Source organism: Mustela nigripes, chromosome 17, assembly GCF_022355385.1.
Source record: "Mustela nigripes isolate SB6536 chromosome 17, MUSNIG.SB6536, whole genome shotgun sequence".
Taxonomy (NCBI): Eukaryota; Metazoa; Chordata; class Mammalia; order Carnivora; family Mustelidae; genus Mustela; species Mustela nigripes.
Window position 1 is genome coordinate 12,627,569 of NC_081573.1, and position 55,270 is coordinate 12,682,838.

Below are 55,270 nucleotides of genomic sequence, written 5' to 3' on the forward strand. Positions count from 1 at the left end.
TCCATGCTGGCTAGCATGTCCTGCATCATTTTCGTTTGCTCTCATAGATCCTCTGAGAATATACCGGGCATAGAATTCCCCATTTTTGTTCCCTTTAATAAATTTTGCTCTTTCCTCAATCTCTTGTTTTCCACATGCTTTCTTCTTTTGGATCTAATAACTAAAATACAGATATAATGTTATTGAGGTACTAGTAAATGAGGAATAGACAAAAGGTGAAAGGAAAAGTATGGAAAAATAAAGTACAAAGAGTAGAATTTTCAAGATAAAATGAATGTTTTTCATCTGAAAAGCATGGTGAAAACTGAATTTAAATTTATTTAACTCCCCCAAATAAAGTTATTTTCCCACATCTTATAAATGCTTTATAAATTCTCAGTTAAAAAAAATAATGTCGGCTGATGAATGGATAAAGATGTGATGTATATATACAAAGGAATATTACTCAGCTATAAAAAAATGAAATCTTGTCATTTGTAATGACATGGATGGAGCTAGAGAGTGTTATGCTAAGTGAATTAAGTCCATCAGTGAAAGACAAATATATGATTTTACTCATATGTGGAATTTAAGAAACAAATGAGCAAAGGGGGGAAAGAGAGAGAGAGAGAGAAGGAGAGAAGCAATCCAAGAAACAGACCCATAGAGAGCAAACAGATGGCTACCAGGAGGAGGTGGGGGGGCGATTAAGGAGTTCACTTGCTGTGATGAACATTGGGTGTCTTATGGAAGTTCCAAATCACTATATTGTACACTTGAAACTAATAGTACCCTGTATGTTAACTAACTGGATTTTAAATAAAATTTTTTAAAAAAGAATACAGAAAAGCTATACTTCAATGTAAGGAAAAGACATTGAAAAAGTATTTCCTAAGGGTAAACAAAGACATTGGTGTCAGTAAGCATCACTGGTCACTGCACTACTGGCCTTCCGGCCTGTCTCTGACTCCTGTGTCTGGGGTTGTGAGAGAGGAGATCCACACACCGGAAGACTGGCACGGCTGAATCAGACAGTGCACTCAAAATATTTTGGCTCTAGAATTTTTGTAAGAAGCTATCTCAGAGCTTCTACAAAATCAGGTTTATGTGAACACATATGCTGGCTTCTCCTCACAAAGATTTGCGGGCATGGTGAGTACCTCTCCTACAAGTGTCCATTCTGGGGGTCTGGATCCTGTTCCCACATCAGATGGAGGCAGACTATGCAAGAGAGACATCTGTCTCCCTGTGTTCTAGACTCAGGAATAGTGCCACCCTGAGAAGTGTGTTTATTTTTTTTTTTAAAGATTTTATTTATTTATTTGACAGACAGAGATCACAAGTAGGCAGAGAGGCAGGCAGAGAGAGAGAGAGAGAGAAAGAGGGAAGCAGGCTTCCTGCGGAGCAGAGAGCCCGATGCGGGGCTCGATCCCAGGACCCTGAGATCATGACCCGAGCCGAAGGCAGCAGCCCAAACCACTGAGCCACCCAGGCGCCCCTGAGAAGTGTGTTTAAAGGAAGATTTAGTCTGGGGGAAGTTTGGTCTCCTGAACTCTGCTCTTGGTCCTTGGAATTGCCCCACAAAAGGAACCGAGCAACCCAAGGCTATTTTCCCCTCTGTGCAGTTTGATGAGAACACTTCATTTCTGCAGATGTGGCTGTAAATATTCACCTTTATTACCTCAAACTCCACTAAATCCCTCTTCGCTTTGCCTCTGGAAACGAAACCATGAGGGCCCGCTCAGCTTTTGTGTGAGTTCGCATCTGACAGGACAAACTGGCCCTGTGTTTACCTGAGTGAATGAACTTCTCCAGCTCCTCCTCATTCTCTGGAAGCAGGTAGGCGGACTCATCCAGGCTCTCTCTCTCAGAGTCGTCACCCACATTGTCGACGTCGTCGTCTCCTCCCAGGAATGGTACGCTGACATTGTTATAAAGCCACACCAGTTGCTGTCTTTCCTCTGCGTGCACCAGCCTACTGGAGAAGAATGTGCATGAGCTTAAGAGCGCAGCTTTCACGGGGAATCATTCTACCTTAATCCTGCGACTTTTGCTTGAAAAGCAATCACTGTACCTGGCGGTAGGCGCGGGAAGGAGGCAGAAACAGACACTTTCCAGTGTGTGCTGACAGGCAAGAAAGGATGTAGCTCAGGGCCAGGACTAGGTGAGGTGAATAAGGAACTCATGTGGAGTACAACAGAATATAATAATATCTTCTTTTTAAACTACATAATATCTTTTTTTTTTAAAGATTTATTTATTTATTTATTTGACAGAGAGAGATTACAAGTAGGCAGAGAGGCAGGCAGAGAGAGAGAGAGGAGGAAGCAGGCTTCCTGCTGAGCAGAGAGCCCGACGCGGGACTCGATCCCAGGACCCTGAGATCATGACCTGAGCCGAAGGCAGCGGCTTAACCCACTGAGCCACCCAGGCGCCCATAAACTACATAATATCTTAATGCAACATTTTACAAAAGAAAAAGGAATGCCAAGAGATCCGTGACGAACAAAATATCAACATTTTAAATAAAGTCCAGGCAGGTATTACTGATTCTTCCTTTTGCTCGCTCTCCGGTGTGGCTTGGTGCAACACTATTACTGATCCTGTATTTAAAATGTTGGCATTTTGGGCGCCTGGGTGGCTCAGTGGGTTAAGCCGCTGCCTTCAGCTCAGGTCATGATCTCAGAGTCCTGGGATCGAGTCCCACATCAGGCTCTCTGCTCAGCAGGGAGCCTGCTTCCTCCTCTCTCTCTCTCTGCCTGCCTCTCCATCTACTTGTGATTTCTCTCTGTCAAATAAATAAATAAAATATTTTTAAAAAATAAAAAAATAAAATAAAATGTTGGCATTTTGTTCATCATGGATATTTTTTTTAAGTAATTGTAGATTTTATAAAATACTGCATTAAAACATCATTCATCCTGATGACTGAGTGTTTTGGCACCCTCTTAAATTTTGTATCTGAGGTGAGTGCCTTGCTCACTCCACCAGGTCCAGCCTGGGCTAGGCTTCTGCCTTCAGCTCAGGTCATGATCTCAGGGTCCTGGGATCGAGTCCCGCATTGGGCTCTCTGCTCAGCAGGGAGCCTGCTTCCCTCTCTCTCTCTCTGTCTGCTTGTGATCTCTGTCTGTCAAATCAACAAATAAAAATCTTAAAAAAAAAAAAAGGTGAATCCCTATGTATATGTTTTTATGTATTTTTTTAAAAGATTTATTTGTTAGGGCACCTGGGTGGCTCAGTGGGTTGGGCTGCTGCCTTCAGCTCGGGTCATGATCTCAGGGTCCTGGGATCGAGCCCCGCATTGGGCTCTCTGCTCCGCAGGGAGCCTGCTTCCCTCTCTCTCTCTCTCTCTCTCTGCCTGCCTCTCTGCCTACTTGTGATCTCTGTCTGTCAAATAAATAAATAAAATCTTAAAAAAAAAATTTATTTATTTAGGGTGCCTCAGTGGCTCAGTCAGTTAACTTTTGCATTGGCCTGAATGGAACTGGAGGGGATTATGCTGAGTGAAGTAAGTCAAGCAGAGAAAGACAATTACCATATGGTTTCACTTATATGTGGAACATAAGGAATAGCACAGAGGACATTAGGGGAACGAAGGTTAAACTGAAAGGGGGAATCAGAGGGGGAAATGAACCGTGAGACACTATGGACTCTGGGAAATAATCTGAGGGTTTCAGAGGGGGAAGGGGTGGGCAGAGTTGCCTGCTGATGGGTATCAGGAGGGCATGTGTTGTAATGAGCAATGGGTGTCATACGCAAACAACGGATCATGGAACACTACATCAAAAACTAATGATGTACTACATGGTGACCCAAATAACAAATTAAAAAATAAATAAAATTTTTAAAAAATTTTTAAATTTTTGGGGCATCTGGTTGGCTCAGCTGGTTAAGCAGCTGCCTTAGGCTCAGGTCATGATTCCATGAGCCCACATCTGGTTCTCTGCTTGGCGGGGAGCCTGCTTCCCCCCTCCCTCTGCCTGCTGCTCTACCTACTTGTGCTCTCTCTCTGTCAAATAGATAAATAAAATCTTTAAAATTTTTTTAACTTTTAAATAATCAGCATTTTCATTTAAAAAAATATAATGCTTTTCAATATATTCTATCCTACTAAAATTGTATTCTGTCCTAATTGTTTTTTTCTTTATTTACATTGTGACCCAACATGAGTACAGTCCATATTCTGAAAAACACAGGTGGGGAGGTTTAGAATGACAGTAATAATTTAGTGATTTTAAGAATTATCATCATCAGCATTACTAAATAATAGCCTGGTTAATTTGTTATGTCTTACTTGAGGTTGGTAATGTTACTTAGTAAATACTTACTATATCACATAAGAAATCGCGATTCCACATACCAGGGCAATGGTAAAGGCTACACATGCAATTATAATTACTTGAACAAGAGCAGGTCTGTGCGAAATCAGTGCTAAAAATGGAAAGAACGGTTCACATAAAATTTCATTTCACTTGTGTCTATCAGTTAATATATTTGTTAACCATATTGTTATTTCAAAGGGGGATGGGAGACAAAATCCAAAGTACCATAAAAATAGCATCCTTAATTTTAAAAAATATGGAGGCTTGGGGCACCTGGGTGGCTTAGTGGGTTAAAGCCTCTGCCTTCCGATCAGGTCGTGGTCCCAGGGTCCTGGGATCCAGGCCCGCACCCGGCTTTCCACTTAGCAGGGAGCCTTCTTCCCCCTCTCTCTCTGCCTGCCTCTTTGTCTACTTGTGATCTGTCTGTCAAATAAATAAACAAAATCTTTTTAAAATAAATAAATAAATAAATAATATGGAGGCTAGATCGCATGGCCTGTGTGAACAAATACACTTTGAATTCCCATGGAAAGGAATCCCCAACTCTATTTGCCTCCTCTGCCTCTGGTCCTTTGCCAAAGCCCGGCTCTCACTCTGTAGGGATGCTGCCCAGATAACAGGATCCCTGACTCGGTCTAGCAGCACCTGCCAGCTCTGTGGCCGCAAGGACAGCAGCTTTAGTTTGGTGACTCAGGTGTTGCACGGATGGTGTCAGGGTGTGCGGTGCCGTGCTGAGAGGGTGTTAGAGACTGAGAACGCCATTCCCCCAACCTGCATTCCAGGTCTCAGCGCTCGCCGGTGTCGGATGTGCTCTGAGATTCCGGCTGCTCTTGCTGAGGTCAGGTGGACGACTCTCCCCCCTGCCTGAGACGAGAGAAGAGTTACTGTTCGCACAAACTGCACAAAACAGCAACTCCACGGCGAGTACGCTCTTCGGCTACTTGCAAAACTTCACACACCACGGAGATTACTCTTCACCCGCACTTGGCCGTCCCACCCCCGTCCCTTCCATGGCACAGAAAGTTCAGCAACTGAACGAAAAACGCCCTGAGCTTCACGCCTCAGTGAAAGCTCAGCCGAGCATGGCGGGAAGTAAGTGCGCTGGGAAAGGGCTAGCGGTGTCTTTGGTATTGAGGAGAGATGAGGGCAGCTCCCAGGAGGGCTAAGGGATAGGAAGATGGGTTTTGCTTTCTAAGATGGGAGAACGGACAGCGCTTTCATAGGAGGACGGGACTGATATTTAAACTGTGATATTTAAACTACAGGAAACGAGGAGGGACTTGTCACCTGTGCCTGTGCTTGTGCCAGTCGGTGGAGATGGACGGTGGTGCACTGGCTGGGGCCATCCTCGGCCTAGAAAGAAAGGAAAGCAAAGAAGGAGGGTGAGGTTGCAGGTGGATGGGGAGGGGGATGCAGATACTCTGTTTTGACTGCTTGGATTTTGCCAGTTAGGGAGGAAACAAGGCCACCCCTCAAGGCAAGCCTGAGGTAATCATGTTGGGGGTTTTCTAGAGCAAGAAAAATTGATATGAAAGTCCCCTGCAGAACAGGAGAGTAGGTGGGTTAGGGAAATGAGAAAAACACACATACACACACACACACACACACACATACACACACACACATGTATTATTTAAAGGTTTATTTATTTATTTTAGAAAGAGAAAGAGGAGGGGCAGAGGGAGAGAGAGAATCTCCAGCAGACTCCCTGCTGAGTGCAGAGCCCAAAATAGGGCTTGGATCTTAAGACCCTGAGATCAAAACCTGAGCCAAAACCAAGAGTCAGATGCTTAACTAACTGTATCACCCAGGTACCTCAAGAAACATATTTTTTAAAAAAGATTTTATTTATTTATTTGACAGACAGAGATCACAAGTAGGTAGAGAGGCAAGCAGAGAGCAGGGGCAGGGAAGCAGTCTCCCTGCTGAGCAGAGAGCCCAATGTGGGCCTCGATCCCAGGACCCTGGGATCATGACCTGAGCTGAAGGCAAAGGCTTTAGCCCACTGCCCCAAGAAACATATTTTTTAGTAGTTTCTTAGAAATGAAATTTCTGTCTATATTGACTATATTTTCTTATTTTCTGTATTTTTAAGGCATTTTATTTTTTTATTTATTTTTTATTTTTTTAAGATTGTATTTATTTATTTGACAGACAGAGATCACAAGTAGGCAGAGAGGCAGGCAGAGAGAGAGGAAGGGAAGCAGGCTCCCTGCTGAGCAGAGAGCCTGATGCAGGCTTGATCCCAGGACCCTGGGAACAATGACCTGAGCTGAAGGCAGAGGCTTTAACCCACTGAGCCACCCAGGCGCCCCTAAGGCATTTTATTTTTAAGTAATCTCTGCACCCAACGTGGGGATCGAACTCACAATCCTGAGACCAAGAGTTGCACACTCCACTGACTGAGCCAGCTTTCCTATTTTCTGTATTTTTGAGGTTTTTCACATCTGAGGTTTTTTCACATCTGACAGACTGTCCCTCCCAGGGTTAGCTATTTCCTAAAGTTCATGGAAACCTCCCCTCTGAGCATGCCTTTGATATAAACTAACCAATCCAGAGCCCACAGCTCCAACTACCTCTCACACAACAAGTCAATGTTTCCCCTACCCTAAATATTCCCAGGGCCAGGTGCTGGACAACTAGAAACCACTCCTATAGCCCAGAGCCCACCGAAATCATTCCAACTATCCACTACTCTGTGTCCCTACCCCACTTCACTCTTTCTTTCCCATGAAAACACCAATAAGGACTCTGAGCCATGCTCCTCCCTCTTGCCCTGCTTCTAGAAATCTGTGAATATAATGTTCTTCCATCATGAACAATCATTTCTGTGTCTATATGTCTTATTATACCTGATTAAAATAAATCCCAGGCATATTTCAGTACTCTGGGCCAAAAAGTAAATACATTCTTTTTGTATTTATAAGGATTGCCAATTGCCCTCTGTAGAAGTTGCACTCTTTCCTTGCCTACACACAAGATATGAGATTATATACACTTGAAGCTAATAGGATGTCATACATTCATTATACTTCAGTTTTTAAAAATGTTATATTGGGGCACCTGGGTGGCTCAGTCGTTTAAGAGTCCGACTCTTGATTTTGGCACAGGTCTCGATCTCAGGGTGTGAACTGAAGCCCTGTGCTGGGCTCCATTAAAAGAAAAGAAGCAAGTTTATTAAAAAAAAAAAAGAAGAAGAAGCAAGAGATTATATTTCCCAACTCTTTTGCCAGTTTTTTTTTTAAGATTTTATTTATTTGACAGACAAGAGATCACAAGTAGGCAGAGAGGCAGGCAGAGAGAGAGGAGGAAGCAGGCTCCCTGTTGAGCAGAGAGCCTGATGTGGGGCTCGATCCCAGGACCCTGGGATCATGACCTGAGCCGAAGGCAGAGGCTTTAACCCACTGAGCCACCCAGGCGCCCCTTTTGCCAGTTTTCTTAATGAAACATTTGCCCACTCTCAACATGATAGCTGAAAATTGGAATGAGTATTTCCCTTATTATGAGTTAGGCATCTTTTCATATAACCAAGAGCTAAGGGTTACAGAGAAAATTGGGAATCTTCCAATGATCTAAAACAATTCTGTCCTCTATCTCCATATTGGAACCTGCACTTGGGACCCAAAGCTTGGACGCACCAGAGGTCTCAGCAAACCTCTAGTGTAAGCTCATAACACCAGTTAGTTTCAAAGTAAAGATTAAAATGCAGGTCTCCTGATACCTTGGCAAGAATTCAATCTCTGGGCTTTGGCAGTAGGGGGATGAACAGGCAAGTGAGGTATTCATAGCTGAGCTTTAGAAAAGTTCCTAATGTGTTTGGGAGGGCTGCTGTATTGTTTTTAAGATTTTCTGTATTTTGGGCCAGCTGGGTGGCTCAGTAATTAAGCATCTGCCTTCAGCTCAGGTCATGATCCCTAGATCCTGGGATCAAGCCCCAGGTCAGGCTCCCTGCTTGGTGGGAAGCCTACTTCTCCTTCTTCCACTCAGCCTGCTTGTGCTCCCTGTCTCGCAGTCTCTCTCTCTTTCTCTCTCTCTGTCAATTAAATAAATAAATAAAATGTATTTTGAAAAAGTCTGTATTTCCTGATGCTTGGACATCTGTGCTATTTTCTAATCTGTTCTGAGTGGCATCATAACTAAACCAACCATCCACAGGGCACTCATTTTTCTGATTTGCAGAAAGGGCTGTACAGATTAGTGATGACCACTGGGGGGCGCCCTCTGGAGCCATATACCACAGCAGCTCTGGGAATGTTCCTGAATCCCAGGCACCATCCCAGATCCCTTGACTTACCATTACGCCCTGTGAATTGCTTGGGCATAATAGGTCTTGGAGCTAGAAAGCCGTTCAAAGGGATCAGAGAGAAGAGACAAGTTTAAGACAGATTTAGGAAAATAAAGAAATAACTTGGCATTAGACAAGGGGACCTAATAGCTAAGAAGGTAAATACTGTTAATAAATTTATTATAATGCCTCAAAGAAATATGTGGCTTAATCTGCAATTTGTTCTGTTTCTATCCAGCATTTCCTTTCATGAATATAGGGGGTTAAGAACATAATGCATTTGCTTTCTGATCTGTTTTTGCAGTCACATGAGCTGGTTGAGGACCTGACAGATTTGAAGGGATCTGTGCTATCATCGGAAGGTCAGAGAGCCAGGGCCAGGGAGGGCCCCATGGCAATATCCTTTCCTCCTACAGAATTACAAGCTATTATATTGTGCAGATAGCATTTCCCTTGTACAGAATAGAAGTCATTTATAAGTACCATGTCTCTTCACAAAGAGTTACTGCCTGGTTCACCAATTGTCAGGGTCATTTTCTCTGTTTTGAGATAAACAGAGTTTTAGGACTTAAAATGCAAAGCATAGAAAACAGATAATTATAAAGAACATTTTATGCTTGCTGTATCTGGATTCCTATGGTCTACCACCAGAATGTGCCCCCACATTACAATTAAAGCCATACAGACACATTCAAATGATCCTGAGGCAGGCAAATTTTCTGTGTGTGATGAGTGAAATGAAAGAGAGGCACAGTAATCCCTGAAAAGAAAGCACAGCTTACCAAGAAAGAATAATACCGGACTAATTTTCAAGCAATGCTTATCTAATTATATTACTGTATGGCGCATGCTCCTAGCAAATACGTAAGACAAGACACATTCATACAGTGAATAGGATGACCCCAGACTATGGTTCCCATTTCACCTAATGAGTAATACAATGACTTACCTCTGAGTCTTGAGAAAACACCTTCCTGCTTAGTGACATTTGTGGATGTTTGTGATTGTTTGTAGCCTTGAAAAGAAAACTTGTAGCAGTGAAATGTAATTACCCCTTCTTATTTCCCCTGAAACAAGTAAAACAATAGTTGAAGTTACCCATTAAGTCTGTTGCTAGATCAACTGGTTGGAACTCACCTCCATAAGGCAAGCATAGAAGAAGTGGGCATTCTATTAAAAACAAAACTAGAAAGGTGAAAGAACTTTGAACCTTGTCCATCACTCCAAAACTGTTAGTCTTTCAGCATACGGATGAAAGGATAGATTTAGCTATAGCATAGTATCTGCCCTGTATTTATGAGGAACTATGAAACTCTGCTCCCTACAGAATGTTTGGGTTCTGACCTGGAGTTACCAGTGTGAGGTCAGCTCACGTTGCCACATGGACTTCCTCCACGGAACCAGGTCAAACAATGGGGATACTAACAGGATGGGGCATGGGAAGAGGCTCATCTGTGGAGAACAGAACCAGGGCCCTGCCCTCGGGGAGTGTACAGACCAGTGAGGAGGCAGCAAAGATCATTGAAAATTCAGTGGGACACACAAGAAGCCAACAGAGAACACAGTAGGGCTGTGTAGTCAAAAGCCTAAATTCTAGTCCGAGTCTCTGGCTTCCTAAACCTTCCTGCTTGATCAGGTAACTTAAGCCTTGGGTTTCAGCTTCCTCATCTGTAAAAACAGGAGAAAGAAATAGCACCTACCTCACAGGACTATAGCAATGTCTGAATAATGTAACCCATGCAAAGCTCAAAAAGTGTTGGCACTGAGTGTTAGTTCTTGCTGGAAAACGGGAGAGCATCTGCAAAAAAGCAATTCAGTACACCTCCACCCTCTGGGTACTCTTCAGAACCATAGACCCCTTTGGCTGCCTCCAGAAATTTCTTTAAAGGAGATTAATTGAATCATCTCAAAATGTGGAAATGGAATTGAAAATAGCATAGAAGATTGTCCCTTGTACATGTCCTTTGTCAATCCAGTAGTTCTCAAAATACCCAAGGCAATTTTTGATTCACCTCTACCAATAACAATAGCAGACCAGATCTTCGGTTGCTTGTGAAGTCCCCTGGGATTAGAAACTGGTTCCACTTGCACTGTACCTAAAGGCCAGCTATCCTTTCTTTCTTTCTTTTTTTTAGATGTATTTATTTATTTATTTATTTTAGAGAGGAGGGGAAGGGGCAGAGGAAGAGGGAGAAAGAGTCTTAAGCAGATGCTGCGCTAAGCACACAGCCCGACTTGGGCTCAATCTCATGACCCTGAAATCACAACTTGAGAGGAAACCAAGAGTCGGATGCTTAACTGACTGCACCACCCAGGTGCCCTGCAGCTACCCTTTCTGAATGTTTCTGAGATGACAAACCTAAATAAAACCCTCTAGATAGTTATACCCATATAGTGGACTATTGCCAGCTTCTTGCTTTACTCTTACAACACCCTTATTCCCATTCCTGTCCATAGCCTGATCCATATACAACACCCTCATTCCCATTCCTTTCTTCCTTCCATCCAGCTATACCTGGGGGATGATCCATGTAAGAACGTGGCTCCCATTCTCATTCTATGTTCTGCAATCTCAGAATTGCCATTCGGATCCACCTGGACAAGTTCATCTGCTATGTCTCTTTGGAGTTTTTGTTGTTGTTGTTGCTGTTAAGGAAGTTCCATGCCCAGCACAGAGCCCAAACAGGGTCTGATCTCATGACCCTGAGATCAAGACCTGAGCCAAGAACAACAGTCAGAAGTGAGCCACCAAGGTGCCCCTTTGGATTTCTTTTTGGACTGTTAATTACCCTATGGGCACTGCTCCTGCTAGACTTGACTTTGAACTGTCAGGATCCCCATGGAGGCTGCTTTCTCTGGAGCTGGTTTTAGGATATCAACTTTCCCAATGGTTACTACTGCTTTGCCCAGTCCTTTCCCTTAGGTCTCTGGACACCTGGCTCTTCAAGACCTGTTCCTGAATTGACTCATGTATTCCATGCACCCCGCCCCGCTGGATGAATTGTGCCAATCCATCAGAATACCACTGTGGGTTGGGCTAATGATACTGACAGATGTGCAGATCAGATCAAGCTATGAAGATTAGGCCAAGAGATAAACGTCTTCCATAACATAACCAAAACCTTCTAACAGATTCCCTTAAATCCAGCAAGCCCAAACTGTTCTCTTGGCTTTCTCCCACAAAGTCGGGTGCCTGGTTTAGAACTGGGTCTTAGACCCTTGGCATATGCCTAATAGGAGTCTTCCTAGTTTTTCCCTTTATCAAAGTTTGCCAATCCCAATCGCCTTTAACCTGGGTGGCAAGCGTTATCCATCCCAATCAGTATTTTTAATGATGTTGAGACATCGCAAAGTAGAATGTAATTTTTAAAGTTCTAATTGACATAATATTGTATTAGTTTCAGGTGTACAATGATTTGATATTTGTAGATACTGCAAAATGATCACCACAATAAGTCTAATTAACATCTATTACCATACAGTTAACAACATTTTTTTCTTGTGATGAGAACTTTTAAGATCCACTTTCTTAGCAACTGTAGCATTACATATGCAATATAATATTAACTTCAGTCACTATGCTGTACATTACATCCCAATGATGTATTCATTTTATAACTGGAAGTTTGTACCTTTTTACCCCCTTCACCCATTTTGCCATATTGTAAATTTTTAAACTTTATATTTTTCTGCTCCCTAAACACCCACGCAAATAGGCCGTGAGCACCCCACTCAGATGACCAGGTTCCCTAAGTGTTAAGACTGGTTCCTGCCTCAAGTGTTCCCCTTTGCCCTCCCCGAATATGTCTTATCAACATTCAAATGTATCAACAACATCCTCTCCCACCTATTCTTGTGTTCTCCATTCTGACCCCAAATAAAAGTACTTTCCCATGGATACTCACCTTCTGTGCCTACCTTCTTGGCTGAGCTCGCTCACTAGGTGCCCGCACTGAGCAGCCCCTCATGGGGTACAGTTGACTCCTGGTATTATAATCCTGTGGGTTTTGACAAATGTATCATGACATGTATCCAATCTTATAGTAGTACACAGCATAATTTTTGAGACATGCTGCTCCAAAACTCCTTTGTACTGCACCTCTTCATCTCTCCCTCCACCCTCTCCCGGGCAATCACCAATCTTCTTACTCTTTCTGTAATTTTGCCTTTTACAAAATCTCATATATTTGGACTCGTATAATTTGAAGCCTTTTCAGATTGGCTTCTTTCACTTAGTAATATGTATTTGAAGTCCTCCCATGTCTTCCTCATAGCTCATTTCTTTTTAAAAGCTATTATTTTGTGGCTTTTTTTTTTTAAGATTTTATTTATTTATTTGACAGAGAGAGATCACAAGTAGGCAGAGAGGCAGGCAGAGAGAGAGAGAGGAGGAAGCAGGCTCCCTGCTGAGCAGAGAGCCCGACGCGGGACTCGATCCCATGACCCTGAGATCATGACCCGAGCCGAAGGCAGAGGCTCAACCCACTGAGCCACCCAGGTGCCCCTATTTTGTGGCTTTTTAAAAAAAGATTTTATTTGGGGCACCTGGGTGGCTAAGTGGTAAAGCCTCTGCCTTCAGCTCAGGTCATGATCCCAGGGTCCTGGGATCAAGCCCCGCATCAGGCTCTCTCCCTGCTCCGGAGGGAGCCCGCTTCCCTTCCTCTTTCTCTGCCTGTCTCTCTGCCTACTTGTGGTCTCTGTCTGTCAAATAAATAAATAAATGAAGTCTTTAAAAATAATAATAATAAAAATAAATAAAAATAAAAAATATTTTATTTACTTATTTGACAGAGAGATAGAGTGCACAGGTAGGCAGTGTGGCAGCCAGAGGGAGAGGGATAAGCAGGCTCTCCACTGAGCAGGCAGCCCGATTCAGGGCTCTATCCCAGTACCCTGAGACCATGACCTGAGCCGAAAGCAGAGGCTTAACCCACTGAGCCACCCATGTGCCCCTAAAAGCTATTATTCTGGATAATTAGTTTGGATGTTCTTAAATTTGCAGTTTAATTTAATGAAAACTCACATTTCTACTTTATTGGGTCTACTCATGCAAGAAGCACTTGTATCTCTTAATCATTCACATTTTCATTTATAGCTTGTGAAATGTATGTAAATATATTGCCATAGGATTTTCTTTCTTTTTCCCCTCAACATTAAAACGTTTGTGTGGGGGCGCCTGGGTGACTCAGTGGGTTAAAGCCTCTGCCTTCGCCTCAGGTCACGATCCCAGGGTCCTGGGACCAAGGCCCGCATCAGGCTCTCTGCTCAGCAGGGAGCCTGCTTCCTACTCTCTCTCTCTGCCTGCCTCTCTACTTGTGATTTCTGTCAAATAAATAAATAAATAAAATCTTTTAAAAAATATAAAAAATAAAACGTTTGTGTGTTTGCAAAACGGAATTTCCCCTTCATATAGCCCACCTGCGGCTGGCAGATAAGCAGACCTGTTCCAGTATTTGCAAACCACCCCCATGGCTAGTCCTCGCAGGGACATCAAAGGGTCTACCAGCCCTCAAACTTTCACACCCGCACCTGAGATCTGAGCACGGCCCACCATGCCAGCCCGCGATCACTCCCGCAGCCCTGGAGCGACCACCTGCGGACTAAAGGGAAAAGAGGACCCTCCCCGCGCACTTCCAACGGGGGAAGCAGGGCCCTGGGCCTTCCTTGCCTCGGCGCCCGAGCCTCCAGAGCCGGAGCCGGTGGACTACAAGCCCCAGAAGGCCACGCGGCCTGACCGCGTCTCCTAGGTAACCGAGCTGTGCCTGCCGCGAACCGCGCCCACCCCACTGCGAGGCTGGTGGACCGACTGCGGCCCCAGCGCGCCCCCGCTGCCGGGAGGCCTGTGGGCACCCCGCCCTGGCGCGAGGTGAACGGGGGTCGGGGCCGGCGCCCGAATCTGTCCCGCGGCAGAGCGGGGCGGCGGGACGAGCGGGCGCGACGTCCAGGCGGGAAGGGCGGGCGGGTCCAGGAGGCCGCGCGCAGGGTCTGCTGGAGTGACGCCGGCGGTGCGGCAGGTCAGGCCGGAGGTTCCGCTCAAGGGTGAGGCTCCGCGCGCGGACTGTCGGGTTGTCTGGTCTGGGGCTCCCTGGGGGCGCTCCCCGCCGTCCGCGTCCCCGGAGGCAGACCTAGCCGGGAGAAGCCCCAGCACGCGCGAAGCTCCCCGGGCCCTTCTGGCAAGGACAGGGGCCCCGCGGCTTCCACTGGCCATTGTCCTCCGGGTGCCTTGGTTGTTTCCTCAGTGGAAGGGTCCCGCTGTTAGGCAGGTCACGTAAACCGGGTCCAAGCTTCTCGGCCAGGGCCGGGATCTTCTGCCGCTTTTGCACTTCTCTTGGCCTTCGGTACTTCCACGCCGACGATCTCGCTTTGGGGGCCTTGTCTGCAGGCGCAGGTGGAAGTGTTTCATGGCTTCTCTCCACAGCCTAGGCCCGTCGCGTGCCTTCCTGTCCCAGTTGTCTACATCAGCCCTTACCCCAGGCGGTAGCCACAGGGGACTTTGTAAACGCAGAATCATTCTGTCCTTCCTGACCAGAGCTGCTTGGGGGTTCCCAGAGCCCCGAAAGTATCATTCCAATGATACGCTGCAAGGGAAACACAGCTTTCTCACGTGGTTTTGGAAATGAAGATGTCCAGAATTAGGGTGTTTGTAACTGGGCTATTTATAGCATGACCTTACAAGACTTGCTTACATGCACTTACACACAGTGCATGTGAAAGAGCCCCTCGCTGCCCTGGGTTTGGGTCTTTGCCTCTTAACACGGCACTGGAAGATCCACTGAGCCATATGGCAGGCTCTGCCCAGTTCATCCCAAATTCCAAAGGACTAAACTCACAGCCTCCCAGATCAGCTGGTTTACTCACTGGACAATTATAACATCCAGTAAATAAACCAGGGCAAGTTCAGCATGAGGAAGTTCTTGAGCTTTGAGGTTTACTTTTCCAATTATTCAAAAATCCAGATCAATCTCACCCATTATTCCCTCTACATGCTCTAATAAATCCACACTCCCAAGTTCTTCCCATTGGCTTGGTTTGTCTTCTCTGGACTGTTAGGACCCTTCTATTGTCCTAATAACATGGGAGGGTGTTTAGAGACTGAGTCTGGTGATAACCCTAATGCTGGTTCGGCCTTTCATTCAACAGGCATTTGTTGAGACCTTGCTGTGTGCCAGACACTGCTCCAGGTCCTGGTGCTAGAACACTGAACAAGTGAAAAGCCTTGCCCTGTCAAGCTTGTATCTTGTAAGAGTGATGCAGGCAATAAAAAAAAAAAAATAAATAACAAGTTGGTTATATTGCATGCTTGAAGTTGATAGATGTTAAGAGTATTTAGACTAGAAGAGTAGAACTGGTAAAGCAATCAAGAATGGGCCATTTTATTTTATTTTAATTTAATTTAATTTAAATAAAATAAATTTTATTTATTTTTTAAAAAGATTTTATTTATTTATTTGACAGACAGAGATCACAAGTAGGCAGAGAGAGAGGAGGAAGCAGGCTCCCTTCTGAGCAGAGAGCCCAATGCAGGGCTTGATCCGAGGAATGGGATCATGTCCCAAGCTAAAGGCAGAGGCTTTAACCCACTGAGCCACCCAGGCACCCTGGCTCTGCCATTTTAAATAGAACCTCTTGGACTTGGACTTGCCTGTGCTGTGCTGTGTGCTGCTCCTGTGCGGAAGTTGAAAGAATGAGGGAAGTTATAACATGATGTGGTCTCCAGTATCGTTCCACAGACCTCATGTTGAGACAATCGTGGACAATTGAGATTGCAGTTCTCGTTCCTATATGCCCAATGGGCACCTACCTGAGATAAACCCAGGTATAACTTGAGGCAAAAGATCAGAAATACCAGAAACTGCTAGAAAGACCTGGATTGATACCTGATTTGAACTAGTATGCTGGACTGGGTGGCTAGAGCAGGAGAGAGAGCTGAGCTGCGATAATAACACAACGAACTTCTGGAGTTTGCTCTTGCTTCTTCCCTGCCTTTGCCTTGTAACAGTGTCTGTGCCCCCAGCTGCAGTAACCCAATCTCTGTTCCAGGCTTCCTGAAGAGTGGGATCAAGGCAAGGCTGTGCTTATGAGTAGTGGAGAAACAAAGACCACATTACCTCAGGCAAGTGCTTGTCTGCACCACCTCCTCAAAGCTTGGGGATGGCAAATCACATTCCAAGGACTCTTACCTCATGAGGTGAGGAGTCATTGACCATCAGCTTTCTGATGCCTTGACCTCCCCTTCCAAGATCCATTCTCCCCACCCCTGAACTATTTATAGGGACCAGAATCTGATCCCATCACATGTATGCATAACAACTGATGGAGTAACTGATGGCCCCAGAGGAAATACACTTAACTGGCCAAAGTAATAAGCAGTTTTCTGAGCATTAACAATTTCAGGAAAAAACACACACTGCATTACAGATTCCATCAGAAGCAGATATATTAGAACAGATGGACCAAAATTTTAAATTAGTCTATTAAATACATTTAAAGAAATAAGGCATGGTATTAGCAACAGGAAATGAGAATGCTAACACATACATATATATAAAGACATACCAAATATAAATATTAGGTATGTAAAACAATTAGTGAAATGAAGACACAGTAGAGGAAATAAATAGCAAAATGGACAGCTGATAAAGACATTAGCAAACTGGAAGAGCAACCTGAGGAAATGTCCAGAAAAAAGGAAAAGGAGTTAGAGAACATAAAAGAAAGGCCAAGAAATATAGACAATAGACATAAAATGTGCTAACATTTGAATAACAGGAGTCCTAAAAGAGAAATATTTTAAATCAAAAGGATGAAATTTTAAAAAATAAAGACATAAATTTCCATAAAGTGTTTAACACATGTCCCAGAATATGTCACTCAAAATTCTTTTATTATACTATTACATTTATAAAAATGTATAATATTTGTATATTGGTCTATGCTAATAATAACTATTACAATTACTAATGTGGTTTACCTTGTTTTTACTACAGACATAACACCATTTATACACAAGGTTACTCAAGACAAAGTTAGAAACATAGGAATTTGACTTTGGAAATAAGTAAAACATTTGCCAAATTTAACTCTCTGTGGGATGATTTATTGCCTCCTACTTCTTTCTTCTTTTAATCATAAATGGGAAGGGAGGCAGTTACTCCCTGGTAAACAAGGAAAACTAAAAAGAGGGAAATAAATGTTAAAACCTTAGAAAGGAAATACCAAGGCGTAGAATCAGAAGATGGACTTGTCTGGAAATACTTGATTGCTTCCCAAGGAAGCGGGCTAGAGTTGGTGAGCAGAGCACGCTGGTGGATTAGCGCCATGAGTGGATATAAGTGGCTGTGCCTGCACATAACTGTAAAAGACGTAGAAAAGACATAGAAAAAGAACAGTGGAAGTTCAGAAAAACTAAGCCCACTATGTGCTATAAGAGTCTTTTTTAGTAAGATTTTTTAAAAAAAAGATTATTATTTATTTGAGAGAGGTAACAGGAGTGGGATGAGAGGCAGAGGAGAAGCAGACTCCCCACTGAAAAGGGAATCAGACACAGGGCTTGATCCCAGCATTCCTGGATCATGACCTGAGCTGAAGGCAGATGCTTAACCCAACTGAGCCACCCAGGCGCCCCATAAGATTTTTAAAAAGTTTTGTTTATTTGAGAGAGAGAACAAGAAAGCAAGCACAAGTGGGGAGAGGAAGAAGCAGACTCTCTGCTGAGTGGGGAGCCTGACATGGTACTCAACCCCAGGACCCTGAGATCATGACCTGAGGCAAACACAGATGCTTAACTAATTGAGCCATCTAGGTAAGATGGCTTAAGACCCCCAGAAGGGTCTTAATCAAGGAGGTTTAACAAAAATCCAGGCAGAAAGAGCCTGATGCTGTAGACAGGCCTGGCTCGTTCCGTTTTCTATATATACCAATCCTTGTGCAAGCCTCCCTATCATCATTCTGCTTCTTTCATTTCTGTTACCATTTGTCACTCAAACAAAAGTAAGGCTTTATTCATTGGCCTCAGATTTAAGCATATCACAGGCTTTTTAAAAATGACCTCTCATCTCTTGTGATGGTCTTTGAAATCCTTATTTTCTTCTCCCTATGCTTATATCCTCATGCAAAAATGTTTTGTTGTTCCTGTTCTTAAAAAAAAAAAAAAGTATCATAAAAAGACAAATTTCCCAGAATGTAAAACATTAAAGACATCAGATTAAAAGTCCCACAGACCGTGTCTTAATAACTTAAAAATATATTAACATAAAACTCAGCTATTCCACTCCTAGGTGTTTACCCAAGATAAATGAAAACTTGCATATACAAAAGCCTTGTAGAAGAATGTCTATAGCAGCTAGATTTATAATAGCTGAGAACTGGAAATGACCTGATGTTCATCAACAGGTGAATAGGTTAAGTAATGGTAGCACAATAACATAATGGAATGCTATCAGCAACAACAACAAAAAAAAACAACCCCCAAAAAGTAAACCACAGGTACATGCTACATTATGGATAAGACTCCAAAAACCCCCATGATGTTGAGCAAAAAATCTGGACACAAAGGTAAATGTATGACTAGAATGACTAGAATACGTGATTCCATTTATATGAAAGTCTAAAAGACAATTCTAATATGTAGTGACAGAGCAGACCGGTGGTTGCCCAGGGCTTGGGGAGTGAGGTCGGGTAGAGATGAACTGTAGAGACATAAAGTAACTTTCTGGACAACTGAAAATACTGTTTTGATTGTAGTAGTGGTTACAAGAGAGTGTATGTGTGTATATATATATATACATCTATATGTATATATATATGATTTTATTTATGTGTTTGACAGATCACAAGGAGGCAGAGAGGCAGGCAGAGAGGGAAGGGGAAGCAGGCTCCCTGCTGAGCAGAGAGCCCGATGCAGGGCTCGATCCCAGGACCCCGAGACCATGACCCGAGCTGAAGGAGGCTCAACCCACTGAGCCACCCACGCACCCCAAGAATGTATATATTTTCAACACTCATCAAACTGTAGCCCCCAAAGTAAAAGTCCTTAGCATACCAGTGGTGTTTGAAGCCTGGAGACCAAATGAGACTATCAGAGGTATAAACAGGTAGAAGTCAGGGTGCCCTGACAATAATGGGTAAGAGAAGTGGGAAGTAAACATCCAAGGTGGCCCAAAATGAAGGCTAGAATCAGGAGGGAAGTCTGGAGAGCCAGCCAGCTGAAAAACATGTTTTAAGGAGGAAATGATCCATTATCTATAATGCTATTTCAAGAAAAAAACAGAATTGACCACTAGGTTTGGCAATGTGGAGGACATCTGGCAGTGAGGTAGCTTTGGAGAGAGTTCAAGAAAGAATGGAAAATAAGTAGGGACAGTAAGAAAATACAACTCTTAAAAAATTTGCTTTCTACAACAAAGCAGATTATGCAGGAACTACAAGGGAAAGTGGTACTGGGAGGTTTTCCCTTGTTTTTTTTTTTTCTCCTAAAGCATGTTTGCATGTTGGTGGGAATAATCCAGTACACAGGGAAGACCTGATGATATATGAGACAGGGGAAGCTGCTGGAACAATGCCCTTAAGTAGTAGGGAGGAGAGACAGGCTCTGGAGCCAGCCCAGTGAGTTCATATACAGGTGTCTCTGGGAAAGCATGGACACTGTGGAAGGTAGGTAGATGTCACGGCAGGCTTCTGCAGATTGCTTCTGTTCGCTCAGCAAAATAGGAAGCAAAGTCGTCTGCTGGCACTGAGCATGAGGGAAGGTTAAGTCAAGGGACTATTGGAAGCTTGATATCAAATAGCCAACCAGCTTAGGTAACAGGAGGTGAAGGTATTCCAGGCACTAGTAATGGAATAGTCCTACTGGTTGACAAAACCATGTGCAGAGGGGCCAAAGACCTGAGGTCAGGACATGGGAAGATCATCTAGACGGATGATAGAACCATCCATGCAGTGAGACAGGTGCTGAAATCTTTGATATGTGGATGAGTGACCCATTAGATGACTGCAATGAAGGAAAGTAGGAGTGATGGTCTCTTGTTCCAAGAAAACAGAGCTAAGTTTTAGAGAGAAGGGAGGAACAATCTAGAAGGAACAAATGAGAAAAGTGGGAGGGAAAGGAGCCACCTTAAGAGATACTGCATAGGTGAGATCCCAGCTTCAATCATAGCAGGAAGGTGAGAGGGGAGAACTCATGGCTGAGTAAGAGTTCCACGTGGGCCCAACACAAGATTCCAGAGCTGACGAGGAGTTGAAGATCAGGTCAAGAGGGCAATGAACTGAGCTATACACGGGTTAGAATAAGGGAGGCGAGGGGGCCTGGGAGTCCTGACATCCAAACCACACTGTGCACATAAGGCTGTATGATAGGTGGTAGAAATGTGGGGATCCTTCCAGGAGGAAGCAAAAGTCTGAAACTTTCTCTTGATTTGTGATATGGGCTGGGCCACAAGAGGTACTTTTAGAAAAAAAAATTTAAAGAATATTAAGCTGGGGAATAGACAATAATTTGTCAAGATGTTTGCATAATATTGGATATGAATTATGAGATCCTTTGGGGTCCCTAAATCAGAGAAACTGGATTTGCTCCAAGTGTATTACATCGGGTATTAAAATACCATACCCATGTAGTGACAATATGACTTGATACATACTGCTTTCTCTAACAGAGATGCTGCTAATTCTATTCTAAAGGTCTTTGCACAAATCATGTAAGAAATCCATTCAGTTAGTTTACTCTTGTAACATTTATTGGGTGACCACTCTGCATTAAGCCCTGAGAGGTAGGGAAACAGGTGTGACATACCTATGTGAGTTCCAGCTACAGGCGTCAGATGGTGAACACAGCCTCCCCACACCAGTAGGCCACTTTCTCAACCAACAGGAGGGTCATGGGCCCTGCAAGAACTAGATGAACCTTTTGCATCCTAGATTTCCAACCCATAACCTTGACACCTATCCAAGAATTGCTGGCCTCTAATTATAGCCCTACTTTAGGAAAATACAGGAAATATTTGTAAATGGGAGAGAAGGGACCTAAATCCTCTTAACCATCTTGCCTTCTTTCCATTAGGAGCCACTCTTCATTCTAATGAATTGGTGAGCTTCCTTCCCTTTGAAGTCCCCCTATCAAGCAGTCTTCTCAGCTGGAGAAGAAAGAACACTTTGAGGGAGTGCATTTGAACAATCTGAGGGAGACCTTGAGAAATAGTGCTCCCATGTGCAATAGTGTCTCTTGCTGTGTGTGCCGTGAGTGCCACTTTAAACCCATCAAGCGACATTCCTCAGCATTGCCCATACCTCCGGTGAGTCTCCCAGCCATTGCTGTGCTGTAATCCTCAGGGCTGTGGGTAGTGAAATCCTAGGGAACCCAGGTCCCAGAAAATGCACTGATTCTGAATGTCTAATCCAGATTTCATATTCCAAAGGAAGTGTAGCTCTCATGTTACCAGAAATCATTCAGGAAAGAGAGCAAGGTAACTTTCTCATTGTTCCATGATTTCTGGGTTTTTATTATTAAATATCTATCATAGAAAACTGAACAAAAGAAAAAAAAATAGAAAAAGATCACTGGAGAGACAGCATAACATAGCAGTTAAAAACATGACTCTGAAGCCAAAAATCTCAATTCCATTTCTTAATAGCTGTGTGTCCTTAAGTGGGTTTCTCAACATCTCTGCCCCAATTTCTCCATTTATAAAGGTACCTATCTCATAGAATTAAGGAGACTGAACAAGTTAATATTTGAAAAGCATTTAAAACAAAGCCTAGCACATGATAAGTGCTGTATGTGTTTATAAAACTTTTTAAAAAATCTTAAGTTAACAAGGTTAATTTCTCCATGGGTCCTTCCAGTCTCTATCCAGATGGTATACATTTTTTAAGATGTTATGATATGTATGTACAATTTTGCATTCTTTCATTCCTTAACATTATGTATACTGAAGCAGTGTCCACAATTATAACCTTTAGTGATTGCCTAAAATAAATTACAAATGAATTGTCCAACGATGCAATCGTAAGTGAACCATGGACACTGACACACTGGGTCATAAACTGTCACCTCTTGTTCCACTATCAGTCTCACACTTCTAGGTAATAATCTTTCCACCATTAGTAATCTCATTTACTAATCTTTTCTAAGGTTAATCTTGACCAATAGTAAATATCCCGTTCAATATTATTTTTTCTTAAATTCAGATTTAGTATTTCATATTCTGTTCCTTAAAGGGCACCCACATCCTCCCTTTACAACAGCAAAATCTGTACTTCCACTAAAGTTTCCCATCCATCATTCCAGCTTGATGCAAAACAGTGTACTGTCTTTGAAAAACTTTTCCCAGAATAAGGTTTTCCCCTCAACAATGCACTCAGATCCACGAATAGCTGAAATCTCTTGCGAAAAGAAGTCTCATTCCCTACATTCATGTTCCGTAAATAGGATTCCTGGTGGACCATTAGGTGAGTTTGGAGTTTTCTTCACTGCAATTATCTGATGTTAAATAAAGGCTACATAACTGCTGAAAAGCTTTTTCTAGTCTTTTCTTTCATAGGTTTCTTCTAAGAAGATATGTTCTATTAAGTAGTAAGTCTTCCTGGATTCTTACTAAAAAATTTCCCCTCTTAGTTTATAGGGTTCTTTTTTATTTTTCAATGTGTTACCAAATGTACAATAAAAGAAAGATCTATCAATTCAATTCACAGTTTCTCTTCACTATGATTTTTCTGATGTTGAAGTAGGGCCGAGTGACCACTAAAGGCTTTTCCACAGTCACTGCATATAAAGCGTTTCTCTCCACTATGCATTCTCTGATGAATAATAAGAGAAGAATTCTTACAGAAAGCTTTCTCACAATGATTACATTTGTAGGGTTTTTCTCCAGTATGGTTCCTAAGATGTACAATCAGGGAAGAACTCTCATTAAATGCCTTCCCACATTCATTACATCTGTATGGTTTCTCTCCAGTATGAGTTCTCCGATGTGCAATAAGGTGAGAGCTACAGTTAAAAGATCTTTCACATTGATTACATTTATAGGGTTTCTCACCAGTGTGAATTCTCCGATGAGCAACAAGGTGACAGCTCTGGCTGAAGGATTTCCCACATTTATTACACTCATAGGGCTTTTCTCCAGTATGAGTCCTTTGATGTCTAACAAGGTGAGCCATCTGGCTGCAGGATTTCCCACATTTATTACATTCATAAGGCTTGATTCCAGAATGAATTATTTCATGTTTAGTGAGGGCTGAGCGTTCTCTGAATGCTTTGCCACATTCCTGACAGTTATAGGGTTTCTCTCCTGTGTGAGTTCTCTGATGTGCAATAAGATGGGAGCTCCAGCTGAAGGATTTTCCACATTCTGTACATTTGTATGGTTTTGCTCCAGAGTGAGTTCTTTCATGTTTACTAAGGGCAGAGTAATCCCTGAAAGCTTTTTCACATTCATCACATTTAAAGGGCTTCTCTCCAGTATGCATTCTCATATGGGCAATAAGATGGGAGCTCCAGCTGAAAGACTTCCCACATTCAGTACATTCAAAAGGTTTTTCTCCAGTATGAGTTCTCTGATGTCCAATAAGATGGGAGTTCCAGTTGAAAGATTTCCCACATTCGTTACATACATAAGGTTTCTCTCCTGTATGAATTCTTTTATGTACAATTAGATGAGAATTCCAGCTGAAGGCTTTTCCACATTTATTACATTCATAGGGCTTTATTCCAGTGTGAGTCCGCTCATGTTTAGTAAGGGCTGAACGATTCCTAAACACTTTTCCACATTTATCACATTCATAGGGTTTCTCTCCAGTATGTGTTTTCTTATGCTGGATAAGGTAAGAGCTCCAGATAAAAGATGTCCCACATTCATTATATTCATAGGGTTTCTCTGAGGTGTAAGTGCTTGTATGTTGAGTAAGGAATGAGTCATACCCGAAGACTTTCTCCCATTCATTGTATTTATAGGCTTTCTCTACAGTACCAATTTTCTGATGTTCCATAAATGATGAAAAATAAAAGATATTCTCATATTCTTTGTAATCATACTGGTTTTCTCCAATATGAAGTTGTGGATGTTCATTATATGATGGGCTCTGGTTAAAGATTTGATGGCATTCCTTATATTCATAGAGTTTTTCTCCTGTATGCATTCCCTTACGATCACCAAAATGTAGTATATGATTGAAAGATTTAACAGCATCAGGACATTTGAGAAGATTATCTCCAGTTTGTATCTTTTCAGGCTGAATAGGCTGTATGGACTGGTGGCAGGCTTTGTCATAATCAAGATTTCCACAGGTAATCTTATCTGCATACATTATGGCTGAGTTGCACCGCCAGCTTTCAGCATTTATACCAGGCTTATAGAAATGTTCTATTTGAGAAACTCTCTGAGATGGAACAAAGTTTAAGTTCTGGCTATACTCTGCTCCAAGTTCACAGAATTCAGAACCTCTTTGAGACAGTACTTGCTTTTGCATGAAGACCATTTGCCTCATAGCTGTACTCTGATTCATGTGATACATTTCTAATTGGTCTTTACATCCTAAGACTTCTAACCGGGAGAACAAAGGATCATCCCATATGTATCTTTCCAACTTCATGCTATGGGATTGTTCTTCTTCCAAAACGCTTTGTGTTGGGATCAATGCTTTCCTTTCAAGATTTCTCATCCACTCTGAAAAAATGGGGGAAAAAAAAAAAGCGATGAGAGCACAAAGAAAAAACTTCTAAGAACACAATAGGAAAAGTGAGATTTACTGTCCACATTATTGAAAAGGCAAATGTGAACTTATTTTCAAACAGATGTGTAACACAAAGAAAGACTAATAGGGAAGAGGAGGATAATGAAAAGTGAACAACAAAGAGAATGTTTAACCAGAGTTAAGTGTGTACTGGATACTAGTAAAAACCATTTAAGGGGTATTTTCCTATGGAAAGGAAGACCAGAATAAGGGTGTGTGGTAAAGAGTTAACCTCATGGGGCGCCTGGGTGGCTCAGTGGGTTAAAGCCTCTGCCTTTGGCTCAGGTCATGATCCCAGTGACCTGCGAAGGAGCCTCGCATAGGGCTCTCTGCTCAGCGGGGAGCCTGCTTCCTCCTCTCTGCCTACTTGTAATCTCTGTCAAATAAATAAATAAAATCTTTAAAAAAAAAAAAAAGGAGTTAACCTCATGGGGCACCTGGGTGACTAGGTCGGTTAAGCGTCTGCCCTCAGCACAGGTTATGATCTCAGAGTTCTGGGATCAAGCCCCACGTTGGGCACTCTGGTCAGTGGGGAGCCTACTTCTCCCTCTCATTCCCACTCCTGCTCTCTATCTCTGTCTCTCTCTCAAATAAATAAATATTAAAAAAAAAAAAAAGTTAACTGCATACATGAGTTGGTCAAACTTTGCACATTTCCACAAAGGCCTGTTTCATGACTAGCCTTTGGCCAGCTACAGAAACTGAGGTCTTAGAATGGTCTAGGTGTGCTCTACACGCTTGAGGTCTTGAAGCACGCTATCTCAGTATCACTAAATAGTTCGTACAACTGTCATTTGCTTTCTTTCTGGGAAACACCTGCTTTCTTTCTGGGGATGTGGAGTTTCAGTGACTGCAATCAGTCCTGCAGGCGCTGTGTACCCAAATGTCCAATCCCCAGTGAACACCCTGGACTCCTAAGCTCAGGCAAGCTTCCCAAGTAGATGACACTTCATACATGTTGTCACAACTCACTGCTGAAGGAAGTAAATGTGTCCTTTGCAACTCCACTGGAAAAGGACTATTACGAGCTTGCACTTGGTCTCCTCCAGAGTTGGTTCTTGCGTTTTTTCCCTTTGCTAACATTGCTTTTGTATCCTTTCACCATAATAAACCATTACTCTAAATATTATGACTTTTGAGTTCTCTGAGTCCTTCTAGGGAATGACTGAACCTAAAGGTGATCTGGGGGTCCCTGACAAAGGACAAAGTGAGTACTAGTAAGGTAAAAAATAAGAAATAACTTGCTTAAAAAATACGTAAGTAACCACACCTTCAACTAATGTCTATTTTTATTTTTTTAAAGGTTTTATTAATTTGTTTTATTTATTTCAGAGAGAGAGAGAGAGATCACAAGTAGGCAGAGAGGCAGGCAGAGAGAGAAGGGGAAGCAGGCTCCCTGCTGAGCAGAGAGCCCGATGTGGGGCTCGATTCCAGGATTCTGAGACCATAACCTGAGCCGAAGGCAGAGGCTTAACCCACTGAGCCACCCAGGTGCCCCTTAACTAATGTTTAAATGATTCAAGTGTCCTAATTCATTTCTGTGTTTTAATATCCTGACTCCCCAACACATTATGACACCTGCCTCCCCAGAAGGAGGGGGTGGGGTTAAGAAAAAGTATCACCAATAAAAGTGAGTGGTCTGTAGTAATTTCCTGTTGTTGCTGTAACAAATTATCACACATGTGGCAGTCTAAAATAATACAACCTTATTACTTTATAGCTTTGGCAGTCAGAAGTCCAAAATGGCTTTCAATGGGCTAAAATCAGGGTAGCTTCCCTCTAGAAGTTCTAGGGGAGAATCCACATCCTTGCCTTTTCCTGCTTTTAAAATATTTTATTTTATTTTTTTATTTTTTGCCTTTTCCTGCATTTATTTATTTATTTATTTATTTTAGTAGATGGAGAGGCAGGCAGAGAGAGAGAGAGGGAAGCAGGCTCTCTGCTGAGCAGAGAGCCGGATGCGGGACTCGATCCCAGGACCCTGAGATCACGACCCGAGCCGAAGGCAGCGGCCCAACCCACTGAGCCACCCAGTTGCCCCAGCCTTTTCCTGCTTTTAGAAGCTTCCTCCATTCTTTGGCTTACAGCTCCTTCCTCCATCTTCAAAGCCTATCATTCAATCCTGTTTCTGTCATCACATCTCCTTTCTGTGTCTCTGACACTCCTACCCCACTCTCATAAGGATCTTATGATTACCATGGGCCCACTCAGATAACACAAGATAATCCCTCCATCTACAAGGGTTTCTCACATCTGGGAAGCCCCTTTGCCATGTGAAGTACATATTCATACATTTAAGATGTGGACATCTTGGGGCACCTAGGTGGCTCAGTGGGTTAAAGCCTCTGCCTTCGGCTGAGGTCTTGAGCCCAGGGTCCCAGGATTGAGCCCCGCATCTGGCTCTCTGCTCAGCAGGGAGCCTGCTTTCCTTCCTCTCTCTGCCTGCCTCTCTGCCTACTTGTTATCTCTGTCTGTCAAATAAATAAATAAAATCTTAAAAAAAAAAAAAGGGATGTGGACATCTTTTGGGGGGTAAGGATGGGGGGGGCTTGTCATTATTCACCCTACCACAGGGTCTAAAGCTACGACACCTGACAGGCCCTACATCCTTGTCCTCTTTCTCTTGGTTTTTCTTCTCTCTTCCCTACAAACCATTTCCTTTGTTTTACCATCCAAGTCTGTTACAAAAGGAGCTCTACTCTGCTTGAAAACTTGCACTTATTACCAATTTCAAGCTTAGCTCCTAGAAGTTAGGTAGTGATCACCATACAGCTTTTGAATCCTTCCAAAAGGAACTTTAAGAACTAGTAGCTGACCAAATGAACAATTCTTGTCCAACTTTATATTTGATAACTGTGGCCTGAATATCCAGAACCAGAGACAAGACAACAAAGTAGAGTCTAAACTGCAAGTCAGAATTTATGTGAGGAGAGGACTTCTGAACAGTTATGGACAAAACACAGAGTGTATCACTGAGACACTGTAGAGATATACATGGTGGGTGGGTGTGAGGCTGGAAAAGGAGATCAGCACTGACAGAAGCAACCCAGGAAGGTTTCACACAAGAGAAATGACATAAGCTCGGTCTTCCAAGCCTCACTTGACTATAGATCAACTGCTCTTAAATGGCATGAACTAGTCAGAAAATGAGAAAAATAAGAGAAAAAACTGAAGGTCTTGAAATCTAGTCAGAGTTATTGAAAAGGCTACTCTAATCACTACAGATTTACCAACAGAGACTTCATAATGGAAGATACCACCTAAGGTAACTGATAATAAGAATTTACTCATTAACTTGAGCTGGAAATTTTGTAAGGAACCTGAGAATTGGTGGGAGCTGAATGATAAAGCTGAATTTCAGAGGCAGAAACTTTTAAGAGGTAGAAAAGATAGTACTTCTTGGAGAGGAAAGCGTGGGAAGTCAGGATGACTTCTCAATTCTAGCTTAGGGGACTCACAGAAGGCTGGTGCCAGGGATATGCATCAAGAAGAAGGGAAAACCATCTAGAAGGAAGAGATGAGGTTCCTGATTTCTCGAGACTAAGGAGATATTTGAGACGGTTTGCAAGATGGTAGAGGCGTGAGGTTGGAGGCTTAGGATAGTGGCTCCGGAAGGTAACCCAGAATGGTCAGCAGCAAAAGTGGCAGAGTGAAAGCTTCCAGAATTCATGAGCCCTTGATGGAAGGTTTCAGATCTCAAGGGAAGCAACTGATGAGACTCCAAACCAGCCCAGTTCATTAGAATGGATGGAAGGACACCCACCTTCAGGGCTAAGAGCAGGCTACAGCACCGCATTAAACTGAAAATAGCAAGATAACAGAACAGAGTCTATCACCATCTACTTTCAGAAAGGTGAAAATAATCATACCCCTATATGCTTGCAGCTGTATAAAGAAACTGGAAAAATACAGCAAATTAAGACTGATTATCTGGGGTAAGATGTCAGTAAAAATGGCAAAATAAGGGCCTTTGAAATTTCACCATTCCCTAAGAGCAACCACAACATGTAACTGTCAGAATCAATTTCCTCAGAATTCTATAAATTAACGAAAGTCTTGAAGCAGCTGAGGAAGGAGTTTATTCAAGAAAAACAGCTGTATTTTCATAACGTGAGCTTTGTGGCACTGTAAGTTTCCCTTGTCCCATCTGTGGCTACCCAGGTCCGCAGCAGCCTTGGAAAATTATAATCCGTATTTCTGGTACCAGAGGGAACAGAATGAAGCTGGAGGTTTCCCAAAGCCTCATTCCCAAAGAACAGTCATTATTTGACCTATTTGGTGGTTCCCTCAGAGACCTCCCCTGAAAGGCTGTCACGGGCTAGGACACTCTAGAAAGCTGGTATTTGTTAAACATTTATAGGCAATGTATTTAAAAAGTCACTACTGCCTGAGATGATGGGAAATAGCTGAAGCAAACAATACACAATACCAAGAAGATTTGTAAAAAGCTGCAGGTTAAGATGTTCACAGTGCTTTGAAAAGTTCTAATATATTCCTGGGAATCTCAAAGACCTATAACCATTAAACTATTACAGGTCAAAGACAGAATCCTGAAAGCAGCTAGAGAGAAGAAAATCGTCACATAACAAGGGATCTTCATATGATTAACAGTTCATTCCTCTTCAGAAACCGCAGAGGCTAGAAAGAAAAATACTGTCAACCAAGAATTCTGTATCTGGCAAAACCTTCCTTCCAAAATGAAGAGGAAAGGAAAGCACTCCCGATAAGCATCACCTGAGAGAGTCTGCTGCTAGGAACCTGGCATAAAAGAAATGGGAGTCCTTGGGCGCCTGGGTGGCTCAGTGGGTTAAGCCGCTGCCTTCAGCTCGGGTCATGATCTCAGGGTCCTGGGATCGAGTCCCGCATTGGGCTCTCTGCTCAGCAGGGAGCCTACTTCTCTCTCTCTTTGTGTGCCTCTCTGCCTACTTGTGATCTCTGTCAAATAAATAAATAAAATCTTAAAAAAAAAAAAAAAAAGAAATGGGAGTCCTTGATGTAGAAATGAAAGGACACTAGATAGTTAAGTCAAAATACAGGGCACTGCAGGGTGCCGGGGTGGCTCAGTCGTTAAGCCTCTGTCTTTGGCTCAGGTCATGATCCCAGGTTCCTGGGGATCAAGCCCCGAACAGGGTTCCCTGCTTAGCAGGAAGCCTGCTTCTCCCTTTCCCTCTGCAGCTACCTGCTGTGTTCCCTCTCTTGCTGGGTCTCTCTCTGTCAAATAAATAAATAAATTATTATTTTTTTTTTTTAAATTTTTAAAGATTTTATTTATTTATTTGACAGAGAGAGATCACAAGTAGTCAGAGAGGCAGGCAGGCAGAGAGGAGGAAGCAGGCTCCCTGCTGAGCAGAGAGCCCGATGTGGGACTCGATCCCAGGACCCTGAGATCATGACCTGAGCCGAAGGCAGTGGCTTAACCCACTGAGCCACCCAGGCATCCTAAATAAATAAATTCTTAAAAAAAATACAGGGCACCAATAAAGGTAACTACATAGGTAAATGTAACATAACATTACAAATGCATTTTTTGTTTGTAACTTTTCCCCCTATCTTATCTAAAAGACAAAAGCAAAGCAATAATTTTAAGTCTATGTTGGACATACGATGCATGTAATTTGTGACAATAACAGCATAAAAGGGGGAGAATAGAGATATACAGAAGGAATTTTTAGATACTATAAAATTAATGTTATCAATCCAAACTAGACAGTTATAAATTCAGATGTTAATTATAATTGTCAGGGCAACCACTAAGAAAATAGCTCAAAAATTTATAGGAAAAAAGTGGTTACCTTTGTGTGTGCCCTATGTGTGTAGGGAGTGTGGGAAGAATAATGCAGATAACAGCAGCAAAAGTAAATGAAACTTTTCAGCTTATTCCTTTGATGCAGCACTGGGTTTTCTGAGCCACGTGAATACATTACTTATATAAAAACCTTAAAAAAAAAAAAAAGAGTAAGAGTCTGTGACTCCTTGCTACAAGTTTGGCAATAAAGGAAATAAAAAATTAAAAGGCAGGTAAGCGAATGAGGAATCATCAAGAAAGGGGCAGCAGAGAATATGAGAGGTACCAGGAGAGTGGAAGGCAAGGAAAGAAAATGCAGCTCATTAAAACTGTTACCTTGTTAATAAGGTGGCCATCTTTGCTCTGTATCAACAGCTGCAAAAAAGTCAATAGATGGGATAAAGCTCCCTGGAGAGAATCATGACTGTCTGAGGAAGGTAACTCCTCGTGGCCTCAGCCCATTTCTCAAACAAGGAAGGCTCAGAGGAAAGTTCCTTGCTTCCAGCCGGGGCCTGCCCTCACCTGGACAAGTGCTTTGAGGATATGCTTGTTCCACGGACCATGGCTCCTCTCCTTGCTCCAACAAAGAGATGACCTCCGGCTTGGCAATGTGATTCCCTATGCATGGAGGGAAAACACAGCTTTGTAAACTGCCCTTGCCTAGAATTCCGAGGTCTCACTCGGGCACAATAAGCAAGCAGTCTCTCTCGTTTTATGCTTTATATGCATAAGGAATTAGTCCCTGAATATCAGGGCTCAAGATCATCTTAGTCCCTCTGAGATGCCCATGAGGCCTTTTTTTTTTTTTTTAAATTTACTAAAGAGCGTTATTGGTTGTTGGTGGTGTTAACCATTGCTATTTTTTTTTAATTGAGATAGAAATGACATATCATGTAATCTCAGTTTCAGGTATACATGATTCAATATTTGTATACTTTGTGAAATGATAATAATAAATCTAGTTAATATTCATTAGCATAGTTGCATCCTGTGAGCTTTTTAAAGACTAAGTAGCAGAAAGTACTGTGATGGAAATTGCTTGCTTCATTTATTCAGGCAGCTCTCCCTTACCCACAGACAGCAGATGCCCATAGGTCTCCAGCATCACATCGCGGTACAGGGTCCTCTGAACAGAGTCCAGCTGCCCCCACTCCTCTTGGGTGAAATCCACAGCCACATCCTTGAAGGTCACTGGTTCCTAAAAGAGCACACATGTTCCTGCTCAGCCAGCTGCCACACCCTCCCACATTCTCTGGGGAGGAGTGAAGCTGACTGTACTGGGGAAGAGACAGGACAAAGAGGAAGTGTCCTGGATGTGTTCAGTACTGTAAATGATGTGGGCCAGGTCCCATTGGGAGCCACACGAGGGCCCTGTATTTGGGATGTACTCTCAGGGGAATTAGCTATGCAGGCCCCTACTAACTACAGTGAAGATGAGCACGTCTCTCCTAAGGCTCTTACCCCATTCCAGTAATACTGGCTAGTGAGGATGGGATTAGCACCAGGTCAGTGCCCACCTTCCTCTCTGGAGATGAAGATACTTAAGCACAGGACTAGGACAAAAGCAGACCACAAGCACTGGGCTGGAGTCTGCCCAACATGTGGATTTCAGACCAGGATGACTGATCTAAATGTTTACAGGCTGTCCTCCTGGCCACTATCAGGAGGTTTCCATTTCCAGATCCTTCCTGTCCCAAGGACTGGAGCTGGGAGTAAGCAAAAAAGTTTGAGCAAAGCAGCCCAGGCGAAAGAGAATCAGCTGCAGTTGCTGTCAAAGCACTTGAGTTCTGGGGGGCCTGGGTGGCTCAGTGGGTTAAACCTCTGCCTTGGACTCCAGTCATGATCCCAGGGGTCTAGGATAGAGGCCCACATCGGTCTCCCCACTCAGCGGGGAGTCTGCTTCTCTCCCTTCCTTTGCCACTCCCCCTGGTTGTGCTCTCTGTCAAATACATAAAATCTTAAAAAAAAAAAAAAAAAAAGCACTTGAATTTTAAAATGTTCCAACTGAGCTCTTTGGGAAAAAAAGAAGCAGGAATTCTTACTAGAAAACTAGAGGGGAAGATGAATTATAACCTAAGTCTGACTTTTGCAATGAACACATCTCTCACAGTGCTCTAAGATTTGATTTATTTGAGAGAGAGAGCGCAAGCACACCTCCAAGTGAGGGAGCATGAGAAGGTTGAAGGGAGAAGGGAGACAGGGAGAAGCAGACTCCCCACTGAGTGGGAAGCCCGATGCAGTGCTCGATCCCAGGACCTGGGGATCACGACCAGAGCTGAAGGCAGATGCTTACAGACTGAGCCACCCGGGCACCCCTCTCACAGTGCTCTTAAGCACTCCGTTATCTCAGGGAGTCCCAGGTGGAGTGCAGTATGCTTTCACTTGTGGTGGTGGGACTGAGCCATGCATCATGGGTGGCAGGTTAGAATCCCCCATAGGCCCTGACAGCTTCTAGGTCCTCCCCTCCATCCGCAAACTGGCTTTCTGGTCTCCCTCTGGGTCAGTGAATTTCCACTCTGAGTGTCCTCTGTGAGCCGCTACCCATGCCTGCTATGTCCCTGTCTTTCCCACTACTTTCCTTTCTGTGCCCCAACCCGACCCCCAGCCAAGGCTCCCAAACTGGGCTCATCTCTGATCAGAGTCAGCTGTCGTGACTGGGTCCTCAGTGCAACAACTTGTACTGTCAGGCTCAACTGCTTTACACAATGTTTGGCTTAAAACACAGAATGGATTCTGCTGCAGTGATTCCCTGACAGCAAAACACACTTAAAACTGCTGGGCACAACCTCTCTTAGGGAAACTATGCCTCACCTTGGACTCATCAAGGCCAATACCTTGGTTTTCTTCTACAGACCTGCCTAGGCCTTAGTTTCCTTGATGGGTGATGTGTCTATGTTTTACATAACACAAATAACTTAAATGTAACATTTGGACAGAGAAGTGCACAAAGCCTAAAGGAGCTGAAACCACAAGCTGTGTCCTTTCACAGAGCAGTCACACCTGGGCAGCGGCTGGGAGCCATGCTGTCCAACCAGATGCGCCTGCTGTGCTCACGCAGACTGCCTCACCTCCCCAGGGGGCAGCATCTACTTGATGGCTTCCATTTCACCCATGCTTAACAAGGTTCAAGGCCACAGCCTGGCAGCCATGGAGCTGGTGAACTGGGCCTCAGGTCAACCACCAGGAGAACCACCCCTCCCAAGATCCCAGTGGAATCCCTGTGCACAAATTTAAAAAAGGAACAGATGAACTACATCTAAGAGACACTGAAGGACTGAAATCATGAGGGAGTGATTCCGCAACCTTTAACCAAACAGTGGACATGGGCAGTGATCATCAATGACTGCTAAATCACACATGGAAGGCAGACCAGGAACACGCCTGAATAACACGAAGACTAGTGGGGAGGCAGCTACTGTTAGCCTGATACGTCACATCACCAAAAAATGAGATCCCAGACATCCTATGCCCCTGGTGCCACACGTTAGGAAGGACTCAGCACCACCACTGATGTACTTGTGCCCAAAATATGGGACCCGAATGTACTCGGCCCTCCAGTACAGTGATCAGTTACAGGAGACAAAGGGAAGAGGAACTCACCCAATGGCATCAAGATAGCAACATCAGGCAAACCAACAAGACAAGGGACCTAATTTCTTCAGTATGTGACACACACATAGCGTGTGTGGTCCCCTTTTTTGGATCCTCATTTGAATCAACCAACCATAAAAGGTATTTAGGGAACAAGTGGGAAACTGAACACTGCCTGAGTGTTAGCTAATAGTAAGGAATCACTGTTAATTTTATTGGGTGTGTAAAGGTAGTGAAAAAGGTATTATTTTCTTAAAAATTATGTACCTTTTAGAAAGACACATGTTAAGTGTCTATAAGCAAAATAACAGAATAGCCGAAATTTAAGATATTCCAGTTTCCGAAAAGTGTCAGGACAGATGAAAAGAAAGGCAGAAAGCTGAAAGCTGATGGTTGTCGTTAACGAACAGGGTGTCTGTAATAATGCCGCCGACCAAGAAATGTTCACATTCTAAATCCCAGAACCTATGAGTGTTATCTTACTACGACAAAGGGACTTTGCAGAGATGTGATTATGTTAAGGATGATGATTTAGGGAACTTACCTTGGATCAACCAGGTGAGCTCAGTGTAATCACAAAGGTCCCTGCAAGTGAAGAAGGGAGGAGGGTCAAGCCAAAGCAGGAGATGAGACACTGGAAGCAGAGGTGGGAGTGATGTACAGGGAAGATGGAGGTGGGGACCAGGAGCCAAGAAATGCAGGCAACCTCCAGAAGCTGGAAAAAGCAAGGAAACAGATTCTCCTGGAGCTTCCAAAGGGAACACAGCTCTACAGAGCTCCCCTGCCACTGCTTTCGTCTGTGAAAAACGTTATCATTTATTGACATCTGAAGGGGAAAAGACATAATAATATATGCCAAAGAGGTATCAGTGGGAAGACAGAGCTGGCCAACTGCCAAAAGCCTACAGACCCATTTTAGACTTCTGAGCTCTAGAACAAGAGAGTAATCTGTACTTTTCTAAACCACTAAGTTTACAGTGATTTGTTACAATGGTAACAGGAATAACATAAGGTTCAGATTCCACCTTACAGTTGGAAAATCTCCCAAAGTTTTGTTAAGAATGGGAACTACTCCGAAGAGGCCACTGGCACGCAGTGCTCCACACACTGCTGCACGACAGGGAACAGAGGAAAGACTAAGGAAAGAGCGGAGCAGATCTCAGTCTCACAGGTCAGAAGGGGCTACGCTGGAAGAGGTTCCCAGGTGAGGCTTTGGGCCCTGAGCTGAAAGGATAACGGTGAAGGCAGGATGGGGGAAAGGGAGGCTGGAAATGGGGGTCTGTATCCAGGAGAGCTCTGCCTGGTGTCCCACCTCCCGACCGACCACTCCACCTTGTGGACAACATGCCCATCTGCCACCCTGCACTTGCACTTGGGCAACACGGGCCACACCCTTCTCACACACAAGAATGTGGGAGGTTCTAAGGCTGCTCAGGTGACCAGCAACCCCAGAGCTGAAATCTCTTCCACAGGACATGGGGTAGGGAGGTTTGTGGCCTGAGAGCCGATGAACACCCAAGAAACCTGAAGCACAACCAGCTTGATAATCCAGGCCCAACCAGGTCCATGGAGCTTAGAGTGAGACCTGTCAGGAAGCAGATAGACAGATACACACACAAAGGGAGGCTAATCGGGAACCAGAATAGTTCAGCCACAACAAAGCAGGGTGCTCCAAGATGGCCTCACCGCGCTTTCCTTCCAGACACAGAGACCAGAGCCCTGGATATGCGAGGAACAAGTGCAGACAGCTGGAAAGACCAAACTCAGGGACCAAAACAAAAACAGAACAGAGGCAGCGGCTACATCCAACTTTCAATGACTTGAAATTCCATTTCCCCAACTGGAGATGTCAGTTATAGAACAGGCCAGGATGATACGAGAGAGGCTCTGAAGGAACAAGAATTCCCTGAACACGAAGACGCAGCCCTTGCTTCAGGAGGCCCACCACCTAATAGAAGGCCTCAGAAACGGAACAAGTACAAAGGAACAGGACAGATTTTTTTAAATACAAGAGTTCTTGGGACGCCTGAGTGGTTCAGTTGGTTAAGCGGCTGCCTTCGGCTCAGGTCATGATCCCAGCGTTCTGGGATTGAGTCCCACATCGGGCTCCTTGCTCGGCAGGGAGTCTGCTTCTAACCCTCTGCCTCTAGCCTGCCACTCTGTCTGCCTGTGCTTGTGCTCTGTATCTCTCTCTCTCTCTAACAAATAAATAAAATCCTTAAAAAAAAAAAAAAAGAGTTCTTAAGACACACACAAAAAATACTAGCCACAAGCAAAGACACATGTTTAATAAAAATATTCTGGAAAACATTAGACTGATAAGACACCACAGAGTTAAGACAAGCTATAGACTGGGAAAAGAAAATTCACATAAGGCAAAGATTCAGGATCCAGAATGCATGTAAAATGTCTGCATATCATCAGGTCAGAGACCCCACACATCTAGGAACGAAAGCAGATGGACGGTCAGTGATGACATGGAAAGATAATCTCACCAGCAGTCAAGAAAACATGAAGGAACACACTATACCTTTTCAGTCTTGAGATAAGCAAAAATTAAAAGACCCGACACTGCAAAGTGGCAACAGAGATGCAGGGAAAACAGGCACTCTTTTGCAACGGTGACAAGAGGCTTTGTACCTTCCAAGAGCCGCGTGGCAGCACTAGTCGTATTGAAAACACATACACCCTGACACTAAGCGTCATTCTGCTTCTAGGGGTATGTGTGTGCACCCAGTGAAATGACAAGAATTTTCACACTGCTTCTCCTGGAATAGCAAAACTGGTGGGGGCAGGGGAACTTCTGAGCCCATCCGTCAAAGGATGAACAGAGGGTGAAAGGAATGAACTTAATCTCTCACATGGATGGACATTCAAAGTAGCCCTGAATAAGCAAATCAAGATGTAGAAAAGCAGGTAGGAAAAGGATTGCCTTAAAAAAAGAATGGGGCGCCTGGCTGATTCAGTCAATAGTGCAGGAGACTCCTGGTCTCAGGGCTCTGAGTTTGAGCCCCATACTGGATAGAGAGGACTTAAAAAAATCTTTCAAAATAGGGGCATGGCTCAGTGGGTTGGGCCTCTGCCTTCAGCTCAGGTCATGATCCCAGGGTCCTGGATCGAGCCCCGCATCAGGCTCTCTGCTCAGTGGGGGGCCTGCTCCCCCCCGCCTATCAAATAAATAGGTGAAAAAATTTTTTTTTTTTTTTTTTGGTCAGAGAGAGTGAGCACAGGCAGACAGAATGGCAGGCAGAGGCAGAGGGAGAAGCAGGCTTCCTGATGAGCAAGGAGCCCGATGCGGGACTCGATCCCAGGACGCTGGGATCATGACCTGAGCTGAAGGCAGCCGCTTAACCAACTGAGCCACCCAGGCGTCCCAAAAAATTTTTTTTTAATTTTATTTATTTATTTGACAGATGGAGATCACAGAGAAGCAGGCAGAGAGAGGGGGAAGCAGGCTCCCTGCTGAGCAGAGAGCCCGATGCAGGGCTCGATCCCAGGACCCCAGGATCATGACCTGAGCCGAAGGCAGAGGCTTTAACCCACTGAGCCCCCCAGGTGCCCCTAAATAGGTGAAATGTTTAAAAAAACAACAAAAAAACCTAGAATATTAGGGGCACCTGGGTGGTTCAGTCGTTAAGCATCTGCCTTCAGCTCAGGTCACGATCCCAGAGTCCCCAAGTCAGTCTCCCTGCTTGTCAGGAAGCCTGTTTCTCCCTCTCCCACTCCCCCAGCTTGTATTCCTTCTTTCACTATCTCTTTCACTCTGCCAAATAAATAAGTATCTTAAGGAAAAAAGGAAAAAGAATATTACTATGTGATATTTGTAGGAACAGATTATCTACTTATGAGCATGAAAATTATGTGTGAACACACCAAAAGCAGTCACCCTGCATAAGTGCGGCAAGAGAATCTAGCTGTTCATTCAGAGTAATGGAGATCATGTTGGATTACTTTTCATACTTTTCTATAACTATGGATTTGTCCAAACAAAAGTTTCGACCAAGTATTTCCAGATTTGTAGATGTTATAAAAGTGGAAGTGATCGTGGACTGCCAAAAAGGAAGGAAAAAAACACCCCCAGCTGAATGTTGGGGCCCAGAGCTCATGAAGGCCTTGAAGATACAGAAAATGCAAAATCAAGACTGGACATGAAACAGAAAGAAGGGGAAAGGGGGAAGTCAAGGACCCAGTCTCAGCAGCTATGGGGACAACAACAGCTAGGAGTGAGCTGTTCCACTCCCAGGTAACCCTTACCCGAACTTGCACTTTACAGTAACCATCTGCAAGGATGACTCAAAAACGTCTCACCCAAATTTCCTGTAATCGTGTTTGCACACTGCATCTGGCACATACATTTGAGCATGTACCGGGGCTCTCCACAGCACTTTATGGAGTCTGCTAACCAGTCGCTCATCTAAACCACGGGAGGGCTTGAGGGAGGGTGCACAGGGTGCTAAGATGGGTCTCAGGTCCTGCATTATCTGAAACCATGGAATCTGGGGAAATTCAGATGGGTTCTTCGGCATCTTCGGAATTTCATTAATACTTAGTGCAGCTCTTTGCAGGGAAGGCAAACAACTCTGAGGAGTACTAGATTATTGTCATGGGCATGTTTACCACGCAGAAAGCACTGGTGAACTGTTACACAGGGGTTTGGGAGTTTCCATATTTGAGGAAGCTGGCTGGTTTTTTTAAATGGGATATTATTATTTTCCCCCTTCAAATAATGGGATCTGAGCTCCCACTAGTTGAAAATTTCACTAACCAACATGTTCCTCAAAAGGGACTATTCAGATAACGAGGGAGGACAGCATTTGACGTTTTCACCAGGTGAGTGCTTTATTTCAGCATTTAATTTGGAGGAACAATAGAGGGATATGGAGCTCTTGTTAGTGTTCCTGAAGACCTCGCTTAATACAAAACACACGTGATTCAAGTCTTGAGTTTCCCACAGGGAAGAATCTGAAGTGTGGGGAGGGGCCAGGAGCATGTTCTCAGAAATCACAACTCTTCAGACATTGGAGGGTGTTGTCATTTCACTTCTCCATTTTATTTTCTCAGCATTAACTCTAATGATTATTCTCAGAAACCCTCGCATAAATTAACAGCAGAGTGCAGCCCAGTGGTTATTAAGGTTTCTTCACAATATTTCATTACTGCTAACTCTGTTCCCAAGGGACTGATTCGGGGCCCACCTTTCAGCCTAGCCCCACTGCTGATTCTGTTACAGAATCTAAACAGGACCATATTATCATAGCGGCCGTGAACATCACGGTCACCCAAGTTCTGATGCCAGAACCACCACTCCACATCACGTGCTTCAGGCCTAGCTGCCTCCCTGGGATGGCAGTGCTGCCCCGTGGGAGCAGCATGCTTGTGATGCACTCTGCCAATCAGCTTTGAAACTGTGGGAGATTCTATTACATTTTTTTTCTAATTTGGGGGGAGGCATAAAGTTGAAATTTTATTAATATGTTTATATCTCAGTATCTTCTATTTGCTTGATTCATTACTTTAACTTAGAAAAGAAAAACCTAAATATAATAATGAAATTATTTTTCTTCATCTTTCATAATAGGGAGTCAAAAAGGTAAATGTGAATTTCATGAATCAGGATGAAAATCTCTCTTTTAGAAATATGGAGATAACCCTAAGAAACCAAAAAACATAAGTTAAAAATGGCTGCCTCTGAATCATAAAAAGAAATAAAGCGTTGATATGTACAACATAAATGATCCTTAAAAACAGAAACCAGACATGAAAGGCCATATATTGTATGATTCCCTTTACATGAAATGTCCAGAAAACAAAAATGAAGAAAGTAAATTAGCAGGTGCCAGGGGTTGAGGGCAGTGGGAACAGGGATTGACTACTAATGGGTACAGGATTTCTTTTTGGCTGATGAAAATGATCTACAAGTAGATATTGGTTGGTAATAGTTATCCAATCCTGTGAATATATGAAAAGTCATAGAACTAAGGGTATGACTATGGTATTTGAATAGTATTTTTAAAAAGTTGTTATTAAAAAAGTTTTGTTGGGTGCCTGGTGGCTCAGTGGGTTAAGTCTCTGCCTTCAGCTCAGGTTGTAATCTCAGGGTCCTGGGATCGAGCCCTATATCGGGCTCTTGCTCAGCAGGGAGCCTGCTTCCTCCTCTCTCTGCCTGCCTCTCTGCCTCCTTGTGATCTGTCAAATGAATAAATAAAATCTTAAAAAAAAAAAAATAAAGTTTTGTTTAGGGCATCTGGGTGGCTTAGCTGGTTAAGCAACTGCCTTCAGCTCAGGTCTTCAACCAGAGTCCTGGGATAAAGTCACTCACACACCAGGCTCCCAGCTCCATGGGGAGTCTTCTCCTCCCTCTGACCTTCTCCACTCTCCTGCTCTCTCTCTCTGTTTCTCTCTCAAATAAATAAATTAAAAAGTTTTGTTTGTTACATGCTGCCTCTAATGAAGAAACTGGGCAAGAAAAAAGGGAGATGTCACCTTTCCAATACTATCTACTTTGCTATCTTATTTCCGGCCACCTTTCCCATATCAACTCTGCTGTCCTGTTTCTCTCAGGAGCCATCCTTATGCCCTTACTGTCACAAAGTTCCCCTGCTGTCACTCCCTTACACCTCTAAAGTCTTCTCCTAGGCCCTGGTCACAATGACACCTGAAATGCAAGCCTGCTTCCCACAGCCCTCTTCTCCCCACACTCTGGCCAGGGACACCCTTCCACCCATATTTTAGATACTCGCACCTCCTGCTCCCAACACTTATGAGGCTCTTTATTACCACCAGGATGACCCTGGCTCTGAAGTAGGCATTCAGGGCACGGCAGGGTTCATCCTAGCCTCTCCATCCTAAATTCTGATTGGGGTCAGCTTTCACCCAGACGCTGGTCATGCAATACCCCCGCCCCTGCCACACACCAGTGGTGCTATACAAGGCCAGACCTCTGCTTACCAGGCTGATGAAGCCCTTTTACCTCTTGGTGCAAGTGTGTTATGTCTCCCGGGCAGCCTCTCTCCCCACAATGGAAGGATTCCAGCTGCTCTGAACTCCAGAGACTCTATGCAAACCCACCCACTTGCCAAGGCATTAGCTGGGCTCAGCTTTGCCAAGGCTTGGCGCCTCCCTACACATCTCAGGCTCATGTCCTAAACCCCATGTACAGCACCAGCAGGCCATGAGTCTCAGTAGCCAAGTGAACCATCTTAGAAAAGGAACTGAGAATTCCTCAGGACCAGGGCTTGTCCATGTTCCCGTCCCAGCAAGCACAGAGCTCACAGGACAGCATCAAACTGAATGAGGCACTGAACACATGAGAAAAGGTGGGAGGAGGAAGGGGGGCTGCCGGCCAAAGGGGTAGCTCTCCACCCCCAGAACAACACATAGCAGAGCTGGGGCTCAGGAATGGGAATAGGCTGGTTGATAATATGACTCCCAGTCACAGAAAACTGTTTAAATTCTTCCTGAATGTTCAGAAAGCCATAAACTTCTGGCCGATTCCTTCTCTGCCCAAACTCTAGCTGTTATAAAGTGATGAACACAGACTAGGATGGCAGGGGACAACCCGGACACCTTACGGAAGAGCACAGCCCTTCAGGAAAAAGCAGAAGCCCCACTTCACCTGGATTTGGGCTGTCGGGAACCCAGTGGCCCTCCTCTCCTCCTTGGCATTCTCTTCCACATGGCAGTCCTGAGGACACAGAGCTGGGGAGGAAAACAAAGTCACAGAGGCAACTCTCTTTGCAAGAACTATGCCCACACAAGGCCTTCCTCCTGGGGGGTTGCTCAGGGAGAGCCAGTCGGGCAAATGAGAAGACTCACCTCCTCATTTTACAGATGAAGGAAATGGGGCTCAGAGAAGATAAGGAATGTACCTAAACATGAACCCTGCACTGTCCCTGTTTGCTGAGGCACTATCTCTGAGAAGCAATGTCATTCACTTCTTCTGGGCCTGAGCCACAAATGGCCACACATTTATTCTCATGCACCCTGTCCTGGAGGTGTCACCATCACTTTATCTCCCAGTGGCATGTTCTGATCCTTTCCTGTTCCAGCTCTGCACAGAGACAGAGCTGAACCAGAGTCCGTCCTCTCCCACCCCGGCTCTAAACCCCCAACTCTGATTCCTGGCCAAGGAAGGAGAGTGCTGGGAGAAGCCAAGACATAGAAGCCAACATGGCCAATGGGGACACAGGGTCTTGACTCACCCCAGGAGGCCCATGGATCAACAGCTGCGATTCCCCAGGACTGGTCCGTAAGGACACCTGTACCAGATCAGGTTAGGACAAGTAAAGACAAGGCACTCGGACAACAATCCTAGTGACTAAAGGCAACAAAATGGAAAAGGAGGTCTGTCTCACTAATGGGTGTAACAAAGTTCCATAAATATAGCCCACGGGCATGTGACAAAACCCAACATAATAAGCTAGATTTAAACCAGAAATTCATAGGTAAGTCATTATCAGAAAATCTGCTGTGATGTAGCCACAGAACAGTTAAGAACAGAACCCCTTAAGCGGCCAAAGAGATATCTAATAAAATGTTTAACATTGCCTAATTTTTAAAATAGTCTTAGTAAGGCACTCCCTAGATGTCTTTATGGATAGATAAGTGAAACCTCACTTAAAGATAGTATACCGCTGACATCACACTACTTAACAGATTTTTTAAAAGATTTTATTTATTTATTTGACAGACAGAGATCACAAGTAGGCAGAGAGAAAGAGGAGGAAGCAGGCTCCCACTAAGCAGAGAGCCCGATGCCTGGGCTCGATCCCAGGACCCTGGGATCACAACCTGAGCCGAAAGCAGAGGCTTTAACCTACTGAGCAACCCAGGCGCCCCTTAACACTTTTCTTAAATTACATGCCAATGCTGTAAAACCAGAAACAAAAATAAAGCTAAAATATGTCAGTGGTAGAGAAATTCTGATTGAATGTATGACTGTCTAAGAAATCCCACAAATCACTAGAAAATCTCTTGGAACAAAATGAGACATCTTAGGACTATAAAATATACAAAAATTACACGGTGTTTTACAACAAGTTTCCCTTCTCACCAACAACCAAACTGTTTTTCTTTAAACGTCACTCAGTTCTAATTCTATACCAAGACCAAGAGACCCCCTGCAATCCCCCCAAACACTTGGCCCCTGCCCAGCTTTGACCCCTGGCTGCAGCAGGTTGCTGCTGGGAAGGCCCAGAAGAAACAGAATTTGGACTCACCCCAGGAGGCCCACGGGTTTATGGCTGCCATCTCACAGGATCAATGGACCAGGTACCTGCCCAGATGCACAGGGCTAGGGACTCGGGTAACTGACGGAATACAACTGCTGTACCAACCTAATGACAAAATGGAAACCACAAAAGCGGTCCTTTCTCTGGAAAAGATCCAGAGGGAACAAAGTCAGCTTATAGGCAGAAGAGCAGACTTCTGTAAGCATTGTAAGATAACAGAATTTACATGTCAAAACAACAGAATGAAGAGTGAGATGATTAAGCTGAAAAAAGAGCACAATCCGGGATGAGAGGGTGGAAATTTGTCAATGGCTCCCAAGAGACAGCCAATGACAACTTCGAGGTAACTTTTTGGTGATTCACAAAAATTACTGTATCTACTTGCACCGCCCCGAAAATTAGTGGCTGCCTAGAGCTGGGTAGGGAGAAATGCGGACAGACCGCTTAACGGGTGCAGGGGTTTCTTTTGGGAGGTGATGAAAATGTTCCGGGATTAGATGGTAGTTTTTTTACTTCAATTCTCTAAATGCACAACAAAACCAGTGAATCGTAGTCTAGAATGGTTAATTTTATGTTATGCGAATTTTATCTAAAAGGAAAGGAGGAAGAGAAGCAAGAAATCAACCTGCAAAACATACCAGGCCCAAGGCTGTCGTGTTTCCTGGAGCCCAGACCACAAACTCCGGAGGTTCCAAGTCTTTGTGCAAGCCCCAAGACCTCTCTGAGGCCTCCAGGGCAAACTGGCAGAGCTCTGCGGATTCCTGGGAGCGCGCTTAAAGCACCAGGGCGCCTACTGGGCCCCAGGAACACCAGGACCTGCTCCAAAACTCAAAGTAGGCAAACTATTCTGCACCGCGGTTTGCAACTTAACGAAGTCCGCCGTCACTGCAAGCGTCAAGGAAGCGAGGCCTGTTCCCCTCCCGCGTTCGTCGCTGTCCTTCAGCGCCTCTGGCGAACCCGCGAAGACAAGAAAACACCCGCTGGGGAAAGAAAGGTGTTCGTTCCCACTAACGGCCTCAGAGGCATCCTCGTCACCTGCTGCACCACCTCCCGCCTGATCTTCCTCTACAAGACCCGGGGCGGACGGGATGCTCAGGAGCCCGTACAGGGAGCGGCAGGCCTTACCTGGTTCGCGGCTCCCGGCCTCCCCGCCCCGCGAGCCGGTCCCCGCCGCTCTGGACAAGCGACTTAGCAAGCTCGGGGGCGCTCGGCTGGGGGCGTCCGGCTTTTGTTCCGCTCCAGGGTTCGGCCCGGCGGTGCACCTGGGACCCTCGCGCGCGGCCGGGGAGACAAAGACGTGCCCGGCCGACCACTGAGCCCCGGCGCCAGGCCCGACGTGCAGGGCTCCCCAGGGCGCGGCCAGTTGGCCGAGCGCGGCCGCGATCCCGGAGGCGGGAGAACCAGGAGAAACGGGGGCGCGAAGCCAGCGCGGAAAGGGCAGACGTGGAACCCGCCCTCGCGCCGCGCCGGCCCAGCTGGCAGGCGCCGCGCCTTTCCGCTCGTTCTCCCGACCCTCCTAGCCCTCAGTGGCTACAGTGGCTACAGCGCCTACAGACCCACCGCCTCGGCGGCAGACAATGGCGGCCGCTCCCCCGGCGTCTAACAGGGCGCATCGCGCGGGCTCCTGGGAGTTGTAGTTCCGGGCGGTACGCTTCCGGTTAGTCCGGAAGCGTCGCCATCACAGGTACCAGGAGCATTTCCGCCTCGGGTCCCGCCTCCGCGGCTTCGCGGGCTTACCTGGTCATCTAGTATCCCAGCTCCTGGCCAGCGGGACGGTGCTGTCCCGGGCGCAGACCACCCTCCCCGCCGCCGCTGCCCAACTCCGGAAGGCCTTGGGTAGGTCGCGAGCCCACGAGCCTCAGTTTGCCGTCTGTGAAATGGGAGTTCCTGGCAGCTGCCCTTAACAATGCGAAACTAAGTCTGATCGTTCTCTGTGTTTTGTGCGCACTTCTGGAAGCTTCCAAGGGGTCCTTCCATTTAACATTTACAATACCGTGAGGAAGTGGCTTCTGTGATCTCCCTTTCCAGATGAAGAGGCTGGTCTGAAGCTTCTCCCTGCGAATGAAGCCCCAGTGTTTAGAACCTAAGGGATTGTGCCGAAATGTCTTTCTAGATGGCGAAGCTTTATGGGAACCTAAATTACCATCGACCTATGTTGCGATGTGTCCTGAAGTGAGCGTTCATGCGAGGCGCTGAAGAAGCGGGGAACACGGTTAACGAAATCTGCTGCGCGGCAGTTACTCAAACCGCTACTGAAGAGCGTGGGCCAGAACGGCGAAAAGGGCTCCTCACACAGCACGGGGACGATTCCTGGGCCACCACCCCCAGCCTCTAGCACTAGCTGAACCGAGAATCCCCAAGCCCACTGACAGCCCTTTGGGACTCTGTTGGAACCTCTTTCCCACCAGGGTTTGAGATGACCGAGCTTCCCTGGCTCCCCACCTTTTCCTCCTTGTTCCAAATTCATCTTGCCTGTGCATTTGTCCACCCTAGTTTAGACTACTTAGTTGGGGGAACAGCACGATAGTCAGAGAGGGTCAATGAGGGGGCCTGGTTGCAGAGAGCCTTAGGGGCATGGTGACGGCTCTGACTCAGGCTTTGAGTGAAATGGGAAGCCATCGCATGGTTCCGAGCAGAGCACTGATGAACTCTGATCACACCAAAAGTTCCCTTTGGTTTCTCTGTGGAGAACAGACTAAGAGGGTAAGGAAAGGAGCAGGATGACACCCAAACCAATGCAGTAATCGAGGTGGGAAGTGATGGCAGCTGAGATAAGAGTGATCTGCGTCCAGTTGTGGAGGTTAGTATTTTAAAGGTAGAGACAATGGTAGTAGGTTCATGAGCTGCAGCCAGCCTCTAATACCCAGAGCATGGCAGGCTCCTTAAGGAACAGCTATTCACCAAGGGCCTTTTTGGGTCGAGAATGGGTTACAGGGGTATGAGGATACCGCTTCCTCTGACCCACTCCATTTACCCCAGTGTGCTGCGTGGCACTCCATTCTCTCCATGCTATGAGGTGGCAAAAGCTGGGCTGCACAGCCATCTTGGATACCCCTATTCTGGGGGTCTGAACGATTTCTGAGCTGCCACAGGTTTCTGAGTGGGAAGAGATCAGAGCAGTAGGAGAATCCATGTACTCCTGGGGCATGCCTTTCCTCTGAGAGATGCCTAAAGAGTGGTCACTCCATGCCACCTGAAGGACTCTGGCTAGTTCCATTTCCTCACTGCCAGATGAGGAGAATAAAAGGTAAAGGAAGGGGGAATCTAGGGCACACTCCTTGGGACAAATAAGACCTTTTATTAGAGTACAACCGTGGGGTCACCAGTAGTAAAATAACGAGTACAAATAAGTTAGACTTGAAGTTATGTATGCTCTCAAATCCTAGGAGTAACTCATCCTCACCAGCTAGGAGCCCAGGAGTCCTTAAGTTCAGCATTCTGCAGGATCGCGAGTCCTCCACAGGGAAGTCAGCATGCCTCTACTGTCAGTGGCCACCCAGAAGCTTCCCCACCCACAGCTCTCCTCGCTGCCTCTGCTCCCAGCTCAGCATTCAGCCTGCAATTTTCTCACCCCAGGGATTTAATGGTAGAGGTCTGCTCATTTTCCTTTTAAGAAAAACATGTAAAATATAATAAAGTTGTAAGTCATTCAGGGAAACCCTGTGAAAGCACTCTTAAACTTGGAAAAAAATGAGCCAAAAACAAAAAACATTATCCATGTGGCTGAAACTCCACGTTCCCCTCTTCAATAGAAACCAACATTCAGAGATAGCCACTATCCTGAATGAGATGTGGATGGCTCTGTGGTATTCAAACTTTACATGTATCCCAGAGCAATACAAAGCATTTACTATGCATATTTTGCATTCATATAAATGTATCAATATGAGATTTTATCTGTGGGGCACCTGGGTGGCTTGGTGGGTTAAGCCTCTGCCTTCGGCTCAGATCATGATCTCAGGGTCTTGGGATCAAGCCCTGAATCGAGCTCTCTACTCTGAGAGCCTGCTTCCCTCTCTCTCTCTGCCTGCCTCTCTGCCTACTTGTGATCTGTCAAAAAAAAAAAAAAAAAAATCTTTAAGAAAAAAAAGATTTTATCTGTAACTTGCATTTTTTGCTTCATGTAATTTATCATTGCAGCATTTATCCTTTTTGATTATGTGAAGGTCTATTTTCATGGCTATCTAGTTTTCAGTAAAATGAGTATAATAGAACATGGCTCTCCTGTCTACTTTCGATGGCCACTTAGGTTCCTTCATAAATATTCATTAAAGGACCTGCCATGCAGGGTGCCTGGGTGGCTCAATGGGTTAAGCATCCAACTCTTGATTTCAGTTCAGGTCATGATGTCAGGGTCCTGAGACTGAGCCCCGCCCCCTCTCAGGCTCTTGGCTCAGCAGGGAGTCTGCTGGAGATTCTGTCTGTCCCTCCCCCTACCTCTCTCACAGGCTCTGTCACTCTCTCAAATGAGTATCAATCTTTAAAAAAATAAGAACCTATTATGCAAGGATCTGGGAATCAAGTTGTGAATAAAAATGACAAAAGTGGGGCGCCTGGGTGGCTCAAAGCCTCTGCCTTCGGCTCAGGTCATGATCCCAAGGTCCTAGGATCGAGCCCAGTATTGGGCTCCCCGCTCAGTGGGGAACCTGCTTCCCCCTCTCTCTCTGCCTGCCTCTCTGCCTACTTGTGAGCTCTATCAAATAAATAAAGTCTTAAAAAAAAATGTTTAAATTTTTGAAAAAATGACAAAAGCACTGTCCTCAAGGAGCTCACATTCTGGAGGAGAGTGCACCATAGAAGAATAAGTAAAGGGACGCCTGGGTCGCTCAGTGGGTTAAGCCTCTGCCTTCGGCTCAGGTTGTGATCTCAGGGTCCTGGGATCAAGTAGCACATGGGGCTCCTTGCTCAGTAGGGAGCCCGCTTCTCTCTCTGCCTGCTCCCCGTTTGCCGCTTCCAGTCGGTGACGGGAGAAGAATTAGGCACCAAGAAGTCAGCTGCAAAAGACTGGGAGCAGGCGACAACAGCCAAAAAGGACTGCTGCCACGAGTAACTCCACAGTCTCACTTTTATTAGATGGAAAACAATAGCCAACAGGATTGATGAAGGTCAAACGTTAGTCTTGCAGGCAGGCGAGGAGGACGATAAAGTTTATAGTTAACCAAGCACATTCAAAGGACTCATCTAACTAACAACCGGCACTTCTGGGAAGAGAAAGGAGTGACTACGAAAAAGGGAAGCAGGTGGATTTCGTTCCACCCTGAGCTCACTGGGCGTTCCCCGGTGCTTGGCTTCCCTGAAGCAGGCGGCGTTCCGCCCTGGGCGGGCCAGGCATTCCTGGCTGCCAGGCATCGGTGAAGGGGCGGCGTTCTGCCCTGAGCGAGCCAGGTATCCCCAGCTGCCCAGTTTCTGTGAAGGGGCGGCGTTCCGCCCTGAGCGAGCCGGGGATCCCCAGCTGCCCAGCTTCACGGTCGTATATCGTCCTTCTCCCCAAAGACCTGTTGCCAGTATATGTATTTCTTAAGGCCATATCTAAATGTGCTTGGCAACTAGTAAAATCCTCCAGGGGTTACAGTTTAAGTAACAAATTGTTCCGAGGGGCAGCGGCACCCCTTGGTGCATGCGCTCTGACAAATAAATAAATAAAACCTTTAAAAAAAATATATATATATATATAAAACACATCAGATAGGGTTAAAGACCAAGTAAGGAGAGGGGGTGCTGGAGGAGGTGGTTGTGATTTTAAGTTGGTGGCTAGGGAAGGCCCCACCCAGAAGGTAATATGCAAGCAAAGACCTAAAGGCAGGGAGAAAGCCAGCCACACGGGAGTCGGAGCACTGCAAGCAGGCGGCTTCCAGCAATGCTGCTGCTATGAAAATTCATATGCAGGTCTCCGTATGGACAGACGCAGGGTCTCTTGGGCCATAGCAAATGAACATTTATGTCCAACACTGATACGTGTTTCTAGAAAGATCGCACCTTTTCATATGCCCCAGCCACAGTCAGGAGTTCCACTTGCTTCACATCCTCACCAGTGCTTGGTAGTGTCAGCTTTTTCAATTTTTGCCAAATTCATGGGTAGAAAACAGTATTTCATTGTGAGATGCTTCTCTTCTCTCTCTGGTGAGATTCAGCATCTTTTCGCAGTTAGCCATTTGTGTATTCTCTCCTTGAATTAACTTCTCACCTCATGCATTTTTCTCCCAGGTTGTCTTTTTCTTACTGGTTTGTATAAGTTGTTCACTGAAATTTAACATTAATCATTTATTAGGAATGTGTCCTTTCCAAGCTGTGACTTACCTTTTACTTTGTTTATGAAGTAACAATCCTCCTTTTGAAGCAAAGAAGGATTTATTCATTTATTTATTTATTTATTTATTTTTAAAAGATTTTATTTATTTATTTGACAGACAGAAATCACAAGTAGACGGAGAGGCAGGCAGAGAGAGAGGAGGAAGCAGGCTCCCCGCTGAGCAGAGAGCCGGATATGGGACTTGATCCCAGGACGCTGGGATCATGACTCGAGCCGAAGGCAGCGGCTTAACCCACTGAGCCACCCAGGCACCCCGCAAAGAAGGATTTTTAAAGATGCCTTTTCTGGAACACCTGGATGGCTCAGTCAGTTGAGTGTCTGGCTCGAGTTCTACTCAGGTCGTCATCTCGGTGTAAAGTTTTTTCTGGCGAGATAAACACAACACCAGGCAAAGTGGGTGCAAGGCAAGATTTATTAAAAACGCTCTCCGTCGAAGTTTCAGGGCTCAGGAGAAGGGGAGCCAGGAAAGTTGCGCCGGGAGGAGGTGGGCACCCTCGGGCGAGGTTCCGCCACTCTGGAAAGCAGAGTGGCGGAAGTCGCGCCCAAGGCAGGGAGGAGGGGGCTTTTAAGGGGTCTTGGGGAAAGCTCAGGGGTCTTTTGGCAAGTTTCCCTTATTTGGATATCCCGCCTGCTCATCGGGATCCCATAGGTCCTCAGATTCCTGCTTGGGCCTTTGTTCTCCTGTCCGAGCTCAGGTCTTGTGGCGGGAACTTTCGCCATCTTTGGTAGCCCTTCCTGCCAGCCCAACACTCGGGGTGCTGGGATGGACACCCCGGGACAGGCTCCATGCTCAGCAGGGGGCTGGCTTGAGATTCTCCCTTCCCTTCTCCCCCAAATCATTCTTTCTTGCTCTCAAATGAATAATTCTTAAAAAATAAAAGTAAAATGTCTCTCCCAATCTAGATTCCTTTTATTCCATTTTCTTGCCAATTGCCTTAGCCAGAACCTCCATTACAATGCTGAACAGAAGTGGTGAGATCAGACATCTCTGTCTTGTTCTAATCTTAGGGGTAAAGCATTCAGTGCTTTTTTGGTTTTGTTTTGCTTTTTTAAGATTATTTATTTATTTGACAGACAGATCACAAATAGGAAGAGAGGCAGGCAGAAGGAGGAAGCAGGCTCCCTGCAGAGCAGAGCCCAATGCAGGACTGGATCCCAGGACCCTGGGATCGTGACTCTAACCGAAGGCAGAGGCTTTAACCCACTGAGCCACCCAGGCACCCCAAGCACTGTTTTTTACCAGTAAGTATGATACTACCTGTGGATATAGATGTCCTTTGTCAGGTTGAGGACATTGCCTTCTATTCCAACTTTGGTGAGAGTTGTTTGTTTTTTAAATCAGGAATGACTGTTGAATTTTTGTCAATTTTTTTCCTGCATGTATTTGAGATAATCATATACTTTTTTTTTAGCTTGTTAATACAGAGATGTACATTCACTGATTTTGGTTAAACCAATACTGCATATTTTAGATAATCCCACTTAGTCATAACTTTTAAAAATTTCTGTTATTTTCATTTTCTTAACTCAGTTCAAGTTTAATAGAAAAAGACAAAAGATCAAAAGTAACGTTTGGCCTGCCCCATTAACACAGCTCAGGACGTTTCTATTATTTTCTTATTATATTATTAGATTCAATTTGCTAAAATTTTGTTTATAAAATATTTGCAACATATACATTTAACAAAGGACTTGTATCCAGAATATATACACAACTCCTACAACCCGATAATAAAGACAAACAACTTAACAGAACATGGATGAGAGGCTTGAATAAGGAAGCCAAGAAGCCAAGAAGCACCTGGAATGAGATGCACATCAGAATGAGATGTCACTCACCACTCACCAGAGGGGTACCTGGGTGGCTCAGTCAGTTGAGTGACTCTTGGTTTCGGCTCAGGTCATGATCTCGGGCTTGTGAGATTGCGCCCTGCGAACACCTCTCCACTCTGGGGAATCTGCTTCGGTCTCACTCTGCCCCGCACCCTGCTGGTGTGCTCTCTCTAAAATAAGTAAATCTTGGGGCGCCTGGGTGGCTCAGTGGGTTAAAGCCTCTGCCTTCGGTTCAGGTCATAATCCCAGGGTCCTGGGATCAAGCCCCACGTCTGGCTCTCTGCTCAGCAGGGAGCCTGCTTCCCCCTCTCTCTGACTGCATCTCTGCCTACTTGTGATCTTTGTGTGTCAAATAAATAAATAAAATCTTTAAAAAAAAAAAAAGTAAATCTTTTACACAATGCTCACTCATTCGAATGGGCAAAATGAAAAGAACAGTGCCAAAATTTGGTAAGGACGTGGAGCATCAGGAATTCTAAAATTCTAATACATTGCTGGTACTTGCATAAAATATTACTGCCATTTAAAAAAAAATTTTTTTTTAATTTATTCGACGGACAGAGATCACAGGTAGGCAGAGAGGCAGGCAGAGAGAGAGGAAGGAAAGCAGGCTCCCTGCTGAGCAGAGAGCCTGATTCAGGGCTTGATCCCAGGACCCTGGGATCATGACCTGAGCTGAAAGCGGAGGCTTTAACGCACTGAGCCACCCAGGCACCCCTACCGCCATTTTTAGAACTGACAGTTTCTTAAAAAGCTGAGCATACATCTCCTCTGTAACCCAGCCATGTCACCTCCAGGAATCTAAGAGAAATGAAAGCATAAGCCCATAAAAACAAAACCACCCTGCTAAGTATGTTCATAGAACCTTTACTCCTAGTAACCAAAGACTGGGAACATCACAGATTTCTGTTAATCCGAGAACGGATAAATTGTGCTGTATTCATACAATGGAATAAATACTACCCAGCAACAAAAAAGAATTACTGATCTGTGTGATGACATAGACAAGTCTCAAAAATCTTTTGCTGAGGGACACCTGGGTGGCTAAGTTGGTTGGGCAGCTGCCTTTGGCTCGGGTCATGATCCCAGCGTCCTGGGATTGAGTCCCACATCGGGATCCTTGCTCGGTGGGGCATCTGCTTCTCCCTCTGCCTCTGCCTGCCATTCTGTCTGCCTGTGTTCGCTCTCTCTCCCTCTCTCTCTCTGATAAATAAATAAAAAAATCTTAAAAAAAAAAATCTTTTGCTGAAAGCAGCAGACACAAAAATGTACAAAATAGGGGCACCTGGGTGGCTCAGTGGGTTAAGCCTCTGCCTTCAGCTTGGGTCATGATCTCAGGGTCCTGGGATCGAGCCCCACATTGGGCTCTCTGTTCAGCGGGGACCCTGTTCCCCCCCTCTCTCTGCCTGCCTCTCTGCCTACTTGTGATCTCTCTCTCAAATAAATAAATAAAATCTTTAAAAAAAAATGTACAAAATACATGCCTACAATCTCACCATGGTAAATTCTAGAATTGGCAAAAATAACCCATGCCAAAAGAAATCGCTGTGTGCTTTGGGGTATATAGGGAAGAAATGTCTGGGGACAAGAAGGGACAAGAAAGAACTTTCTGGATGGATAGGAATGTTCTGTGTCTTGGTATGTGTTTGCCAAAAATGGAAATTCAATGGTGTACCTAGGAGAAGAGCTTTTCACTGTTCTGGGTACTTAGCAAAATTCTAAGCTAAGGGGATTTTTTTTCTTACAGATTTTATTTTAGAGACAGAGAGCATGAGTGGGGATTTGGGGCAGGGGGAGGAGGAGAGAATCTCAAGTAGACTCCGCACTGAGCACGAAGCCCAACACGAGACTTTACCCCACGATCCCGAGATCATGAGCTGAGCCAAAACCAGGAGTCTGATGCTCAACTGACTGAGCCACACAGGTGCCTCTAGACTAAGGGCACTCTCAAGAAGAGTAATTCTCAGGAAATTATTCTTGCACTGCTCTGCCCCAGCAGCACACTGTCATCAAAGGCTTTGATGCTCTCCTCCTTTTGCAGTCGCTCCATCAGCAGTCAGCCACTGTGATGTCCCCCTGCACCCAGGCCAGTGGTGCTGGGCTCACCTGTGAAACGGTTACCTCTCTTTGGAATCCATCCAGTTTTCCTTGCTTCCACCTCCCCTCAGTGGCATACCTTAGAAGTATCTCCCAGAAGATGCTTATGAACGTCACATGCCAGTATCGAGGATCAGTATCTCACTGGAATGGAGACTTTACTCAGAGTTGGTGAAATTCCGTTGTAGATCTGGGGGGGGAGGGTGGTTCTTTAAAGGCTGTACTTTTCCCCTGCTTGTTTTGTTTTGAATTTATATTAGCTGCATCCTGGGGTCCTGGGATCAAGCCCTGCATTGGGCTCCCTGCCCGGCGGGAAGCCTCTTCTCCCTCTCCTCCCCACTCCTGCTCTTTCTATCTCTTCTCTCTCAAATAAATAAAGTCTTTAAGTTTTTTTTTATAAAGACTATGTTGGGTATGGGCAAAAATAGTATCAGGGGTGCCTGGGTGGCTCAGTTGGTTAAGTGTCTGACTCTTGATTTTTGGCTCAGGTCATGATCTCAGGGTTGTGAGATTGAATGCCACATGGGGCTCCATGCTCAGTGCACAGTCTGCTGGAGATTCTCTCTCTCCCTCTCCCATTGTCCCGACCCCTGCTCATGGTTTATCTAATAAATTAATAAAATATTTTTAAAAATATTGTGAAATGGGGGTGCTTGCCTGGCTCAGTTAGTAGAGCATGGAACTCTTCATCCTGAGGTCATGAGTTCAAGCCCCATCCATGTTGGGGGCAGAGTTTACTTAAGAAAAAAAAAAAAAAAGCAAAAAAGGTAGTAGGAAATGGATTCTATCACAGATGTTTTTATCATATGATAATCAGGGGTAAATGATGACATTAGCACTGAGGTTGGTAAATTATGGCCCACAGGCCAAATCTGGCCCACGTGTTTTCATAAAGTCTTTTTAATTTTTTTTTAAAGATTTTATTTATTCATCAGAGAGGGGGGGTGAGAGAGCGAGCACAGGCAGGCAGACAGAATGGCAGGCAGAGGCAGAGGGAGAAGGAGGCTCCCTGCCGAGCAAGGAGCCCGATATGGGACTCGATCCCAGGCCGGTGGGGTCATGTCCTGAGCCGAAGGCAGCTGCTTAACCACCTGAGCCACCCAGGCGTCCCTT

The 55,270-nt window shown here is 44.8% G+C and overlaps 2 protein-coding genes across 9 annotated transcripts; both read right to left on the bottom strand.

The window, feature by feature from the left end:
* Positions 1-41: 41 nt before the first annotated feature.
* On the bottom strand, positions 42-9,805 carry C17H19orf18 (chromosome 17 C19orf18 homolog). Its single transcript, XM_059383450.1, has 4 exons — positions 9,724-9,805; positions 4,308-4,410; positions 1,773-1,957; positions 42-160 (listed from the first exon to the last, which is right to left on the bottom strand). Exons 1-4 carry the CDS (start codon positions 9,803-9,805, stop codon positions 42-44), a joined length of 489 nt encoding a protein of 162 aa, XP_059239433.1.
* A 12,719-nt stretch (positions 9,806-22,524) lies between these two features.
* On the bottom strand, positions 22,525-45,517 carry ZNF606 (zinc finger protein 606). Of its 8 annotated transcripts, none has more exons than XM_059381883.1 (9): positions 45,043-45,507; positions 44,556-44,897; positions 43,906-44,060; positions 42,889-42,945; positions 42,303-42,385; positions 32,168-32,294; positions 31,619-31,714; positions 31,433-31,471; positions 25,179-25,244 (listed from the first exon to the last, which is right to left on the bottom strand). In XM_059381883.1, the coding sequence occupies exons 3-8, from the start codon at positions 43,934-43,936 to the stop codon at positions 31,437-31,439; spliced, it is 429 nt and encodes a 142-aa protein (XP_059237866.1). In that variant the 5' UTR covers positions 43,937-44,060; positions 44,556-44,897; positions 45,043-45,507; the 3' UTR covers positions 25,179-25,244; positions 31,433-31,436. The 8 variants fall into 8 exon arrangements, with proteins under 8 accessions (XP_059237861.1, XP_059237860.1, XP_059237862.1 ...); XM_059381884.1 differs by lacking the exon at positions 25,179-25,244 and adding an exon at positions 31,136-31,247; XM_059381878.1 differs by lacking the exon at positions 31,433-31,471 and having other exon boundaries at positions 22,525-25,244; positions 43,906-44,022; positions 45,043-45,134.
* Between the last annotated feature and the right edge of the window lie 9,753 nt (positions 45,518-55,270).

What these genes read in the sequence shown, in the direction of transcription:
- C17H19orf18 (XM_059383450.1), bottom strand. Translation starts at nt 9,805, where the DNA reads ATGGACAAGGTTCAAAGTTCTTTCACCTTTCTAGTTTTGTTTTTAATA. An exon ending in TCTATGCTTGCCTTATGGAG is followed by an intron (nt 4,411 to 9,723) that starts GTGAGTTCCAAC and finishes TTCCATTTTTAG; the next exon opens with CACTGATTTCGCACAGACCT. An exon ending in GGAGAAGTTCATTCACTCAG is followed by an intron (nt 161 to 1,772) that starts GTAAACACAGGG and finishes TCTGTATTTTAG; the next exon opens with TTATTAGATCCAAAAGAAGA.
- ZNF606 (XM_059381879.1), bottom strand. Translation starts at nt 43,936, where the DNA reads ATGGCAGCCATAAACCCGTGGGCCTCCTGGG. An exon ending in TGATCCATGGGCCTCCTGGG is followed by an intron (nt 42,386 to 42,888) that starts GTGAGTCAAGAC and finishes TTTCCTCCCCAG; the next exon opens with CTCTGTGTCCTCAGGACTGC. An exon ending in TGGGCATCTGCTGTCTGTGG is followed by an intron (nt 31,715 to 32,167) that starts GTAAGGGAGAGC and finishes CTCCATGCATAG; the next exon opens with GGAATCACATTGCCAAGCCG.